Raw genomic sequence first — 72,089 nt, forward strand, 5'->3', positions numbered from 1 at the left:
CCCACGTAATTCTCTCACACCCACATACACTCAGCTCCTCCTCTCCTAGACCTGCCAAGCTGCTCTGTTATCTCGGGGCTCCATCAATGAAGGAACCGACTGAAACTGCCCTGTACCTTGTGGTCAGTCGCTGTGGTTCTGGCTGGGGCAGCTCTGAAGCAGAGAACCTCGGTGATCAAAGGCTTTGTCTAGATTTGTGCCTGCTTAAATATCCCGCTGGAAACTGCTGGACATCCAACTGTTTCTCTTCTGTTGTTCAGCAAACATTTTGAGCAGAATTGCAACTCCTTTGTTTTAGAGTAAATATGAAACAAATATTTGAATATGCAAGAACCAGCTTCCCTAGAATTTATATTTGCACAACTAAGTATATTAAAATAAATAAATAAATAAATAAATAAAAATTACATTTCTGTGGTAAAAACCACAATCATAAGTCAGTCTGTTTCTACCATTTATATTGTTTTTGACCATTACCGATAACTGTTAACACAAGACATGAACTGAAGTAAAGCAGTTATTCTAGAGTGAAAAATCTGGGGCTATCTTCCTGGATGTGTCAATATATATGTGCGTATAAAGCTTGCCAAACCTTTGAGCCATGATGAAGGAGCTTAATTAAAGTTCATGGACAAATTAAAAGTGAGGAGAAAATAGAGCAGCAAGAAATGCATTAATTAAGAAAATCTGTATCTTAAAAAGAGCAGACCCAAGGGGATCAGTACAGTAATAAGTAACAGCAGGGGTGACCATCAGGCAGAAGATAAAATGGAGTAATATGGGGTAGAGAGCAAGCTGTCCAGGTGTAAAGTTGTTATAAAGTCCATTACACTGTGGCTCAAGAGTGGCACTGAAGAGCTCCAACTGAGCTGTTTGGGTAAGGATATCCTTCACCTATGTCAAGGAAAAGAAAGTCCCATGAAAGTATCTCAGGTCTGATACCAGAATGATTTTTGTTCATCTTTCTCACAGTAATGCTATAGTTTTATTCTTGTATGTCTTTTCCTAGGCTTTCAGATCTATTTAATAAATTGAAGTCAAGGTGTATCCTTAATATAAAACAACTAATGAGTATTTTGTTCAAGTGAAGATAACAGATTTTTGATTTTCTGAGTTACTTTAGTATTTTTGTAAGACTGAATTTTCAAGAAGGCAATATACTTTTCAGAATACTTCTAACCTATAGTCTTTGCAAAAAACAAACTAACTAACTAACAAAAAAACACCACCACCACCACTAAAAAGTGGTCTGATTTCTGTTTCCTGTATCATCTAAAGTTTCTTGTAATTCCTTTTTCAGTTTTTCTTCTGTTCTTTTAACCTTGCTGTTCAGATTTATGATAGCAAGACCTGAATACTGATCCATCACTGTGGGTAGGATGCAGTGATAGTTTAGTCAACTTCCCTGAAGAGAAGAAGTAGACACTTCTTGAGGTTATTTCATTTAATTTTTGTGTATATGTGTTTCTGTTTACAACAGGTAGTTCATCAGAAACTTTTACACTGCATCTGAGGCTCATTGGGTAAAATCTGTAGCTGTCTCATGCTAATTGGAAAAAAAAAAAATAAATCCTGTTTCAAACTACTAACAATTTTTTTTATCACGGCTACATTTATTCTGCTGTGGTAACATCAGCTGTAGCAAGGCTTTAGTAAAGACAAAATAGTCAGTGGACCAGAGTCCACTTTTATAGCCCCAATGAGTTTCTTGCCTTGACAACCTCTTTGTTTATGCATAAGATAGATACAATTTAAGACATTGGCTATATTTTCAGAAAACACTTGAAATAGTTATTAGCAAATCAGGACAAGAACTCATTTTTAATTGTAGTACTTTTAATAAGCTGTTTGATCTTAAACTACTAGCTTTGTTTCTAGTTAAAAAAAAAAAAAATAATGGGATATTTAACATAAAAATGTTCTTTTCCTCACCTTCTTTCATGTGAGACACAGGATTGGGGAAGATAGCAAATATCTGTCAGTACCAGCATTATTATGTTCTGGGTCTTATACTATTTACAGTGTTAATTTTTCTCTCCTTTCTCTGATCATCCTTTCACTTTTCTCTATTTCTAGGAATAAAATAAAGTATTATGAGAAGAAAATTAGAACTGTGAAATAGGGAAACTTCAAATAAATAAATAAAAAAATCATAAGAAAGTTTAATTTTTATTTTTATGTATTTTGAATGTAAAACTCATAGTTATTGTCACTATGATCAGCAGTTGTCACATAAAACAGCTTTATATTCACAGTTCTAAAGCAAGTGAAAATCCAGTTACTGTGATGGTGTAAGCACAATGTTCCCATCAGGTTTTCAGGGTGTCATGGAATTCCATTTTCTCATGGGCAGAATGCACAACAAGCACTCATTTTTTGGCCGTCATGTGATATTTCAATAAACTTACCTAAGTAAGTGATTTATATTTCAAATTGTTTCTCAATATTTTTCTCATATAACTTAAATTCAGTACTGATTTCAACCCTGAGCTTCTTAAGACAGGAAGTTGAAAGCTTCAAATGTTTTAGAAACCACATCCTTTTTAATTCTTACTCATTTGAATGCTGGTATATTAGAAGCTCAAACAATGTTGGTTGTTTATAATGCCTTAGATATTCAAATTGGCTTTATGTCTTCTATTTGTTATGCAAATTTATAAACTTCATATATCACATGGTTTATCTGCATTAATAGAGATTTCACTAACAAGACTTTTAGGAATAAACATTTACTCTAAAGATGCACATTTTTAGTACCTTAAATAATCATAAAAACATAAAAATAGTGTGTACTGCTTTGCTTTAATCAGACCCATTTTTATGTGGTTGTTGAAAAGCCTTTTTACATTCCATTCTGTGTCTGGAGGTCTGTGTATAAAACTGATTCAGGAAAAAAAAAAACAAAGTGAAGACACCTGCTGGCTTATAACACAAATACTAAAATATCTTAGTGCCTGCTGAAAGGAGAATTGGAACAATATGTCATTACTGAAGGCTTACTTGCAAGTTCTAATGTATTATAATGAAAACAGTATGACAAACCTAATGAGACAGTGAAGATTTGGGTAATTGTTCCTACAATGTATGGTAACTTTTCCAGCCGTTATTGGCAAACATAAAACCTAATGAGATTTTATTAATTTAAATGCAGTACATCTGCAAAACATTTCCTTAGTTGCAGTCTCCTCTGATAATCTTCCTTCCCACATGTACTTGTGCCTTTTAAGTTAATTGTTCTTCATAGTATACTTTCTAAACAAAATATACAAAACACTTACTATAAATGTGCATTAATTCATTTTGCCAGGCTTACTTCTTGTGGGTATGGTATCCAGTGCTTTTTGGATAGACTGCAGTTTCTTGTCTCCATGTGAAAATGCATATAATATAACCTGCATTTTCACTTTGAATATGAATAAGGCAGTATCTTCATTTAGATCCCACTTTTGCCGCTGTTCTTCACATTATTCTTCTGAGAGTCCTGCAGAAATGAATCAACTTTGTAAGAGTAATATTTACTGTAACTGAATAATATGAATACAGCTATGATTCAGAACTTAAATTATTATCTCTATACAAGCTTGTCAATAATTATGCTCATATTAACTTTCTCTTTCTTTTCTCAGCTTAATAAAGCCAAAATATTTTGAGGAAGATTTCATAAATGATCTACCATGTGATGTGCATTTTCACTGTTCGACATCTCTAACTCTAACCAAGCACAACAACATCAATAATCAAGTTATTGTAGCATCATTTCTTTACATAACTAGTGATTACACTTCCCTATTAAACTGCGGTATTCATCAGGGCTTTCACAGAATTGTTGATTCAGGATCAGTCTGTAAGTTTTGGTTTTGAATTCAGGCATCTCCTTATGACTACCTAATTAACAGCTCAGGTTCAGTGTGTCTGAAAAAGAGGTATTTTTTATTCCTTTCATATCACTATTCTGCCCTATTTTAGCCACATAAATGTTTCAGGTCTGACTGAATATAGTCTTTGATCTGAGCCTCCTTCCAAATTCTCATATTTGGTTTATATGTACATTTTTTGCATATTAGTTCCAAGATGAGACCTTTTCCATGTAGCCACATCTGAATTCATTTGTTAAATGTCCAGATAAAATTTCTAAATACTTGTACTGATGCTTTTGCTAGGACTACACAAGTCACCAACAAAACAACTGAGATTCTGCTCTTCAATTTTAATTTATTTTATTTTATTTGCTAATTTATTATTATTATTCTTAATTCAGTAATCTTTTATCTAATTTAGAAGTCTCAATTTCTTGGGAAGATAGAAGATATTCTGCTTGGGTCAAGGGTGTACTGAAGGGATACAGGTAAATTCATTTGTGATAAATAAGCAAGATGTAGCTCTACAAATTGAAACTAGTTATGCTATATACTCTGAGGGAAGATACAGGCACATCATAAAATAAACATCTAGGAAAGATCACATAAATTGCCTTCTGAAAGCACTATTTCTCCCCACTACCTATAAAAGAGAAAATGGTAGCTAGCTTAGACCTTGATGCAACATTTCACATATACATATATTTCAGGTATGATGAGTTCCAGAAATTACACTGCAAAAAACGTTACTCCCTTCTCTCCATAATTTTATACCTTCCTCTCTAGTCTAAGAGATTTCCCAAATTGTTCTGTTCCTTTTTTTAATATACAATCTTTTAACAAATATACACATATGTAAAACACAGTCTGATTGTAATTATTTTCATGAAAATAAATATATACATTAGTGCTGCCCTTGCCATAGCGATGAATCTGTTACTCGGTTGCTCAGAATTAAATGTACTTCTGATAGTGCTGATTTCTGGTTTGTTCTCTCCATCCATTGTATTTAGTGTTGTATCTTTTTCAAGTTACAATGTCATAAAAGTATGACAAGAAAAGTCTTGACTTTGCAGTCTTGGATGAAAGAGCATTTCTGGATGAAGGTACTCATAATACACTGCCAAATCATGGCACAAAAAGCAATAGAGCTGTCATGAAGTTCAAAAATTATATTGTCTCTGTTAGAATAACTCTGAAGAGATCATATTCACTTTTCCCTTGAGTTTTGCAGGTCATTTCGGATTTATAGCATAGCTTTTTATTACAGTTTGTAAAAGTTCAGAGAATGCAGTCATCCTTATCAAGTATTCTTGCACTTGTTCAGGTAGTTCTGCAGCACAATAACACAAGTGTGCTGAAATTAATTGAATGATTTCTCTTAATTGCACATCATACTTTGCATTTCATGCACACCTTCTAATAGACAGGGCACAGGCCTCAAATTCAGAGTTGCACACTTAGAAGGCGCACAGCAACTATGTCTGCAGGAGGCACTGTTAACAAGAAACAGTGCTTCTACAGCTTAATTTTTATTGGAACTACGCTTGGCAACAGTAATACTCTGATCTTAATCTTTCACTCATTTTGTGAAATTATGGAATGTGAACTTTGACTAATTGAAACTTGCTCCCAGTATATATGAAAACTGAATTTTCTACAACATTCTGAATTCCTTATGAAAGAATTCTATACATTTTACAGTTTGCATTGGGAATGTTTGGTGATATGACAAAGATGAAATAGGAAGTGTCTCTCTTCCTAAAATAGTCTAATTCACAACTGCTGGGAAATTATAGAGGCTAGAAATGTACTGCAGACATTAACTTCCTAATAGAGGTGAGAGTATCTGAAGGCAGCTATAGTATTCTATGAACAGTCTTAACCAGTTTCCAATAGCAGATGAATGCAACCAACTTACTTGTGATCTCTGCAACCTAGATACTAATATTTAATTTCTTTCCATTTCCATGTCTGAATGTGAAAGACATTAAATCTTTTTGCAAGCATTAGAATAATACAGTTTGGTAATAATAATTCTCCTTAGTTCTAGCAACATACAGTTTATCTGAAAAGACAGAACAGCTTTAGATTAAAGCCTGAGTATAACCTCTTATGCAAATCTTACCAGCAAAGTACTTTGGATTCTTCAGTTTCTGATTCTGCACCATTTGTATGACTGCACACATCCAAAATAGGATGAAAGGACTGTCTGCATTTATCAGGCCCCTGTGGGCTAATTGTAGAGTAAATTATATTAAATAACCAGTCAGGAAGAAGAATTAAAAATGGAGGCTAGTCTGCCAGTCAGCACAGCAGCCAAGGGAAACTTTAATAAGCAACTGTCAGTCGCCTTTTTACCCCAATGACTGCATAAAATAAAAACGATCTTGGAGGCCTGCCAGCGAAAGGAAGCTCTAAGGTTAGCAGATGTATGACAGCTTTCACTTTTTTTTTCTTAACAAACAGTAGATTTCACAAGTTTTCACTCATATATTATGCTCCATTTAAGTTTTATTATTTTTTCTCAATAAAGAAGGGAAGTAGAGCTAAGTGCCACCTGAAATTTTTGGTTCCCCAAACCTGTGAAAAGTGAAATTCTGCAGGCATGTTTCTGCTGAAAATATTTTCACTCATTACTTCCATGGCTATTCTACTCACTATACTTATTCTACTCATTACTAATGGCATTAGGCCATTATAAGTTGATCGAGACCTCTAGCGGTCTCCAAAACTAGTTAAAGTTCATTTTTAGGTCAGACTGCTCAAGAACCTTATTCCTGATTTTATTTATGTTCTTGTTTTTTTAAGTGAAACTCCCATAGATTCCTTCACCTGAGAAATGAATCTTACTTTCTAAACCTGTTGGGCCTCAGATGAACCCTTTATTGAATAGTACTTATTATTTTGATGACAGTATATGCATTACACATTTGCATTACGAAGGCCTTTGGTTAACTTTGGACTTAGCCTTCATACAAACATTGCTCACACACTCCAGAAAATCTAAGCTTTCATCCTTGTTTATTTGGCAAGTTTGGGTCCTCTGTCCTGGTTCTATCCCCTCCCAGCTGTTGCTGTGTGACAGATGGCAGCAGAGGGGGAAGTTTGAAAAAACAGTGTCTGACCTGAAGTGTGTATGAAGCAGAAGTGTGTGTCACTGAATTCCTCCATGAGGAAAAAGTGGCACCTATATCAATGCTTGCTGAACATTTATGGAGACCAAAAAGTGTGAGTAGTGAAGTGGTGGGTAGTGGATTACAGCTCTGGCAGCAGTGACAGTGGGTCACCTCCACTGGCATAGATATTTATGAGCATGGCATGCAGGCTCTTGTTCATTGCTTGTGAAAATGCATAGCTAATAGTGATGACTGTTGAAAAAAAATGTTTGGTAGTTGAGAATTTGCGCTATCAAATAGTGTTATTGTGCTCTTTGTATTTCTCACATTTTCCATGGAAATAAACAGGAGGTAATGCTTTCAGAGTCACCAATGTTTATGTTCCTTTCTACAGGTATCCTCATTTTATTTTAATCTGATTAAAGTTTTATATTTTACTGTATTGTAATATCACCCAAACTTGATTTACTTTTCCACACAAAATCTCTGCTAGCAAAACCTGTAAAACACAACCTTTACTCTCCACATCTTAAATTCTTGTTTTCTCAACAGGTGATATTTTGCATCTCCTACTACTTAAGAATCTGACCTTTATTAGAAAGTAATATACCCTTGTGCTTAACAGGAATAACCTACCAAATCAAGAGCAGATGATCACATGCTACAACCAAGACTTAAAGGGGAAACTAAGTTTTAGTCCATTTTCTCCGAGAAACATCATACCTAATTCATATGCTGTTTTTATAGTAGTTGAATATTGTGCAGCAAATTCATTGATTAAAAACTACTGTAACCCAAAATAATCAACAAAAATTGACAGCTGGTGGATTTCTTAAAAAATAAAATAAAATAAAATAAAATAAAATAAAATAAAATAAAATAAAATAAAATAAAATAAATGAGTATTTACTTGTTATTTAAATGATTGTAATATTCTTCAAATGGCAATTTGGAATTCATATGTTATTCATATGTTTAAAGGAATCTTATTTACAGAGCAAGTGTATTTTTTAATGAAAATGCATTCCTTATTTTGACTGTTAGAATCTCTCCTTTCTTTGAAAAAGACAATTTCAAATTGACTATTTACTGCACACCCAGCGAGGATACTGCTGCAGTTACAGCACTTATCAAGAGCTTTCAGTTTAAAAAAATTTGAAACCTTTTCCTGTTGACTACAACTTCTTAACTTCAGTTGAAATATTTCTTTTGAATGAGCTAGTGAATGCCTGGTAGATGATGAAGAAAAAATAGGTGAAAGTCTCCCTTGAGACTTATGAATGTAAAACTTAGGTACAATAACTAGCAAGAAAACAGATGGCTCCATAGCACAGAAGCATTTTAAAATAAACATTAATACAAGTTGGGATAAAATTCTTATTAAGAATGCAGTTTTAATCATGTTAACTGTTGTTGACATTGGTACTTAAAACTGTTTCATAGATCTTTATGAAACAAACAAAAAAAAATCTAATTAATGCAAGATATGATGAATGCATGCCATTAACTGTATTATTTACAGTAAATAGTCATCTCCTGAAAAAATGAGTATTATTTTGGTTTCATGAAACATAGTCTATAAATATTTTTAATTGCTTTCATGATATTTTCAGTCTGCTTGTTACTAATGTCTAGTCATTTGCTTGTTCTAAAATATGTTTGCTGATTTATATGTCATGCTAAACTTAAGTATCTTCTGTTAGGAATGCTGTGATTCTTCGGCTCTGTAATCATAAGTGTTTAATTGACCATTAAAAAAGGCAGCCATTTCTTTATAGTCAACTTGACTAGACACAAGAAAATCAGAATTTGTTTTTATTATTACATTCTAATAACTATGCTATGGTGGTAGAGTGCAATACCATAAAGGATGTAATTGGAGCACCACCTAGAAGGTCAACTTTGAAATAAGCTTTCTGTCTGAGGTTTTGCTGTTTCCTATGAATGCGCAGCTTTGTCATGAGTTCATATTCAGCAGAAGAAATGCATTGATCAGCCTATTTTCATAGACTATGAAACAGATGATATTTTGGAAAATGCATTTCTGTTCAGACTTACTTTTTTGTACTTCAGTTTAGACACATCCAATAGAAAAATGGCAAATAAAAAATGCCCATTTTCACATATTTAATAAATATAATACATAGGCACTCATCAGCTTGAATATGCAGGACTGTACAAGAAGAACACTTCATCTTCCCCATGGAAGACATAAGTTTAATTCATGTGCTTCCATTTGATAAAATGGCATATTCTTGAATTCAGTGAACATCTGTGAAGTTAACAAGAATAGTACTGATTTCTATCAACAATGAACTTCAGCACCCAGAGCTTCAGACCAATCCTTCTAATGTACTGCCATCCTGAGAGGAAGGTGGCTCAAGTGATCTTTCAATGTATCTACATACTTCGGTTGGGAAAATTTAGTTATCCGAGTTGTCATCTCAAACATGAGTCTGGAATTGCAAGGTAGTAAACTGGGAATCTAACCTGTGGTTTTGACACATCAAAAAACTTGGAAGCCGATGTGCCAAACACAGAGAGCAAATAAGATATTTCAGTTTTAGAGAATCAACCATTTTGCCTGTGAATTCCGTCAGTTCTGCTGATACGAGTCCTACTTATCTGAATAATTCTGTCTACAATATAGATATCCAAATGTCAGGTAACAGTAAAGACATTAATGACTTAGGTTGAAGGCACCCTAAAGATCATCTAGTTCCAAACCTGTTGCCACAATCAGGGCTGCAAAGTACTAGATCAGACTGCCTGGGGCCCCATACAACCAGGCCTTGACAGCCTCCAGGGATGGGACCTACAGAGCTTCTCTGGACAACCTGTTCCAGCCCCTAACCAGCCCATGACTTCATTACTTCTTCCTAACATCTACTCTAAGTCTCCCCTCTCTTAAAGTCATTCCTTCTTGTTCTATCACTATCAGATGGTGTAAAAAGTCAGTCTCCCTCCTGCTTGTAAAGCTCCCTTCAAGTACTGGAAGACCACAGTGAGGTCTCCTCAGAGCTTTCTCTTCTCCAACCAAAACAAGCCCAACTCCCTCAACTTTTCTTCATAGGAAAGGTGCTCCAGACCTCTGGTCATCTTAGTGACCCTCCTCTGGACATCTTCCAATCATTCCACGTCCTTCCCATACTGGAGGCCCCAGGCCTACAAACAGTACTTCAGAGTAGAGGGGGACAATCACCTATGTTATCCTGCTGGTCACCCCCCTTTAGGATGCCACACTGGACACAATTGGCTTTTTGAGCTGCAAGTGTGCACTTACATCCAGCTTTCTGTCCATCAAGACCTAAATTCTTCTCCTCAGGGCTGCAGTCAATGAGTTCTTCTCCCAGTCTGTACTCATATCTGGGATTGCCTTGACCTAAGTGAAACACCTTACACTTGGCCTTGTTAAACTTTATTAGTTCTCATGTGCCTACTTTCCAAGCATTTCTATGTCTCTCTGGAAGAAGTCCTTCCTTTTTATTGTGTCTCCTGCACCACTCACATTGGTGACATCACCAAACTTACTGAGAATACACCTGATACCACTACACTGTTTATAAAGATGCACCTATCACCAGTATTTCCCACTAAACCATGTCCCTCGGTGCAGTATCTAAACATTTCTTGAACTCCTCCAGGGACAGTGAATCCACCACCTCCCTGGGCAGCCCATTCCAGTGCCAAAACACTCTTTCAGAGAAGAAGTTTTTTCTTAACTTTCAACCTGAATCACTCCTGGTGCAAAATGAGGCCATTCCCTCTTGTTCTACTGTTAGTATCACCGGAGAAGAGACCAACGCCCATCTTGCCACAACCTCCCTTCAGGTATCTGTGCAGAGCAGTAAGTTCTCCCCTGAAACTCCTCCAGACTAAATAAACCAAATTACCTCAGACACTCCTCATAAGACTTGCAGAAGGCCACCAGGCTGGTCAGACACCATCTGTCCTTGGTGAAACCATTTCAGCTGTCTTGGATTACCTCCTTAACATCTCTTCCAGGAGGATCCACTCCACAATCTTCCCAGGCACAGATAAGAGGCTCGCTAACCTATAGTTTCCCAGATCTTCCTTTCTCTCTTTTTTAAAAATGGGAGAGATGTTTCCCCTTTTCCAGTCACCAGGGACGTCTCTAGACAACCATTATTTTTCAAGTAAGACAGTGGCTTGGCAATGACACCATAAAATCATAGAATCCTTAGAGTTAGAGGGGACCTCTGAGGGCCATCTAGTCCAACACTCCTGCAATGAACGGGGCACCACAGCTAGATCAGGTCACCCAGGGCCATATCTAGTCTCCAGGGATGAGGCATCAACAACAGCAGTAGGTAACCTATTACAGTGCCTCACCACCCACACCATAAAAAATCTTTTCTTTATATATAACATAAATCTACCTTCCCTGAGCTTGAAGCTATGTCCCCTTGTTCTGTTGCCACAGACCCTGATAAAGAGCTTATCACCTTCTTTCCTGTAGCTCCCTTTTAGATACTGAAAGGCTGCTATCAAGTCACCTTGCAGCCTTCTCTTCTCCAAGCTGGAGAGCCCCAGCTCTCTTGGCCTGTTGTTATAGGAGAGGTGTTCCATTCTCTGGATCATTCCTGTGTCCCTCCTCTGGATGCTCTGCAAAAGGTCTATGTCTCTCCTTTACTGAGGACTCCACATCTGAATGCAGTACTCCAGGTGACACCTCACCAGTGCAGAGAAAAGGGGCAGAATCACCTCTTTTGATATGCTGGTCATATATCTTGTGATGCAGCCCAGGATATGGTTGGCTTTCTGGACTGCAAGGGCATATTGCTGACTCATGTCCAGCCTGCCATCCACCAGCACCTCCAGGTCTTCTATGGTAGGGCTGCTCTCAATCCTTTCACTCCCAGTTTGTATTGGTAATAGGTGTTGCCTCGACCCATGTGCAAGACCTGAGGTTCACTGCTCAAGCTTGTCTAGGTTCCTCTGGATGGCATCCCATCCCTCTAGTATGTCAACAACACCCTCTTCACTCCAGAGTCCAGGAGTCCCAAGGGGGTATCTTTGAAGTGAAGACAGAAGCAAAGAAGGTGTTCAGCATCTCCACCTTACCAGCACCCCTCATTACCAGGACACCTCCCCTGTTCAGCAGTGGACCCACATTATCCCTAGTATTCCTTTTAGTGTTAACATACTTTAAAAAAAGTCCCTTCTTATTTTCCTTTATCTCCTTGGACAGCTTCAGCTCCAGGTGAACTGACCCAAAGCTATATTACTGTATTGGATTGTTGTGACACTGGTGTAGCATGAAGCTACACTGTAAGTGGCCCATCAACCAAGCCTATCCAGGTCCCTCTGCAGAGCCTTTCTCCCCTCAAGCAGATTTACAGTTCTACCTAGCATGGTTTCATCTGTGAATTTATGGAGGGCACACTCGATTGCCTCATCCAGTTCACTGATAAAAGTGTTAAACAAAACTGGCCCTAAGAATGAGCCCTGTGTGATGACACTGATGACTGGCCACCAACTGGACTGAACTCCATTCATCATGACCGAGCCTTGCCATCCAACCAGTTCTTCACCCAGCAAACTGTACACCTGCCCAAGCCACGAGCAGCCATTTTCTCCAGGTTACTGTGGGAGACCATGTCAAACATTTTACCTAGACTGAGGTAAACAACATTTACAGCCTTTCCCTTATGTACCAAGCATGTCATTTTGTCATAAAAGATATCAGGTAGGAATGTTATCCCTTGAAATATTTTCTTCTATTCTTCAGAAACAATGGGAAAAGAGAACTAGGAGGGAAAGTCAGGAGATACCATTCTTTGCTTCTCTGCACTTCCTCTTAGTTTTTCAATTGTTGATAACTCCCAGAAGTTGAAAATGGTGAAATCTTGAAAAAAAAAAAAAAAAAAAAAAAAAAAAAAAAAAAAAAAAAAAAGTTGGTGTATTCAGACATTTATTTTGATTCATTGTATGAATTATCTTCTTATGAGAAAATGATAAAATCTGAGCTTTCAACAATGCTGTCATTTATTGCAATATTGAGGAGCACTACAGTTTCTCATAAATTTTTATTGAAAACACATCAAATAATACAGAATTATAATCGGAAGTACATGAAATATTTAATAAAACTAGTAGTTTTAGTAAAATAAAATAAAATAAAATAAAATAAAATAAAATAAAATAAAATAAAATAAAATAAAATAAAATAAAAGCCTGATTTGTACCACAGGTCATCCTGATAACTGAGTTCTTGTCTCATCATGAATGTACAGAAATTCTTCATGAAATAAGTTCCTTCAGTCAAATGTTTGTGGAAGTACTGTATATGCGGAGAAAAAAAAAATTGGAGAGTATATGAAAATCAAATCTTCAGTTCATATACACATTATACTTTGCATTGAGTATTAATTTATAAAAAATATGTATATATAGAATTCTGCCGGTATAGCTTTATTGTATCAATACGTTTCAGATAGTCCTGTGTTCTTGAAAATGAACTCACATTCCTAACAAAATTTCAGCTTGATTCAGTTTAAAATGGTGAAAAATATTTCAAGTTAATTGCCAATGGAAGTAAGTACTCAGAAGTCATTCTGTAGATTTTTCAATACAGTATAAAAGTAAGAACTATTTAACGGTAAACATTAACAGATTTGTCACTAACAGCTTCTATATATTTACAGTAGCTGGAACTAGAATATAACAGATAGGTTATGTAATGCTTCAAACTGAACATGAAATGAAGCTAGATAACAAACCTAGGCCATGAGATTTAGAAGAAAATATTTTCTGTCAATCTATTTCTTTGAGGAAAAGGATTAAGATTTTAATTTTTCTTTTAGTCAATCCTGGTCAGGGCAGAGTTAAAAATGATTTTTATTTTATTATTGTTATTATTATTATTGTTATTATTATTGTTATTGTTATCATTATTATCATTTTAAAATTCTGTATACATCTCAGGATGACAGATATGCTTATATTCTGCAGAAATGTTCTCCAGAGTGATAGAAGCCTTGAAATGTTGTTTATGCATTTAGCTTCAAATATCAAGGGCATGATTTAGTAGTAAGCCATCATGTTAACACGATTAATGGCCTTTTCACCAACAGTTATAATTCCATACTTTATAAAACTACTTTCTTCTAAATAGACTGTACATTGTTTCCATATCCCCGTTAGTACTTCTTTACGTTTTCAGGAGGTAAAAAATTCCAATTAAAACAGTCGTTCTCTAGTAAAAATGCACATTAATTGATGAGAGTTCTGTGCTGTAAACATGAAGGAATATAATTTTTGTTGTTGTTGTTTTTGTCATCGCCAGAAATTTTGCTTGCATTTTCTATTATTAAAATGAACATCAACACTGAGGAAAGTATGTTCCTGCTGTCATAGTGTGTATGCGTAGACTACATCTGAACATTGTTTTTCAGGGAAAAATGTTCAGTGATTTGATCACCTGTCAGACGTGTCTCTGTGAAATGTCTTGCAGAGCTTTCAATTCTCTTTCTGTTACCATCTGTGAGGTAAAGAACAAAGCCCTTCTCTCTATGAACTATGCTGGCACAGAAAAAAACACCACCAACATCCATTTGGGGTTTTTGCTGTCCAGGTGAATTGTTTGTTTTTTTAGCCACAGAAATACACCAAAATGGTATCACAACTTTTTAATGTTTTTGTTGTTGTTGTTGTTGTTGTTGTTGTTTTTAAGTTGTTATCTAAAAATATATTCTGATACAATCTGCCGTACAACTGATATGATTGTTTAGTTAGTTTTGTTTGTTTTGTTTTTGTTTTTTTTTTTCCCCACAATGTTCTTTGCCCGGATATGTCACTACAATAACATATACTTATCTGTAATGTAATGCTTTACTTTAAATCTCTAAGATTGGAACATTTTAATAATTCTTAAAAAATATTATCTACAGAGATTCTTGAATTGCTCTTCCAGCAGAAAAGATTTTTGCATTTTAAAACTAACAATGTCTATGATTCATTTTCATAATACACTACTATAAGTCATTTTTACACTCCTTAAACCTGTATCACATCACAGTTTGTTCAGTTTTCTGGCCAGGAGAAAACATTTTAACTATAACTTTTTCTGGCTTACAAAGGTATCTCATATTCTCTACAGCAGGAGAAAAGAAGCATAAACCTATGTTGTACTCAATCTGAAAATACCTTCAAGTTTCAGAATCATGTCTGCTTTGAAATGATTAAAATGTCCCCTTGTGTACATTAGTCAAGGCTAGTAACAGATTTCAATAATTATTGTGATTATTATCATGTTAATGTGTATGATTTATTGAAATATCAAAATGATTAGCAGTAGTGCTCTACAACTAATATTTATTCCATTTTGTACACTTTCAGACAAATACCTAGAAAATACACTATCTTCTGGCTAGAGGTTCACTTTTCCTGACTGTTAATATAGAATCATAGAATTATGCATGTTGAAAAAGACCTTAAAGATCATCAACCTAAACTTACTCTGGCACAATCTAAGGCCATTTCCCCTTGTCCTACCACCTGCCACCAGTGAGAAGAGACCAACACTGCTCTCACTGTAAGCGCCTTTCAGATACTGGAAGAGAGCAATAAGGTCTCCCCTCAACATCCTTTTCCTCAGACTAAACAGACCCAGTATGCCATTGGCCTTCTTGGCCACCTGGGCACGCTGCTGGCTCATATTTAGCCAAATGCTCATCAGGACACCAAGGTTCCTTGCCCTCAGACACCCTTCTAGCCACTCCTCCCCAAACCTGTAGGGTTGCCTGTGGTTGTTGTGACCAAAATGCAGGACCAAGCACTTGGCCCAAATGAAACTCATACAGTTAACCTTGGCTCATTGATCCAGTCTATCCAGGTCCCTCTGTAGTGCCTTTCTCCACTCTGTCAGATCAACACTCCCTCCCATCTTGGTGTCATCTGCAAACTTACTGAGGGTGCACTAAATTCCCTTACCAAAATAGTTAATAAAGATGTTAAGTAGAAGTGGACCCATACTGAGCCCTGGGGGACACCACTCATGACTGGCTGCCAATTGGATTTAACTCCACTGACCACAACTCTTTGGGCTCAGCCATCCAGCAAGTATTTCACCCAGCAGAGCGTATGCCCATCCAAACCATGAGCATCCAGCTTCTCCATGATAATGTTGTGAGGGACAGTGTCAAAGGCTTTACTAAAGTCCAGGTAGGCCATGCTGACAGCCTTACCTTCATCCTCTAGGTGGGTTACCTTGTCATAGAATGAAATCAGGTTTGTCAAACAGGATCTACCATTCGTAAACCCATGTTGACTGGGCTTAATCCCTTGGTTGTTCTTTACCTGGTCCATGACAGCTCCCGAGATTATCCATTCCATAACCTTCCCTGGCACCAAGGTGAGACCGACAGGTCTGTAGCTACCAGGATTGTCTTTCTGGTCTTTTCTGAAAAAAGGCATCAAATCCAAGTCTCCAGTTTGCCGGGACATCCCTGGTTAGCCAGGACTGCCAAAGAATGATGGAGTGTGGCTTGGCAACCATGTCTGCCAACTCTCTCTCCACTCTGGGGTGTAATACATCTAACCCCATGGACTTTTGAGCATCCAGCTTTCAGAGCAGGTCCAAAACCATCTCACCGTGGATCACAGAATCATAGAATCATAGAATCACCAAGGTTGGAAAAGACCTAAAGGATCATCCAGTCTAACCGTTCACCTATTACCAATAGCTCCCACTAAACCATGTCCCTCAACACAACATCCAGTCTTTGCTTGAACTCCCCCAGGGTCGGTGACTCCACCACCTCCCTGGGCAGTCCATTCCAGTGCCTTCCCACCCTTTCTGAGAAGTAATACTTCCTAATGTCCAGCCTGAATCCCCCCTGCCATAGCTTGAAACCATTCCCTCTGGACCTATCACTAATGACATGAGAGAAGAAGCCAACCCCCAGCTCACTACAGCCACCCTTCAGGAAGTTATAGAGAGCAATGAGGTCTCCCCATGCCTCCTCTTCTCCAGGTTGAACATTCCCAGCTCCTTCAGCCTCTCCTCATACAGCCTGTGCTCCAGACCCCTCACCAGCTTTTTTGCCCTCCTCTGAACATGTTCCAGGGCCTCAATGCCTTTCTTGCAGTGAGGGGCCCAAAACTGGACACAGTACTCAAGATGCGGCCTTACCAGTGCTGAATACAGATGCAGGGCCTATTCTGGTCCCCATCCCTGTCTACCATCAGAGAGAGCTGTGTGCCCAGGGAGTAACAAGTCTTAGTAGTAAAGACTAAGGCAAGGAATGCATTAAGTACCTCTGCCCTATCCTGATCTTTGCTCACCAACTTGCCCTCAGCATCCAACAAGGGATAGAGATTCTTCCTAGCCCTCCTCTTCCTGTTAATGTATTTGTAGAAATATTTGTTGTTTTCCTTTAACTTAGAGGCCAAGTTCAGTTGTAGCTGGGCTTTGACTTTTCTAATTTTTTCCCTGCACAGCTTCACTACATACCTGCAATCATCATAAGCAGCTTGTCCACTCTTCCAGACACCATTAATTTTCCTTTTGCTCTTGAGTTCCAGCCTCTGTTCAGCCAATCCATTCTCCCTGCCCATTAGCTCATCTTCCGTGACTTGGGGATGGTCAGCTCCTGCATCTTTAAAACAACTTCCTTAAAGTATTCCCAGCCTTCCTGGGCTCCCATGCTCTCCAAAACTACCTCCCAAGGAACACTCTCAACCACAGTCCTAAGGAGGTTAAAATCTGCCCTCTGGAAGTCCAAGGTAGCAGTTCTGCTGACTCTCCTCCATGGTTCAACAAGGATTGGGAAATCTAGCATCTCATGATCAATGTGCCCCAGACAGCTTCCAACGCCTGCACTCCCCACAAGACTTTCTCTTTTAACCAACATCAGGTCCAGGATTTTGCTTCCCCTTGTTGGCTTCTTCACCAGCTGTGTCAGGAATTTATCACCCACACACTCTAGGAACCTCTGGGACTGTTCTCTATCTGCTGTATTGTAAATCCAGCAGATGTCTAGGAAGTTGAAGTCCTCCACAAAACAAGGGGGAGATCTTGAGACCTCACCCAACTGTCTGTAAAGTGTCTTGTCTACCTCTTCATACTGGTTGGGTGGCCTGTAGCAGAATCCTCTACTGCCATACCAACTTCCACCTTTGACACTGTGGGCCAAAACAATAAATTATTTTTGGAGCAGCCCTCCTGTTTTGAAGATTTGAGTAACTGTCATACAGGCAAGGCTACTTGATCATTAAGGTATTTTAAACAGAAGCTGACTGTTTTTATAATCTTGCCTTATTTGTACAAGGTAATTTCATGAAGTCAAATATAAGCAGGTAAATAAGACTGGAAGAAGAGATAAATATATTGAACTGAATTGGGGTGGTAGCAGTGGTAGTAAAGAATGAAAGCATGCAACTTTGTGGAAGACTCCACTGTCTCCAGCAGGAGATACAGTAGATTAAAGAGATTGTAAAGCAGTAGTCAGTCCTACAGACCTTGAAGTACTAACCACAAACATGTAGATTTTTAAGTTACACCAGTTACGTTTTAAAATGAAGACAACTCAAAAGAATGTATTTTAAGAGGAATTTATGTGGAATTCTCCCAGTTCTTTATAAAAGATACTGCACTAAAAAAACAAGCTTTATGCCTTCACTTTCTGAATACAGGTTTTCAAATGTAAAATCAGCATTCAGGTAGTATTCTTTTTATTTAAATAGACATATAAGAAATTTAAAACAGATGGTTTCCATGAAATTAATAAATAATTAAGGCAAATCTGTATACTTGTCAAAAACTTCATATTAAGAGTTAAGAGAAAGTAGACAGCTTTCTGACAGATCCATCCCTTTTTTATAGCAAAGGTAAAGGTTTATTTATTTATTTATCTATCTATCTATTTATTTATTTATTTATTTTTTAATGCTTGATATTCTTTTCATGTTTACCTGATCAAAACAGAAACTAAAAAATCTTGCCAGGTAACTTACCCTGGTAATAATCATAATCTTTAATCACAGATAAAAAGAATGATAGAATGCTGTTTAATTAAAATATGCAAACTCAGCCTATGAGGGAATTTGTTGTGTTTCATGGAATTTCATACATTGATTTCATTTTGAAATAAAATAACAGACTGAACTTTGCTAACTGGTCACTAGAAGTGCATTGTCAGCAGACCTAGACAATAATCCCTAAGTGTTGCAATAGTGCTATTGTTAATAACTGAACTGGTCAGCTAAGATCTGGCAAAAAAACAAGTATTTAAGAGTATTACTGCAATAAATCATATTAATTTTAAAAATAAATAAATAAATAAAATCAGAGCTGTATTCAGTAAGGGTTTTTGCAACAGAAATAGCTACATCTGAATCTGAATGTGTTTTGATAAATGACTAAGACCTTGACCAGGCAAAAACTTACAGTGAGATCTTTGAAAGTACTTAAAGAAATCAGGTAATCAACTTCCATAAACACAGTCAAATGAAAGTTAGAGTCATTTTGTAAATCCCACTAGTTTTACTTATCTTAAGTATATATAATTATATAACTATATGTATCAATTGAAACTTTTTAAAACTATAAATTAACAAAGCAATTAACCTGTTCGATTAAAATATATAAATTAATTAGAATATAAATAAATTAGAAATATTTTAATTATGATGGAAATTAGAATCACAAAATTATTTGAGTTGAAATGGATCTTTAAAAATATAGTCCAACCCCCCCGCAGTGAACAGGGATATCCACATCTAGATCAGATTGTTCAAAGCCTGGTGCAGCTTGACCTTGAGTGTCTCTAGGGGTAGGCCTTCCACCACATCTACGGGTGACCTGTTTTAATGTCTTACCACACTTACTGTAAAAAAACTATTTATTTGTTACTTCTAATCTAAATCACTCCTTTTTTAGTCTGAAACCATTTCCATTTGCCTTCTCACAACAGACCCTCCTAAACAGACTCGTTCCCCTTCTTTCTTACAGTGCCCCTTTAGATATTGAATGACTGCTATCAGATCTCCCTGGAGCCTTCTCTTCTCCAAGCCAAACAAGCCTAGTTCCCTCAACCTTTCTTCATAGGAGAGGTGCTCTAGCCCTCTGATCATCTTAGTGGCCCTCCTCTGGACCCATTCCAAGAGCTCCGTGTCTTTCTTGTGCTGGAGGCCCCACGCCTGCACATAGTACTCCAGATGGCCAGATGGGGCCACACAGGAGCTAAGTAGAGTGGCACAATCAACTCTCTCTCCCATCTGGCCACTCAGTTTTTAGTGCAGCCCAGAACATATTTGGTGGGAAATTTGCTTTATCTTCATTGCTTATCCAAGAGAGATGATCAATAGATAGCTGAATGAAATTACTTGGCTTAATCATTTCTATACTAGATATCACTAAGACAAAAGAAGGATGTTGTAATCTGAAAATGAAATAAATATGGCACTTAGAAGAAAAGAAATACAAATGTTTATCAGTGCATAATAGCTGGTGTATTTAAATAAAAGATGTTTTAAATTGTATTCTGCCTAAAGTGTAAACTTTGGTCATTGAAGGCTGCTGTCAATATTTCTGTGCTTCAAAAAACATTATTTTCTATATTAGTCTATACATTCCCTATGTATATATCTATATATATGTTAATAAACAACAAGACTGAAAAGCATGCACATTTACATATGCATGCACAACTCTTATTTTGTAATAATGAAAAAATCACACCATATTTAGTTTTTAGCTAGTTATTTCCTAGAAAGGAAATTCAATTGCTGCTCAAGTGCAGATACAATCATTCTTAGAGAATACTTGTCTTATTTCATATTTTTTGGTTTCGATATTATATGCTGTTTATCAATAAGCATGTCAGAAGTGAAAGTACATCAACATCTGTAATGTTCTCTTTGCATTCATCCTTGATGTTAATTCTGCTTGCTATATCATCAAATTAACTGTTTCTCTATCGCTGTATCTTTTTAATTTTCTCCTTCTATTTTCTGTTCTCAAAATATGATATTAGGAGATTAAACACTGTTTAATATTGATGTCACATTATGAATCAGTTGAGGCAATGCAGTAAAACTGCAATACTGGCAGCAGTTTTAGTCTTACCTTCCAGCTATACGGGTATTTTCTGATGAAGTTTTCTTAAAAAATTGTAACTGGATTGTGTGACCATTAAATTCTATAAGATCTGAAAGGGATGCTCCATGAATATTCCACATTTAGCACCCAGTTGTTCAAAAAAAAGAGAAATTCTACAAATTTCTAAACAGATCCAATAGGGAAAAAAAGAAAAAAAAAAAAGTTTTTATTAACTAGAACTAATTTTGATGGAATTTATTGAAAGATCAATAAAATTAAACTTTTAGGCAAACAGAAAAAAAAAAGGGACAAAACAATAAAAGAAGACTGGAACATTTTTTTATATGTAATAAGAAGAATGGGAAAGACAAAAATCTTTTAATTCCTTAACAAAATGGCCTTGAAATTCCAAAGCAATTCAACTAAAAGATATTCTTTTTATTTTCTAAATAATTTATTATTACTTATTTACGTTATTTATTTTATATGCAGTTAAATATATATGCAGGGAGAGATGTAATAAAATGTAATATGTATCCATACATCACTTGTCAATGATTAATTCCTTTAATATTTTACTAAATCTGATACATACTTCAGCCCAAATAATTTTTACTAATGTGGACCTGGAAGAATGCAAAAATGCAATTTTAAAAACAGATTTCACATAAAATTATGAACATGAATTTACTTTAAAGTCTTCGGAAGCCTCAACAGGCTTTCATCAACCATTTATTTCCTGTGATTTCACTTTTAAATTCCACATAAGGACAGTGTTTTGAGGTTCTGATATTTGCCCTAAGAATTTTGAGCAGATTGGTGAGTCTTTAATGTATAAAGTCAGTCTGATATTGAATATTTGTGATTTTTTTAAGAAAACTAAATGTATGGAACAACCTAATTTCTGAGAGTTAAACATCTTTTTCAGAATTAGTGAAAATCTCAAAGCTACCATAACTAGAATAACTTTGTGCAATTTTAAATCTCACTTCATTAATTCATTGAGAAAAAATAAGTGTGAACAAAATGAAAAATTTCAGAAAAGATGCTGTGATAATCCCAGGTTTATATTACACATTCAGCCATTTCTAAACTTAAATAGCGGATATGCTTTATGTTGGCGGAATTTTCAGGTAAAACTTCATAACGAGTAAACAGCAGTCAGAGATGTTTGTGGTACTTTTAAGCTATTTTCTGAGTTGCTCACTGAAGTTCTAATCTCTTTTCTGAAGAAGAAAATGTTTATGTAAAGCTAATTCTTGAAATCAATCTTCATTAATAACTGTGTGATAGAAAGATTCATAAAGCACTTTTTTCATTCACCTGCAAAATCAAATCTATCACAGTATATTGATAAATATACTCAAATGTGCATTACAAATGCAATTGTTTTTTGTTCCAAAATCTAATTTCAAAAATTATTGATAACTCCATTTAAAACAATATTACATTCAGTTGGAGCAAAAAAGTAAGGTAAATAGTGTGAATGAAGAGAGACTGTGGATTAATAACATGACCTTTCACTTCTTTTGATTGAGGTCAAAACTGACTGAATCAATACTTAAATAAGATGGATGGCTACCATCCAGTTTCATCTAAAATGATAATTTTCCTAAGCAATTTGTAAAAGCAGAAATCACATTCTCATGTAACAGTCTTACCTTCTTGTGATGGTTCAAAAATATGTTTTCTTACATTATAGTAGATAAACAAAACAATGGATACAGTAATTTCCATTTAGAAAATTTTAATAGTAATATAAGATTAGCATATCATTATGAAGTAGAATAGAAATAAAAGGTTTTAACAGTGCAGTGAAGTCCTGTTTTTCCTTTTTACTTCATCGTGGAGACAAAAGTTATTAGTGTGAAAAGTTTCCAAAATCATAAGTCTTCTCATGTCCTTAATATCCATAAATAATGATCCTTCAATTTATGAGTTCTTTGACAAGAAGCAACCTTATCAGCAATTTCTCTTAACAATGGGTCTGAAACAAAAGTCACTGAAATTGTTGTGGTCTTGTTGTTGTTATTTAATTGGTTGGTTGGTTGGTTTGGTTTGGTTTTTTTTCTTGGCTGTCTGTACTGCTCAACATGATAAAATCCAGTAGGACAGGAAGAGGAATTAAAGAATACATAAGTTAAACAGTCTGACATTGCAGAGTCAGTTCTGATGCAGTCCTGGGTCACCAGAATAACACTGTGAAATATTGTTGAAAGTTTCCTGTTTAAACTATTGACAGAAGTCAATTTTGCAGACTATAAAACATGACAAAATCAAAGGACTAGGCAATATTGCTGCAAGCTGAAAGTCATGAACATACATGAATATTAACTGGAAAAGAACAACGATCTTTAAACATTTAGTGGTAAGCATTTTTAGGACTTTACTGGCATTTTCAGTAGCTGATATCTCAAAATGTAATTTTCAGGATGAAACTTATTTCTTGAAATACGCATAGAAGAAATACTGTGGTATATTTCCCTGTTTTCAGAATATAATGGTAAACTTCAGAATTTCTTCTTCATTTTCCTGTTCAGTATTTTATAAGAGTTGCTGCTGTTTCATTGATAGCCATGCATACAAACAACCATACACCCTCACAAAATTAAAACATATATTTACGGTCTTTAAGTATTTCATGGGTTGGCTTTAGTGACAACAAAAGTTTCACCACAAAGTTCTTACCATTTACATTAGAAGTGTATTTGCCTAAATTCCTGAGAAATATTTAAGAAATGTACATAGTGAAAAATCTGCAGACAGTAAAGACAGATCAGGAAAAATAAATAAGTAAAAAAGGAAACACACTGCTTGAGAGTGCTTAAACACTAACAGACAACACAGAAATAGACTTTGGTAAAGGAAGAAAAGTACATTTTTGTTTGTTTGTTTGTATTCTTGTTAAGCTCTTCATCAGCAAAACAAAACAAAACAAAACAACAACAAAATCTCACAAACATCTGGTATCACTAAAATAAAATCAGTGATAACTGACATATGTTCTGTACTCCTCAGCTGTGGGTATCTTCCAAGTTGTAATATTCTATGATTCTATGAGTTTGTCTGAACTGTTTTCTTCTATTACTGACCAGATAGATAGCTTGCCCTATACTGTTTTTGCATTCTTTGCTACTGAAACTTTTTCCTTCCCATTTGTGGACCTTGAATGTTGAATATCTCACATAATTAGTAAGTGTTGTCAAGGCAGAGCAGAGCCATGCAGCAGCTGGCTGGCAGCCCAGAAATAGAAACAGAATAGTAAAATCCTGCAAACAGGACAGGAAGAGAAGTTAAACAAGAGAAAAATCCTTCACTTTTGGCATTTATTCAACTTGGCAAACTGGGAAGTTACGGATGGAAAGAAAAAAAAAAAAAAGTTTTTTTTTTTTTTTTTTTTGTTTTTTTTTTAAATAATACACAGTCTGATAATTTTGACTCTATTCATCATTCCACCAATCTCTGAATAGCATATGCAGCATAAGACATAGAATACAGCAATGAAATGAACCCTTTCAAAGTAGAAGTTCTGCGATAAGCAAGCTAGACAGACCAGGGAAGACATTATTAGAAGCATTTGTACTAAAACAACATACTCAGGGAGAAACAAAATAAGTCCACCTGATTCCATGTTGACTGGATAACAAAAACAAAACAAAACAAAAAAGTAAAAAGTTATGTGAGCTTAAAACTATACATATACAAACTGTTAAATCCAGTAGTGTCAAGACCCTATATTTGCATTCTGCTATCTCGTTCTTTCTTTTCCTTTCAATTACTCCTAATGCTTCCTTGTAGGTTTAGAGACTTTTTGTAGTATTTAACACATCTCTATCAAGAGTTTTAAAACACTGAAGATTCTGGCTCCAAGTGTTTCTTTCTTGGACTATTCTAGATGTCCAAGGGACAAACATGGACTGCAGTGGCTCATGAAAGAATTTTCTTCATGCAAAGGCAGTATGGGATCAAGAAAATTGTTTCTCTCCTGGTTTATATGACCCAAACTTTGGTATATGCTGCAAGTAAGAGCCAGTGTGTTTTCAACAAGAGTGTTCTTAGTTCACATTAAATGATGCTTCTATGAATGTCAGCAATATAGCTTTCACAACTGCATGAACCAGATCAAGACATTTACAATTTGCTAAACTGAACATGAAAGATATACACTCTCTTCCTTAATTTCCCCCTCCTAGATTTTAACCTTGCAATAGATATCATCCAAAAATTCACATGCTCCCATCTCAGCAGCAGCGTAAAATTATGCTCGATTACTCAGGGTAGTCCCGAATGCAGGTTACTTACATAAATATACTTCATATTTATTACATAAACTTATTTATGTCACATTTTTAAAGAGATTACTGATAGAAAACATGATGCTTTAAATAAGTAGCAGGGTTTTCTGCTCATAGTGAGTGCATAAAGTTCAGAATTTAGGTTTGCCTTGTCTTTTCTGTGTGCGCTCATGCTACGAGAGACCTCCTTCTCAGTGCTTTGGTTTCTTGATTTCAAACTTCTTTTGGTGGCTACTTTCTTGTATATACAGTTTAAAGCCATCTATAGCACAAGTTGCAATGAATTATCTCATTTTAATCAGAACTTACTCATAGCACCTGACAGTTTATTGAAAAATTCCATCTGTATGTTGAATTGTGTGTTAATTAGACCATTCATATTGTAACTTTATGTAGTTTCCTGTAGTGTAAAGTGGATATTATGGGATTGGACAAACAACAAGCAGATACGGCAAATGAAGGGTGGATCATAAAGTTCACTAACAGCTACAATTAGTTGTGAAAATAGTACTTCTTTTTAATTAAAGAACAATTTTCTCCATAACCAACAGAAACTTCAAAGTATTGCTGAAACACTTTCAGCATCTTGGCATATGTTTTGATTCTCCTCTGTCTGGTTACATTAGACTGTGTAATAGGGTGAAGGTTTTACCTACTATCACACTCAGGAGATTAAGCACAATATGGTCCTTCCATATGGTATTTGTGCCTAAAAACCAATGAGATTAGAATGCCTATGCTGAACATCGCTCCATATGTTCATCAGAATGGCCCATAGGTCTTGATAGAGCTAGTGATTTTTTAGAGAATTAAATTATTATCTTTAACAGTGCCTCAGAAACACCTTGAGCACTGCCAATAATTATTGTTTCATTTCTCCCCTCCCCATAAATTATGCTATTGTAAGTTATTCTTATGATTATTTTGTTTGTTTCCACTATGTATTTTCCTCTGTTAAATTAATAGAATTAATTCACTTCTATACAATTTTGTTTTAGTTTTTACTTTGCACAGTACCCAAAAAGAAGACTAAGAATGCTGAAAAATGTCAAGAGTACCCAGTGATTCTTTTGCTGGATATTTCAATCGTTAGTCACACGTAATTTCCTGTGAAATACTCATTGCATTTAATACCAAAGTCACACAACACTATCAACATCATAATTTATAGAATTAGAAGAAAAATCACTGCTTTTGAAAACATCCAGTAGTAATATTCACAACTTCCCAAAGGTGAAAATTCTTTCTCATGTTCCCAAGCTTGAACATCCTGAAACCTGAACCTATTTTCTTAAAGTTTTTGATTGTCCAGTTATTAAAAACAATCTCTACTGCATCCAGGTCTGGGGCCCCCAGCACGAGAAGTATGCAGAACTATTGGAGAAAGTCCAGAAGAGAGCATGTAAATGATCAGAGGGCTGGAGCACCTCTCTTACAAAGATAGGCTGAGGGATCTGGGCTTATTTTCCCTGGAGAAGCTAGCACTCCAAGTAGATCTCCTTACAGCCTTTCAATACTTACAAGGAGCTTGTAAACAGAAGGGAGACCTACGTTTTACACAGTCTCATAGTGATAGGATGACAGAGAATAGTTTGAAACAAAAAGAGGAAAGATTTAGATTAGATAGTAGAAGGAAATTTTTCATTCAGAGGCTCGTGAGGTGCCTCAGGCTGCCAAGACAATTTGTGACTGAAGATGTTCAAGGCCAGGTTGGATGAGGCACTGTGCAGCCTAATATAGTGTCCGACATAGTGGATTAGAACTATACCATCTTTAATGCCCATTCCAACCTAAGTCATTCTTTGATTTTATGATTGTATGAATACTGAAATAATAACCTAAAGGAAGGACTCTAGTCTATCCAGTGTCCAACCATCCTCTTGGTGAGGAAACTTTTCCTAATACCCAGCCTGACCCTTACCTGATGCAGCTCTATGCTGTTCCCTCAGGTCATATCTCTGTCACCAGAGAAAAAATAACAAAAACAATATGAAAAGATGAAAAGCTAATGTGAATAATGTAACTCCATTCTTAATTAGAAAGCTTTTATTCCTGCCCTCATCAAGTTAGAGAAATATCCTAAATCCTGCAATTAAATTCATTTGTTTTGTACTTACTATTATACTTGTTAATTTGTGTAGATCACCTTTTAAAATGTTTTAATACAATCTAAAGAATCATTATTTGAAATCATAGACAACATGCATATTCAGCTTTTTACTTTCTAATTGTGATACATTTCAGTACTCACTTATGTCTTTTTCACCAAGTTTGTTTATGATACACTTCATTAATATTCTATCATCTGATTTATCAAGGAGCATAAATGTAAATACAAGGAGACACTGATTTTAATAATGATGGCTATAACTCAAAATGCCTTCAAGTCTTTTAAATAAGATATTTAATAGTTATTTGATAGACATAAAAGTCTAATATTTAAATTGAATTATGGTTTCTGAATTATTATATTGCAGAACAAAATATCTCCAGTTCATTGGCTTAAGGTATTTTTACATTGCACTACTAATCTTACATAAAAAGGGATTATTTTACACACCATTGCAATCTTTATAACAACTTAATCGGACTTGCTCTCAATGCTGCTTGCAGCTATTATTTAGGAGTAATAACAGTGTGGGTTTAAAAGAGAATATTCCATCATACAGTATCTATCCAGTAATTTTCCTCTTCTCTCTTGAATTTTAAGAAGGATTTTGATTTTCAATTGACTGCTTCAACCATAAGAATTCAAACTTAAATTTCTTTTATTCATTTTAGCACAATGATATAAAATTGAAATTATCCATGTTTCTGTTCAGCAATTTGGTCATTTTAGGATAGTTTTCTAGCTCTGGTGTATTTTAATAACAGTATCAGCACAATGAGATTGAAAGTAGTACAAAATAACAGGGAGGTGGAAGCCAAATGCAAAACCAATAACAGATTCTCACAGAGTATCTGAGAAGACAGTTATCTCCATAAGTAGGTAAACAAGCAAACAAGGAAAACAAGAGTCAAATCACTGTATTTTGTTTTGTTTTGTTTTTTTTACAATTCCAGTTTCCCTTCCTTCCTTCCTTCCTTCCTTCCTTCCTTCCTTCCTTCCTTCCTTCCTTCTTCCGTCCCCCCCTCCCTCCCTCCTTTCTCCCCCTTCTCCCTCTTCCCTTCCCTTCCCTTCCCTTCCCTTCCTTTCCCTTCCCTTCATTTCCTTAGAGAAAAAATAAACTTGCTTATACATTTATCAAATCATAAAAATGCATAAACACTTAGTCCTCATCTGGATGCCATTTTATATGTACTTAAGAAGTGGTGCACATGGAAATACTAGGTGAAAATATTCTCTGCATCTGAATTGAATTGGACAGTGTTTCAGGAATATTGTATAGTAATGAGCTCATTCCTTAGTAGAAATATAATTGGGAATTGCATGTTCTAAGAGACTTGCCACTTTTCCTGTTCTGTAGTACAGGAATTTTTTTGATAAGATTAGTCACTTTTAGTGCTTGCAATTTGAACCTAAATTACTTTCTCTTGACTCCATCTTCTGATTAGGGTTAATCTATTCAAAATATACATATTTATATTTGGCAATAATCCTAAAACTGCCATTATTACGATATATTACAATATATTCTCTAAAAAGAGTGTGTGTGAGTAGTACATGAGTTGAAATTTACTTCTACTATTTTTTCTAGACAATAATGCTTGAGCAGAGCTTCAGAAATGATCCTAAATTTTAACCAGAGACAGTCAGATGATAGTAACAGAAGGAATGGGAAATGGTTCTTCAAAACTCTGAATTTATTGAGTCTTCTAAAAAGAATATTCCCTCAAAAATATTTTTCTTCATTGAAATGAACTAGTAAAGATCCTTATGCAATCAAAGCTATCACCTAAATTTTGCAATCATGAGTAAATAATTCCGTCTCTTGAAAAGAAAATTTTGTCTTGATATATATTGTATTTATACAGAAGTGTACAGCTTCTCTTCTGTCTCACTGTGTAATGTTTTGGCTCACACAGATTTCTTTTTTGGCTTACATTTCTATGCAATTGCTTCTTTTTCCCAACTATAATATCTTTCTTATCTCAGCTTCAGGAAACTGTTCCGTCTGCTATTTACTTTTCCTCTTTCTTGTCTTCCTCTCTCACAATTTCTTTCCTTGTGATTAACAATGTTCTAGTATTGGTTTTGCTAGTCTTGTGAATGAAATTAAAACTCTGTTTCAGCTTTGAAGCTATGTGCAGTCCTGATCTTGTGTACTCTGCAGTCTTTCTGCCCTGAATCTTTTTACTCTATGCAGATGTGTTTCTTATATCTTTCTTTTCTATTCTCCAAAGAATATGTACGTGCCTTTTGTACCTACTCCCTCAGACATGGGAGAGAATCTATCTTTTAATGAGCCAATTAACTAGTTCTTTTCAATCACCTTTCATCCCAGCTATGAAAAATGATCAAACATTTTGATATAAAAATATATAATTAATGTCCTAAAATATAATTAAGTATAATTTAAACTCAAAAACATTTTTAATAATACTATCGCAACGTGATTACAGCAATTAACATTAAATAAAACATACTATCCTGGAACTGAAAAGGCTGTCTAGAAAAAGAACAAGATTGAAAAGGATATTTAAATGCACAAGTCCCTACACTGAACTCCTACTCAACTGCTATGTAACTTTCAAGGAGTCTTTTGCAAAATGAACCCAGTAATTATTCCAATCCCTAAGTATTTTGCCAATCCCTATCAGAATGAGATTCAAGCACATGCACACTCCACCATTTTTTTTTTTTTTATTTTTATTTTTTTCTGAAATGATTTTAAACCATAACATGATATGGCAAGATTCCCAGTCTCTGTTCTAAAAGAACAAGCCTCTGTGTGTTAATTTTAGCTGGGATGGAACTGTTTTCTCAGAGTGCCTGGTATGATGCTGTGGTGTTGGTTCTTGGAGAAAAACAATGTGGATAGCATACCAGTGTTTATAGTTGCAGCTAAGCCTTCTCAGTGAGGGCTCAAGGAGCTGGGAGGCAACAGAATTAGGACAGCATACTTAAACTGGCCAAAGAGATACTCTGTATCATATGACATAACGTGGAAGGAGTTTTGAAGTAGGAGATGCAGTGGCTAGGAGTTCATCTTGCTCTCTTCTCTGATGCTCAGGATGCTAATTGGTTAGGCTAATTGGTCATTGGTCAGAGTGTGGTGAGCATTTGCTTGTGCATCATTTGTTATATACATTCATATATATATATGTGTGTGTATATAAATAGTCATAACTACATATTTTTCTTTTCTCAGTCTTAGTAAATAGTTTTTCTCAACACATGAGTTCTACTTTTTTTTTTTTTAACTTTTCTTTCTCTCTCTCTCTCTCTCTCTTTTATTATTATTATTATTATTATTATTATTATTATTATTATTATTCTCTCCTCCTCCTTACTGAGAAGCAGGGGAAGGAGTAAAGGACTGTATGGTGCTGAGTCACTTGCTGGGTTAAACCACAAAACTGTGACACTCAAAATTTAAACTCTGGTGAGAGCAAGGCACATTCATAAAATTTCCTTACTCTTTTTCTTATCTAATGAATCTAATGAAATGAAAACTAAGATATCAGATTGATAGTGTGAATATTTTTGTCAAGAATGGTTATTGTCTTTAAGCTTTTCAGAAATTTTGAATTCCAATAAAACCTTCAAAAGAATTTTGAAAAGTTTTCCAAAATTTAAGGTAAATAGTCTCAGTGGTAGAAGGTATTCAAGGCCAAGTCCTATGGGACCCCCGACAACCTGATCTAGTGTTCAGTAACTCTGCTCATGGCAGGGGATTGGAAATAGATGATCTTTAAGTTCCCTTCCAACTCAACCTTCTACAATGGTAAATCTGAAACAAGGAAATGAATGAAATTTGGAAAAGTGTAAGTATAGTAGAAGGAATCTGAGGACTGTCAAATCAGTAAGACATAAGGTGGCTTCATAAAGCTTAGTTAAAGAATGAAGGACGCATACTTTCTTTTGAAATATCTACTGGACAATTTAGGTTAACTTAGTGTTTTTCTAGATTTCTTTGTAAAGCATAAGATATTGTAAAGAAATCATGAGAACTGAGTCTAATCTATGGATAATACTTTAAGGGCCAACTCACCAAATTCATTGTAAATCTTAATATCAGTCTTATTTCTAGAGCACTTTCATAAAGCAAAGTACATTTGTTGTACTTATGCATGGCTGATATGCAATAAAATAAATAACTGCTGACAATTAAACAATACATATCCTTTTATAGCCAGAGTGCTTATCTACAAGGAACATTTTTTTACTTAGAAGTTTCTGAAATTTTAATGGTATACTAGTATTTCTTCTGTGTTTCATATCTATTGAATATGTTCTTTTTTGCTCATTCAATATTTACAGCCATTAGTTCATGAATCTGTCAGCTGAAGTCCTTAATGATAGGTAAATATTTCCTCTGAAAGTTATCCTCATCTGACATACAGTTCTACATTAAGTTGTGACGTTTGAAAGATTTCTTTTTTCAGGTGCTTTCATATTTTCATACTTCAGAATGTTCTTTAGATGGAATAAGTCATATCCACAGTTGCTTAGAATGTCATGTACAACAGGTTCAATATTAAAGCCTTCTTAAAGAGTTAATAGTAAATACCATGGAGTATATGATCTTGTGATACTGTAATTGAAAGGGGAACTGTAGTGCATTATCTCAGATCTGTAAATATTTAGGCTGCCAAATTCAAAGAATGCAGACTGTTGCTGGATGGGATTTTATCACGAATACAGGAAAAGAGAAGTACCAAATATTAACATTATTCAGGATATAATTTATGGGGGCAGATTTTTAATGGTACAGGAACTATAGAAACATACTGCTCATTCCTCATTTCATTTCAGCTGCAATCCTGATTACGCTTGAATGAAGCTGTTTTTCTTTTGTCCTCTATATTATTTTTAATATGACTGAGAATTTAATTAAGTTGGCACATGGCCAGAAACATAATTTGCTATTTTTATTACTCTGTCAATATTGTACATTAAGGCCTTCAACAGTCTTCAATGAGAGTAAAACAACTCTTTAAACCAAGCAATGTAGAAATGCAAACAGGAAATGTCTAATGCATGTTTCTTAATACCATAGCCTAGATTAAAGCTTTTGAAGTAGTCTCACTAATTAATTTGAAACTGTGATGAAAACACAAAGTTCCTATAGATGTAAGTTTTCCAAGGCTTTCTGACAGGAACTTTTCATTACAGAAGATCTTTATAGTTTTTGACAAATGTTGTGTATGCTACTGTGCATAACAGGCAGAAGTCCTGGCTTCTACTCTGCCCCATGAAGAATAGATTAAATCTAAACTTTTGGCTATTGGAATCAAAGTATAAAACAAACTTCTGTGGATGTGGCAGAAAGATCCACCAGATTCCAAAGTAACTGTTTTTTTTTCTTTTTTTCTTTATAATCCTGCTTTTTTCGTGTACATAAGGTTAAAAGTTACCACTTGGGCCATGAAATTTCAACAGATCTTAGAACTGCAGTTTTGTAACCATTAGAGGATCATGCTTCCTTTACATTAGATATTGAAATACATTATCTCAATAAATCTGGCAGAGGAAAGGGAGTAACTGTGCTGTAAATTGACCAAAATACTTATTTTCACTTGAAAACAAATTACTTTTCATTTATTTCAAAAGAAATTGTTTAAGTAAACAGATGAATTCCCTTCCCCCCAAGAAACAGTTTGGATCACAACTTGTCAAGTTTCTGTATGTAATCGTCCATGAAAAGAACTGGACCCAAGCCAATGGATTTGTGTATCTATGTGTGCCTGTGTGCATGCATGTATTGGTGGGGAGAGAGGTATGTGAGTGGGTGTGTGAGTGAACTTGATTCCTCTGGTAATGTGAAAGGCCTTTTCTGTTTTGAAGCTGACTACGTAAAAAGAAAGTATTCAGAAACATTCTTACTGCAGGAATAAAGAGAGGAACTATATGTCAAAAAGTAAGTTCAGCGGGCCATGCAGAAGATTGGGAACTGAAAAATGTAGCATATGAGGAGAGGCAGAGACAATTGTGTGGTCTAGGCAGGAGAAGGCAAAGGACATTTTATTTGCAGTTTTACAGTTTTTAAATGGGATATATAGCAAAGCCAGAATGAGAACACTGCACTGAGGAAAGGCAAGGGGCAATAGTCAAAGCTTCAAGAATCTGAAAAGACCTTTCTCCATAAAAATGGTTAGACACAGAAGGGCTGTATAGACAGGCTGTACTATCCCAGTCCTTAGAGATAAATCACAACTCAGATGGACAAAACCCTCAGCAGCCCAATTTAATTTTGAAGTTTGTCATCTTCCCGTGGTCCTTTGCAGGAGGCCAGAATAGATGACCTCAGGGTACCCTTCAACTTGTTTTCGTTGTTTGTTGTTGTTTGCTGTTGTTGTTGTGAACCTATTACCCAAATGTATTCTATACAAACAGTAATTCCTGTCACTGTTAGTGAACACTCATGCCATGCAAATCTACTATTCTCTGTTAGGCTCCTATATATAGCATTGATGTTGTCAGAGATGACACAATGAGGATTTATCTGCAAGGATTTAATTTTCACTGCTTTTCATTAAATTGAGTGTATTTTCTCATTCTCTATAGTTATGAAAATGTACCCAGGTCCTGTTCTAAACATATGTTACTAAACACTTCAGATGAGATACAGTATTTCTTGGAAAGGAGACTATAAGTTCACCATTTAAACTGACTAACTTCTCTTTACTACAATCCTTGTACTTTATATTGATGTGCCATTTGCGTAAGATATAAACAAGTTCTGACTGTCTAGATTAATTATGCCTTCAGAAAACTTCCTGTTTGGCTCACAAGTAGATCCTGAAGCCTAACTTTGGAAGACTTGCCACTTTTGTCTTTAAATTCAATCAGAGTCTTTACTGAAAAGAATGTGCAAAAAAAGTGCAGACATACAGAACTAGGGAAGCCTCAAAGCCTCAAAGAACAAAAATGTGATAAAAGTTTTTGATGAATTAAGCTAACATCCTAATCCTTACACCTTAACTAAGACTCTAGATCTGTAAATCTCAGTTCTAACAGTTTAAAATGCCATTTCCACTACTCACATAAGTAAACCAAAGTAAAAAGGAAATTTCACTTCATGCAAAATTCTTAGATCTTCTTGATGCTAGTAATCACTGCAGTGGAACAGTCAAATAATGGCATATATTACTTAGTGCATTCACACAGTGATGCTGAAAAAATAATTTTTGGTTAAAAAAGTGCATACTACAAAATATTTATCATATTCAGAAATCTATTTTAACACCGGTATTTCAGATATTAGGCACTTAAAACTATGGTTATAATTTGAAGAGCCTGAAATTATAAAAGCATATATGCCCGCTTATATTTGAGTCAAGTGTTATTTTACATTATGTTTTGATTCTTTCTCTAATCCCAGCCTGAGAGTAGCCCTGGATAATGCGTTACATCCTTCCTGACAGCTGTGGGCGCTATGAATTAAGTTTTCTATCATCTTTCTTATGCCAGCCCATTGACTTGGCTGCAGAATAAACTGGCCTCATCTTCTTATCCAAACAATATGTTGGCAATGTGTGAAGCATTATTGCTACTGAACAAGTCAATGATGAAAATTCAATAGGAGTATTCCATGAAGTCCCCAAATTAGAGAAAGAAGATTCCAAACTGGAGTAGATTCATCAAAGGAGAATGAGCAAGAATGGAGAATGGCTCTATAGGCCAGCTAATGAATGCTGTTGGAGACAATATATTGGTTTAGATGACCCTTGGCCATAAAAGAATTCTTATATTGCTAGGCTAAAAAATAAATAAATAGTAATATATTGCACAGATTTCAACAAGGTTTACGTTTACAAGTAATTCAGACATTGCAGCAAAGATTTTAATGCAAGTCATAGTCATCAAGGAATATTTAGGAAACAGTCCCCCTTGCATTTGAAAACCTGTAGTGTAGTTCCTTCTGCCTACAAAAGCACTTTGAACAGAATACAACAATTTTGTTTGGAAAATACCAGAGAATGAACTGAATTTAAATGTGTATAAATTGATTAAGAATACAATGGGAGGTGGGAAGGAAAGTTGAAAAAGTTTTAGTAAAAGAGGATTTAGAACTCCCTTCTAGTGAAAAACAACAGGGGGAAAAAAACATCCACAAAGAACTAGTTTCTTTTAAGATGTTCTGTAAAAGAATTTTATAAGATTGGAGGATGGACAGTCATGCATTATCCAGAAGGTCCTTTGCAGACTTACTTAGGTACCTGTCTGAGACAGAAATAATTTCCAAGGGATTATTTTCAGAAAATGCATTTCAATGACAGCTAATCAATTCACAAAAGTTAAGGTCTAAGATAGTTGTTTTTTATGCATGCCTGAAGAGCATTTTTTTGTGCCTAGATAAGATGGAGATTTTTATGAAGTTCTCAAATTATTTTTGTCCCAAGGAATGCTGTGAAAGAATGAAAGTAACTATCTGAATATTAGTTATAATAATGTACAATAAGCTATGTCATATATTTCATTATGGCTCCTGTCTATGCAGTTAAGCTACTCGGTGGATTTTTCAGTCAAGTAATAATTTCTGCTGAAGATGAGTGAATCGGGCTTGGATTTTACTTCTGAAGTCTCAAATTATTTAGAAAGATCACTCATTGACTCCTTAAAATGATAGGCATAAAATAACAACCATGTATCTCATCACCCAGATGCATAGCTTCAGAATGAAAATGTTACTGAAGTGTTTGGCGAATTGATTCTACCATTTACTATGGGTTTCCTGCAAGCATTTCTTTCATTCGATAGGTAGCATTGACCCATATAAAAGCTATTATCTTTATCCTAGATATTTATCTTTGATACTTTTTTTTTTTTTTTTTTTTTTCCTTAACATTTTAGAATTCCACAACAGGAGCACACATCATCACATATAAAGACTGGTGATGTCAAATACATCTCAATACAGGCAGATAAGTGGTGCTGCAGACAGGTTCTGAGCACACAGCTGTTGAATTTACATTCAAATGACCAGCTATGCTGGTTATTAATTTTGAACCCTTGTTCCTGTGTCTCTGAAAAGCCAGGAAATGAACATCACAGTGCTTTTGGGAGGTCAAGAAGTATTGCTGTAGGAAAGAGTAAACTGAGACTCAGCATTTTAATGTATTTCTCCATGTTCTTAGAATCCTTGACAGAAAGTAGTGAATTCTGACGATTAATTCATGAAGCACCTGTTTCATACTGGTTAATGCCAAAATGGGATCACTAGGTCTATCCTGACAGCTAACCTACCAGAAAAATCTTCATTTTACTTGGCTATGTTCACATCAGGCTCTGTGAATTGTTTTAGGATAACATACATAATTGCTGAGGAAACAAATTGCTGTATATTGTGGGAATTAGTAGGAAGCAATGAAATTACATTCAAACTAACAAATTAAATTGCTCCTGAGCACCAGTACCAAAGTGCTTTTGCTTGCCTTTGTCAGAATGGTCCATATTTGCTCCAGGACACTCAGCAACAATACAACAAGATTTCCAGACATTGTCCAGAAGGTAGTCTTTTGTTCTGAGAGAGAATTGTATGGATTTGAGAGTCATAGAATGATGCCAGCCACATTTGGTTTCCTAACACACACATGACATCTTGTATACTACTACAGATGAAAACTACAGATGAAGAAACAGCCTATACAGTTCTGTGATGTAAATTTGGCGCATGCTTTTCACGCAGCTTAAGGGGCATAGACAAAGTAATTAGTGTATTTAAGGTGCTAATTGTGTGGCAATAAACACCATTTGCTGCATCCCCATATTGGTATCAGTGTCGCTATGGTCCTAGAGAGGGGAGATCGCTAGTTCTTAGCATTACGTGCCTCAGACATGGGACTGACGGCTGCAACAGTATGAATCCTATTTTCTGTGCTTTCCTTTAAATTCCTGCCTCTTGAAATAACACTAAATCTTGCTAGGTGGATATTAAGTATGTTATTTTGGTAACTGTATATTAACAGTCCTCCAAAATTAACCAGGAGTTTAAAGTCACTAGGGAAAAATAAATAGTTAAATGAGGCTGATAATATGATGCAGTGTTATACAAACCAGGCAGAACTGAAAAGTCCTGTGTTGATTATCTGCCACTAAAAAACAAATTTTTATTTTTCTCTTCTAATTCAAATTCAGTATTTATGCTTAATGTGGACAGTGTTCTGGAAAGATATTACTCCAAACCATAGGCAAACAACAGGCAAGAGGAGCATGGCATATAAATTTATAACGGCTTGGAAGCAATGTAAATTTATATAACACTAAATAGTGTTAAATGATAACAACATGCTTTATTGTGGAAACAGTCAATTCAACTATTCAAGTTTTTTTTCTTTTTTTTTTTTTTTCTTTTTCGGAAAACAATTCTCGTATGAAAGGACGAGCCGATACTGTTTTCAGTAGATCATATTAAATGATTTGTTTCTGAATGATCAAAATAATAACAATAATAATAATTTTTAATTATTCTGATTAATCTGCGCATATTATGAGTGATGAGGTGAACAAAACTGAGAATCCTTTTTGATTGGTTATGTTATTGGAGGATTAGGAGAACCTGACTTTATAGTTTTTACTTACAGAAATTTACAGTTTGCCCAAACAAAGTGGAGTTCAATCTGGAGCTATTTGGAATAGTTCCACAAATATTCAGCTGTATGAACAATGAGGGGAAAAATTATAATTATCTGAATTAATAAGATTTACTTGTTTATTTGTTATGGAAGCTGCAACAGAGGAGATACAAGCTGGACATTAGGAAATACTACTTCTCAGAAAAGGTGGTCAGGCACTGGAATGGACTGCCCAGGGAGGTGGTGGAGCCAGTGACCCTGGGGGTGATCAAGGAACTACTGGATGTTGTGTTGAGGGACATGTTTTAGTGGGAGCTATTGGTAATAGGTGAATGGTTGGACTGGATGATCTTTTAGGTCTTTTCCAACCTTGGTGATTCTGTGATCTGTGATCATTTGGTATGTAACAAAAGAAGGGGAAGGCTAGGAGGAAGGTGTTTCTGACCATCAAAATCAATTGGCTTTTCTTAAATGCAGTTTCCCTAAGGCACAGACACCTTGGCTGCTGGACTCAGCTGGAGACAGATGGGATTGTCTGTGTCCAGCCCAGGATAGCACTGGCCCTGCCTCATATAGGCAGTTTCTGCAGCTGCTTCTCCATCGGGCACTTGTATATATCTAAGTATATAGAAGTACTGTATACAAAATATAAATTATATTATTTAAGTTATGAATTATAGTGGAGAAAAGTATATATATATGTAATATGCATATTATAACACATTAGTATGTATGCATTCTCATGTCTAGAAACAGTTAACTAGGGAAAGGCTTAAAGGAAGGATGAATGTTACTTTCATGCAGCAAGTGCCATGAAACTCTCAATTTAAAAGTATGATTAATACTATCATATGTCTTTACTTAAAGGAGATCATGTTAATGCTTTATCTGAGAGTATCATAAACAGTTCCTCTGGTTGAAAATTTTACTCCTCAGTGCAGTCACTACCAGGAAGATAGATTTGTTTTCAGGTAAATAAGCTCCAACTTATCTGAAGTGTTTGAGCAACCTGATGGCTCTTCTATTTACCATTTGATTCAGAATTTTCAAAGGAAAAAAAAATAATTTGCTTCAAGTAATTTGAGAGAATACTTATATATGATTTCATTAGGTTGCTTTTTGTCATCAGCAAGACTAAGGTTCAGAGGTGTTCGCCATCCACCAGTCATTATCTGTTCATCACTCCTGCCGTAAACAGTGCACATATAAAACACCTCTGATTACAGCTCAGAGAATGAATTATTCCAAGTTTCTTCAAAACAGTATTATTTTCCTACAGAAAATTTACTTAAACATTAGCAACCTTACCTGAAGAAATCCATCGTAGAACAGAGAATTCTCAGGAATGCCAGGATAAATCATAAAATAATAAATCCCTTATGAAGAATAACTAACTTTATCCTTATTCAACCATGTGTATTGAAACTTCAGTGAAAAAATATTTTAGCACATACATGAAGAATATTTCTTATATTTCTCCAAACTTTCAATCATTAAATTAAAGTTGACTGATCATTAGCAAATATATTACCTCTATCTATACATTACCTATCTATAATCCATATCAGCATTTGGCAGTTTTGAGAGATTGGACCAATTTGCACAAACCAAAATGCCTTAGAAGAGAGTTTTCAGAGTGGGATATTCAGAATTTTCTGCAGGAACTCTTCAATGATGCCTTAAGATAAGCCCCCAAAGGTGAAAGATCATACTAAATAATTATTAAAAATAACTTTTAAAACTCTTACATTTGTTTTGAGCAGATATTTCTATATCTAGATTTAACTCTCTATCTTTGTCAGCTACTTTGTAGTTAGAAATATTTTCATCTACCCATTCACTCTTGTTATCTTCCAACAAGTTTCCATCCTGGATTTCCAGATAATATTCAGTAAAATGTTATGAAGTGCTTAGTATGTTCCTCAACCTGAAAAGGAAGGTAAGTGGAAAGGTACTTAATCACTCAAGGCTCTTTATAAGGAAATTCTTCCCACTGTTTTAATGCAAATAATGCATGATAAAAACTTTGATTAATGTGATGTATTTCAATTAATTTGATCTTATGCATGCTATGCAGTATCTGATTAATGGGGAATAAAGCTCTTTTGATATTAGTTAGAGGTAACATTTCAAAGCAGTGCTAAGATGTTTTACTTCTACTGATGTTTACAAAAGTTGTCTGTCCAAAGTCACGTATATTACATTTAAAATTCACACTACTAATTAGTTAAGAAACTAAACTTCATGAATACTACTTACAAGTTGAGTTAGGGTGGATCAGAGTAAAATGTCTATTTCTATACAGTTGCTATACTCTGTGTGGTGTACTTGGTGTCTTACAAGCTTTGTCCTTTACATTTGTGCATTTTTTAAACTACATAAATAAAGATGTCAGTTCAGTAATTCTGCACGGAAAATGACAGTATTTAAAAAGAAATATAATTAAACAGATGAAAAATCCTTTTCAGTGTATATTTTGAAAGCATGCATACACAACACAATAAATTATTCACATACTTTATCAGCAGGATGCCTATCTGCAACTAAAATTATTAACAACACATCACTTTAAAAGGCTTTCTGTGCAAAAATAAAATATTTAAGTTTATTGTATATATAAAATCAGTATTTTTTGTTGTTCTTTTTTTACATACAGAAACTGTAACTTTTCTTATTGTTACATTTACACTGGTGTGTAAAAACAAAGTGATGTAAGCATGCTGCTATAACTTTTCAAGTTCTTTCATTTGGTAAATAATCTCTCCAAGAACACCCCTCCCCCCCCCCCCCCCTTTCCCACAAAATAACAAAAAACAACAAGAAGAACAAAAGAAAAGAACAACCATAACACAATCACAAGTACTATCACCAAGCATTAAAGTCCTATTCAAAAGTGTACTGCAAGATAGGAGATTAATTCAGATTGATATGACTGATGCTTCCTTTGAAATTATATCAATGGTTAAAAATTGCACCAAAAAGTTAATCCTTTGTTTGTTTGTTTGTTTGCTTGCTCGCTTGCATTCTCTTTCCACCCTCCCCCCCACCCCATTTTCTGTTTCTGGAAACAGAATGCATGGATTTTCTGATATGAAAATAAAATGAAGTAAGCTTGAACATATAATTCCTAATTAACTCCCTGCTCATCTGTGAGCTCACTGATTGCTTTCATCTTGAACTGGTCCCTTTCAGCAGAAATTTGTTGCACAAAACATGGCTAATATAGTGAACCAGCGAGTGCCAATGAATCTGAAGGATTCAATCCGTTATATATATTAACTACCATGTTCACACAAGAAATCATCCGTATAATTCCAGTCTTTTATTTCAGGCCTATGTAACAAAGTTTTGACTGGACTTTTTGTTCATTGTGTCCTTTCATAATTTTTAAGTGATTTAACATTTGAATTTACTCTTTTAATGAATAAACAGTTCCTTATTGAAGTGAATGGAAATAAGATGGAAATTGAAGTTTGATTTATATTATTAGGAAAACTGAATTATGTTGTATGATACCTGAGGAAACTTAGTAAAGAATAAGAGAATTATAGAGGGAAAGATGAAAAGGGAAGCCCTATAGCTGTAGAGTTCATGTAGAAATGAATATATAGTGAAAGTAGATTTGGGGGTAGAAACCTAAGAAAAAAGAAGCCAAAACATATAATAAATATCAGACTAAAGAAAGGCATGATGCGTAGGATGCAAACTTAACAGCAGCCATTTCTTTTTTATGTGACATTATAGCTTTCTTAATGATTATTTTATTAACTGATATGATCTTCAGCTTTTTTTTTTTTTTTTTTTTTTTTTTTTTTTTTTGTAATCACTTCAGATTTTCATGTTTCTCTTCTACTCTGCACTTTTTTTGCACCATGATCTTTTGTTCCATCATACTTTATTTGTCTGCTATTTACCCTCTTCCTACCTATTCTGTGGTCATTTCAGAATTGTCCTTACTAGATTATTCTATTATTTATGCTATAAAAAACAAACTAAAAACAATTTGAGTGTTAAAATTATGCAAAGAAAGCAATACACAACATGTACACCTACAGACACTTACAAGGTGAGTTTCAAATACTGATGCATTTACCATAGTCTGAATATTATTTTAATAAGCATGTTTATAGTTAGCCATTAAAAGTAAGTCTTTCTCATTTCTTGACAGTCAACTTTTATATTTTCCCTCTATTCTCCTACGTCTTTCCTAACAGAGGGTGAACAACTGACAATTATTCAATCTTCTTTCCAAAACTAAAATTTTATTATTTTGTCATTTGTGTTTTGATATCAATCTTTGCCAAAAATCAGTTTTGCTTAATAAAGTACAAAAACATCAGAGATTTAGAGTTCCCAGAAATAACATTCTCTTCTAGAAACCAGTGAGTTTACTCCCTGAAGGGCAGTATAGCAATGGCATACTGCAAGAGAATTAACATGATAGCTTTGTCCTTCAAATTTTTGCTTTTACTACCTGTTTAGGTAATCAGTACAGCCTGAATGCTATTGCTTATATCAATTAAATCAGGTCAAAAGCATAACAGCAGGAAAAAGAGATCAGTCAGTTACCATATGAAAACCCAAGACGCTGGGGCACCTTATGGTATGTGCAAACAATTCACTATACAATTTCTGGAGAGAGGAAACTGGCATACTGTTGAATGCTGTTTTCCTTTGGGTAAAACTTTAATTAAAAAAGCAGCATGGATACAGGTTTTAGATCCTCACTATTCAAATAGCTAAGATAGCTGTTCTGAATTTTAAAATCTTGTAAACTATTAAAAAAAAAAAAAAAGTGAAAAAAAAAAAAAAAAATAGACTTATGTTGTTTCAGTCTTAGAACTGTTTATAATAGGATTGACCAGAATTTCTGAGCCAAGGGAATCCTGATGTACATCACAACAAAACTTATAGAAGAGATACTGAAAAAGTTCAGTGACTCCTTCTGGATAAAACATGAAAAACAAAAACTTCTTGTTATCATATCTGAAGGATGACAAAAAATAGCTCCTGTTTCACACATCTGCTGTAGTTCACAATGATTAATGGTATCCAAAGTCCTGCAGTTCTTTTTTACCATTCATTTGAAGGTGAACAAATGCACTTCTATCTTACCGAGGATATGGACTTTACTCTCTTCATACAGTTCTGTCATACAATGAGAAGAGAAAAAATGGTCAGAAAAGAGCCACGTCTGACTCTCAAGTGGCGTGTCAACGTAAGCAGTTCTGTATGTCCTTTCATCTCTTCTGGTCTGCATTTTAGAATGATCATATTAGTATTCATGTGATACATTTGCATAAACAAAATTCCATCAAGATATATACTAGCCAAGAACAAATATTAATATAAAACGTGTATATTTTCTGTACAGATTATTATTCCTTTCTAAGTTTAATGTGATTACTAGAGGCATATAAGCACTTAATAGACATCCTCTCAATTTGTGACTCACTAAGTACTTGTGCAAATGAGTAAAAGCACTGATTCCTAAAGCCTGGGGTTAAATGTTAAGATTATATATGCATATATATATATGCTATGTATATATATAATTTCTTTTTGTAAAAATGATCAGTTTGTACTCATCTTTGAATGTAAGAAAATACAGTATCTAGTTAAAAACCACACAGAAGAAAATACACTGCTAGGATAGTCAGAGCAGTAAGGTCAAACATTTAAAAGTGTCAATATAATTAGAGCAAATGGAAGAAAAAAATAAAGACTAACTTATCACTTCTAAAAGACTATAAAAATGAAAACAAAAATATACTTTGGTTACAGATAAAGAATTAAATAACTTTAAAAAGTTATAACTCCCTGCATTTTACAAGTATTTTTCTGACAAAAATTACAAACTTAGGATATATTAATTAACCATATATTTTCCATTTAAATGTTAGACTTCTAATTCTGAACTAGTCATGTATACTACTTTTATAGTAGGCACAGACACAAACAGGTCAGCAGAAAAGTTGTTTCATCCTAACTAGGTGTCTAAACCTATCCTTAAACTTCAGATTCTGGTAACACCTCTGATATCTTGTGTTTGCCTGAGTTGTGGCCCCATGTTACAATTATGCCTGATTTCTCCCTCAATTCCTTATTTTATTTTAAACAAACTGTCATGGTTTTGTGCTGTCAATATTCTACATCATGACATCATGTGCGGTATGAACTGTTTTGGTGGTATAAGAAAGTGTAACAGAGGGTATGTGGAAGTGTAACAGAGGGTATGTGGAAGTGTAACAGAGGGTATGTGGAAGTGTAACAAAGGGTATGTGGAAGTGTAGCAGAGGGTATGTGGAAGTGTAATAGAGGGTATGTGGAAGTGTAACAGAGGGTATGCGGAAGTGTGGAAGGTTCATGCTCCAGATCTGTGGAATGGCAGCATCCCGAGTACTCAGCTCTTGGAGGAAACTACATATCCCAGGGGACAACGCGGCCAGAGACGAATCACCAGAGGAGGAGGACACACATATAATCTCGCTCCCAGGCTGGAACGTCCCTCTTTTCGCCCTGTCTATCGCTTTGGAGCGCTCCATCCCTGCCGTCTCGCTCTATCAGCAACGTTCCAGCCTGTCGCCTAGAGATTGCAGTAGGCCCCCGGTTCTCCGGGACTCTTTTTCTCTCTTTCTTTTTCTCTGCCTTGTTTGATATAGTAGTTGTAGTTATATTGTATCATATTGTGTCTCGTATTTAGTAAAATAAGTTATTTCCTTAGATTGCTGCCGTTGTTTTTGTTCATTTCCCCCTTCTAGGGGCAGCAGCCTCTATCACGGATAAATCTAGATAACCCGATTACACAAACAAACAAACAACTGACAAATGCATTGATTGGAAGGGAGTTATGGAAGGAACCAGGAACCTCACCTGACCAGTTGGTGGGTCAGGAAATCAAGTTACACAGTGCTGTTCTTGCACTGGGAGCTCAAGGCCTTTGTGCAGTACTTCATGGCGGGCTTCAGTAGACCCTTTTTTTGATGAAGCCCAGACTTCCCAGGCTGGAAGAATACACTGCTGATTCATGTCCAACCTTTTGTCCACCAGAATTCCCAAGCCCATCTCTGCATGTCTGCTCTCAGTAAGTTCTCCTCCCATTCTTTATGTAGATCTGGGATTGTCACAACTAAGATGCAACACCTTCTACTTGGCCTTCTTGAACCTCATTAGGCTCTCGTGGGCCCACTTTTCAAGTCTGTCCAGGTGCCTCTGGGTGGCATCCATTCCTTCCATTGTATCAACTTCAATATTCTGCTTGATATTGTCTGCAAATTTGCTGAGGGTGCACTTAATTCCTTTATCTATGTCACTGAAGAAGATTTTGGAGAGCACCAGTCACAAGACGGGCCACTGGGGGACCTCCATCAGCCTCTACCTGGATATAGATCTATTGGTCATAATCCTCTGAATGTGAACATTCAACTAATTATTTATCCACAAAGAAGTCTACCACAACATTTTCTGTATGACTACTTTCTGGGTCACATGCGTTATTCACAATTTATTTTGGTCTAAAAAGGCTGTTGGTTCTATGAAACTATTTTGTACTTCTTACATAACCTATAAAAGATCTGACTAGTGGAATATGGGAATTGTCCTGTTAGAAAAGTCTTTTTCTTAGTGCAGGTAAATATGTTTAACAGCTACAATCAGAATGTAGGTGGGTTGGTTTTCAGAGGTGCTATAAAACTTATTTTCTTCTATTGTGTAGCTACAAAAACAGAGAAGAAAGAGTTTTCACTGATAATCTCCATACAGGTTTATATATAAATCTCTGTATTTAAAAGTTTGATTTTTTAGTTTCTCTGATTTTTGAAACACTTAGCAGTAATTTGCACTATGATGCTTCTGAGTAAAAGGCTGATAATAATTTTCCTTAGAGAAATTATTCTGATTTAAGAAGTGGTTTTAATGGAATTATTTCTAACATACAGCGACTCACACTATCTTCTAATGTGTCACATGCCTCCACCAATTGATAGAGCTAAATACTTCAGAAGACTACATGTAAAATACTTCTTGGCTGATAATACTGACAGATTTTTTTTCATGTAATAAAGTTTAGCATGAGAATATACCAACATCAAATAAAAGTAGACTCTAATTTTATTTTAGAAATAACTTAGGTATGATTTCTGATTAAATTTTCTCACTGTTATGTAAAACAATTTTAGAGTTAAATGAAGAATTTATATGGAATATACTACAGATATCCCTTGTTACTCTTTCGGGTAGTGCAGTTAACAACAGATTTTTCCATGATGGAAAGTGTACCTAGTCATAATTTTGTTTATATAAATTATATACACACATATAAACTGAGCATACAGATTTATGTTTTCTGTGACCCTTTTAACTCTCTGTACTTGCTGTTAAGCTGTATATTTTTCCACAGGAGCACTGTAACTCAGAAGAAAATGACTAAAGTAGAAAACTCAGCTAAGTCTCAAAAATAAGCATTAGTTCTGAGGCTTGGCACTCCTTTTGGGAAATCAAAGATTTTATTACCAGATAAATTAGTGTTTCAAATGTATGATTACAGATGCTGTTTGCAAATTTGTCACAGTCTGTCTTCCAGCAGAAAGAATTTATATTGTATATAGTAATGGAAAACAGAAAACTGCATATTTCACTAAATTGCAGCTGTGTATGGTAAGATTTATATGGCTGTTTTGTGTCAGTAAAACATGTAGGTCTACAGTATTTCAGTTCAGTATTCTACACAGAACTGTTGTATTCTGAAGTTATTTTATGTTTTTAATAGAATAAATGAAATATTGTATTTGTTGTAGAAAAAACCCAACCATATATAATAACTACATTTATCAGTGTTTTACTGTGGAAGATGACAGTGGTAAACAAAAATGTTCTAGACATGTAGGTAGACCATACCTGACAATTTCCAGCCTGTAAGCCATTTTCCTAAGTATAAGCTTAAGGCCTAATTCCTAAGTGTCTACTCAGTACAGTATTAAATGTTTTAGAGGACTGGTATAACCTGCTAGGTGGAAAGTACTAAAAGAAATTCCTCAAATAAGTGACAAAATCATATTTTTATTTTTATTATGATAAAGTTCATTTAGCGATTGAATATTCTTAAATAACAAAAAGCTTCACCCAGATGACCAGTTTAATATTGCTTGCAGGCTTTCACTTAATGAAATCCTACATTTTATTTTATTTTTTCCTACTGTCACTTCTCTTACAGCAGCCAGCCTTTAAAATAGAAGTCATGCCTTTTTTTTTTTTTTTTTAATCTGTTAAGTATTGGATCCAATTACTCCCAGCAACTAAAAACAGAGTTTATTTTAATAGGATTTGCAGTAAAACAAGGCATATTAAAATCAGATGCATAGGCAAAGAATTTTTCATCTTTAATCATTAAGCTACCCATACAAATTGAGCCCTGCAGTTATTTCACTCCCAAAGGAGATCAGAGGTATAAAGAATTCAGAGGATTAAATATTTGTGTTTGAATGAACATGCTAAGTGTTTTTGTGGTTACTATCATTAAAACTGTATTTCAATGCTATGTTTTAAATGCATACAATGCAGACTCTCTCTAAATGATAACCCGTAGATCTGGAGCATGAAGAGTATTTGTGTTATAAAACCATCCTTCCCAAATGCCCATAGTTTATCTGGTTCCTAATATATTACTACTATTTGTCAATAGAGCAATTTAAACAGCATTTTTTCTTCAGTGGTAATACTGTCGTCTTTCTCTGGAATACGTGAACTCCTCAAAATCAAAATATGTTCTATCAATATTATTCAAAATATTTGCCAAATGCCAACAATTTGCTTTCTCGTGGAAATGAGAAGGTGGAACGGGTAAAATTAATCTTACATTGCATTTGAAAAAGGCAAATTAATAATAACAACTGGATATGAAGATAGCTAACTATTGTGAGAGAACTGGGCAAGGATTTCAAATACAAATAACTCACAAGCAGTGGGCCAAATTCAAGTCTTGCACAAAGGAATTCATATTGCTTCCAAGATAAGTGCTCACTGATGATGCATGCCCAATAAATTTTTGATTCCAGCATAATTAATCTATTCCTATATTCAACAAAGTTGTTCCAGGGTTTGAAACAGGTTATTAGCTCCTGTTAGCTGCAGCACCTAGTGGTCTACTATTCTAATGTTTTATGTTAAATCCCTTTCTCAAAGTTAAAAAAAATAATAATAAAAAATCTTTTTCTTTATAAATGCTTCATTTATTTCTGTGATTTATGTTGCATTTCTTGTTACAGATGATATGTGACAAAGAAAATATTTTTTTCATGGTCCTACCTGATCTTCCCTCTTACTTCCTTTTATTAAGTCCATCATGATAGAGAAGAATGTTCAGAAATTCTTCACATTTAAAGATTTCCCTAGTGAACATAGTATGGATTTTTGGAAATGAGCATTATGGATGTGAATCTTCCTAGTTTCAGTATTTTCATCTTATTCAGAAACCTTCTAAGGATGCACTTTTTACTCAAGCTGTGGGTCTGTCACCCAGTAAACATTTGCTTTCATCCTTAAGTATTAACTTATAAAGATGTAAGCTAGATAGTAAATAGACGAATATTTTCTGTGTCAAGTATATATTTTCTACACTTTATGCTCCTCTTTAATTGTAATGTATTCATAGTATTTAAACACAAAAAATCCATGTGTAAATGAATATTATATCTTTAATGTTTGTTACGCTAAACATTTTTTTATCTTGTCAACAACACGTAATTACAATTCTTTTACAGGCAACATGTTGATATGGCCATCTCTCAAAAGCCTGTGGCACAGGCTGAGCTGTATGTAATTTTTATATTTGAATAAGTGACAGTAGACATATAGATTGATTAATTCACTCTATTTTAATATAGTAATTTAAAATGAGAGAACGAAATAATATCCTAATTTTTCCAGTTCTGCCAAATGATTATAATGGCAGACCATATATGTTAGCAATAGTATATTTCAAAGCCAAATGTTTTGTATATATGAAGAATTTCCTCACCCTGACCCACAAATTTTCACATTCAGTATTCCACATCCAATTCTGTTGTTCCAGTATCCCCAGCAAGGAAAATCCAGTAATATTCAGCTTTTAAATCTCAATTCCTATTTTGGAAGCTTAGTAGCTGTTTTGGACAATATTCCCGTAAATGTTCACACTGTCATCTCAGCTATCATCGAGGTATCATGGACAAGAATCTCTAATTAGCAGATCTCGTGGAAAGCCTGAATAATGAACTCTTGCAGTGGTATCATCATGAATAGAATGGAACAGATAGGGTTATCCCAATTCATGAGTATGAGTTTTGTATAAAGAAATCCAGATGGACTGGAATATGTACATGTGTAGGAGGGCAAGTGCAGGGTGTGCCTGAGAGAGAGGCTGCAGATGGTGTTTGACTGTTGAACTGAGAATATGTATCTGTAATTTATCTGGAAGATGAGGTAAACAGCACATTAATTAATTTTTCAGATTATACTAAATTGGAATGTGCTGCAAACACCATTGAGAAAAGATATATACCAAAGTGACCTACAAAAGTTTAGAAACATAAGCAAGACTTTACACAATGAGGCATAGTCTTGAGAATGAAAATTAGTATAATAAAAATTCAGTAATTAAATAGCACAGAGATAATTTGAAAGCAGAAATGTCAGACCAATTTAAAACATAATAGTGGTCGTACTATGAGATAGGAATTTTTCTGTTCCTTTCCCTTGTAAAGATTTTGTATATGATCAGAAAGTGCCTCATATCTTGGTTAATTTTACTAAATAAGGAGTTTTCTTAAAAAGCAGAAGATTCATATAAAAAACTGACCAACAATGTTTTCTCACTGGCTCAGGAAGTTACTGCTAAATCTATAAGAACCAGAATTACAGTGGCTGAAAATTGTAATTACCTTAGCAACTACTTCCGAAAGAAAGATTGAGTTGCTCCAGTTGACTAAGGGTATCAGAGCTGCATGGGAGATATGTATTCCAGTAATACAAGGAAATCTGGGAACTCAGAACTGATCTTGAATCTTCTCATAAATACATACCTTTAGGTTTCTCACTCCTAGAACAACAAAGAAACCACTAATGGAAACAAACTGAGTAACTAACCAAACCAAATCAAAACCAAACCAAAGTATTTTAAAATTCATTTGCTCTCAAAGTTGATTTATTTATAACTGCTTTCAGAGTAGTTTTATATTACCCCCTTTCTGGCTGCACATGATGTAGATGCTCACAAACCATGGTTTGTCCATGCCCTTTTTATCCTACTTCTTTCCTGCCTACGTGACATTCCTGGGGGCTTGGGTCAGAGTCATGCGAGTACCCCTGAGATGGCCATCTTCCTTGAGATAAGCCCACACAAAAGACCACGGTGATTCATCTGCAGCTTATCTCTCTCTTGTTGCCCCTGGACTTGTCTATCTGTTTCCCTCAGACAAAGGATTTCTCATCCCCTGCCCAGGGCTTGCCTGGACTTGTCCATCTTCAGCAAACTTTAAGGCAATAGTGTAAAAAGCATGGCCTCTTACAGCTAGGACTGAAGTGGCTCAGGTAAATTTGGACAGGCAACATGGGGTGACAATTTCTAGGTTGATGGGCCCACATGGCACTTCATGTTATCAAGGAAGAGATGCAGCATATAGAATGGTTTGTGATTGAGGAGTGGATGTAACCATGGACAACACTGCACAGGTTGCCCATGAATGTGAAATGTGCTGCAGGCATGTAAACTAAGCAGTTCAAGCCTCTTCAGTGTGGAGAACAGTGCCTGAAATATTGATATGGAGAAGCCTGGCAGCTTGATTATATGACACTCCCACAGATCTGGCATGGTAACTGCCATGTGCTTTCAATGGTGAAAATAAACATCATTGGATCATTGGAAACATGTCCTGTGCTTCACATCACTTCCAGGAACTCTATCCTGCCCTTCGAAAAGCAAGTCTTATCATGACATGACACTTCAGAGAGAACTGAGTCAGTAAACAGGATTCATTTTCAAAACAACCTCATAAACATCTGAGCCAAAGAGCTGTTTGGCTAAGTGCCATTCAAATTGGGCTCTGTCTAATAGAAACCCCCATGTACTGTAGAAGGGAACAGGGTCTTTGTAATGCATGTAAAAAATATGCTGAGTAAGACAGGTTATTCCTGCTTTGGGCAAAGGAAATCCCATCCATGCCATTGCTTCTGTTCATGGACTTGAGTATACTTGGTGGGTAATGTGAGAAGATGGGGAAATAAATTTTGTACCTCAATGGAATTTGATGTGGGGATTTGAATTACTTTATTTCAATTGCTACATGTCCGCTATACACCGTGTCAATGGTATTGCAGTTAGGAACATACAGACTAATGAAGAATTAATCATTTTAGGAACTGGACAAGTGCAATGGTGATGCAAACAGAGGTGGCTACTGCAAACAATAATTCAAAACCAAACACTCTCTTTTCTGTCGAAAAAGACAATTACGGCAAATGGTTCCCAATATCATGAACAAGTACAAAGGAGAATTTAGAAGGATGGCCCATTGACTATGTTAACAATATCTCTCTCTGTATATGTAGAAAAAAAAAAGGTTGTGGTGATCACTGAGGATGTATGGAGAAGCATAGAAACTGAGCATGACACAAATTGGTGTACAACAGGTTGGCCATGAGCCGGCAGTGTGCCCTGGTGGCCAAAAAGGCCAATGGCATTCTGGGGTGCATTAAAAAAAGCATGGCCAGCAGGTCAAGGGAGGTGATCCTCCCCTCTACTCTGCCCTGGTAAGGCCTCCTCTGGAGTACTGTGTCCAGTTCTGGGCTCCCCAGTACAAAAAAAAGACAGGGATCTCTTGGAATGAGTCCAGCAGAGGGCCACAAAGATGGTGAAGGGCCTGGAGCAACTTTCCTATGGTGAAAGGCTAAGTGAACTTAGCCTTAACGGTCTGTTTAGCCTTGAGAAAAGAAGACTGAGAGGGGACTTCATCCAGGTCTATAAATATCTAAGGTGTAGGGGGCAAAGTGGCAAGGCCAGAGTCTTTTCAGCGGTGTGTGGAGACAGGACAAAGAGAAACAGCCAGAAACTTGAGCATGGGAAGTTCCTCACTAAGACCCACCTGGATACCTACCTGTGCAACCTGGTGTAGGGAACCTGCTTTGGCAGGGGTGTTAGACTTGGTGGTCTCTGGAAGTCCCTTCCAACCCCTATGATTCTGTGAAACCACAAGGAAGAAACACTGTCATTGTAAGGAGTGAGTCTGCTGTGGGAGACAGAGGTGCTCATCTGTAGACCTGTTCTATCAGCTAGAAAAGTGCCTTGAGACCTGGATTCAGGTCTATTGCTGAGGGACTGCCAAAGCTCATCTGACTCTATTACTTCGTTCCATGCAGGCACAAATAATAACTCTGCTGAGGATACCTGGGCAGTATCAAAAGTAACAGAAAACATGCAGGGGTCAGACAACTTCCAATCTCAACCATTCCAACCTCAACCATGCCATGATTCTACATTCCTCCAATGTGAAGAGTGGCTGATGGATATTTTGTCATATTCTTATTACAGTACTTAGGCAATCAACAGTTTTCCTTAAAACTGAGATGGCTTCTGGTTCTTTTATCCCCCTAACAAAGGGAACATACTGACTTCTATTTGTCTACTGAACATTATTAGTTCTTAAGCTGAGCTTCTCTTAAATAGAGCAAGGTGCATAGAAAAAGAGAAATACAATGTACCCAAAGTCCTTTTCTACATCTGCCTGCAAAAGACATACTCTCAAAATTCTAACTATATGCTCATACCATTTACACTGATAAAACTAACACAACAAAATCTCAATAACAAAACTGAAGATTATTTAAAGACTGGAAAATATTGAAAAAAAAAATCTCTGAATTACTAGCAAATTGATTACAGCCTCTTCAGTAAGTAGTGGAAATGTGTGTATTCATAGCTCAAAATATTTGGATTGCTTCCTAGCAGGTAGGAAGACAAAGCTTTTAAAATTTATTTATATTGACTTTTGAATTTTTTTTTTTTTCTTAGAATCTATTTTCCTGTCACACATGCTGAGAAAATCCACTTGAAAGAATAGGCAAGCAACCAGTCACATCAGGAGACCATGCTTTCATCTTCCAGTTACAGAGACTGAAATCAACTATTCTAGTGATAACTAAATAGCCATTTATTATCCTTTACACATCTCTGGTTGATTCCTTTAACATGGAGAGGGAATTTGGTCACGGAATCCTGTGACTAATCAGGCTATAATTAGTATTAATTTGCTTTAATCCATTTGCCTTGTAAAGCATACTAAAGTAATGAAACTAACAAGAGCATATACCTATAATGTAATACTGCTGTAGCATCATCAGTTACAACAGTCACATCCAACTGCAGCCCATGGCCCACCTACAACCCAGCATGGCTGCCAATGCAGTCCTTCTCCTGCCTCACACTATAAAGGTGACAGCTCTTCATGGCAGCATGACCCAGGGCAAGCACTCATCACTCAGAAACTCAGTGCACTATTAACAACGTTGACTGAAATGAGGGCATGGGGAGGGCAGTGCTGTGCAGTGCTTACTTAAGTGATGGCAAATATCCGCATGCATGTTGATACATTGGCTAACCACAGTTAAAGAAAAAGAATGCTCAGTCATGCTGTACGTTTTGATAAAGCTTGAGAATAGGTATCAAGATTGAAAAAATAAATAAATTAGTAAATCAGTTTATATGTTTGCAACACAATTTTCAGTTGATATAAATTTATTTCTGCAAATTTTCAAAGAGAATGTATTGATTTACAATCAGATATTAAACTCAAATTCTGATCAAGTCTCTTTACCAGACCTCTGTAAGACCTCTGTTACCAGATAAAAATCCCCTTTGCTTCACAGCTACACCTCATTCATGCTGTCACTTTTTGGAAGTATACACATTTATGAACAATTGTCAAGGATGAAGTACAAAGTACAGCAAGAGTAAAATGTCATCAAAAATCTCTGATGAATGCCTTGAGAGCTTACTAAGAATTGCAACCACTTCCACTGAGAAAGACTGATGCAGTAGTTTCACAAAATCAAGGTTGAATATCTTACTAGTTTTATGGTTCTGTTCCCTTTTTTTTTTTTTTTTTTTTTTTTTTTTTTTTTTTTTTTTTAATATTTGAAGAAATATATGCAAGTTCATGGGTCAGGACAGGCTCCACCCAAGGTTGCTGAGGGAAGTGGTGGGTGTGATTGCTGAGCCACTCTCTGCCATTTACCATCTCTCCCGGCTAAAGTATTAAATAGTATTAAATATGGAGGTTGGTGGCTCTGCCTGCGGCAGGGGGACTGGAGCTTGATGATCCTTGAGGTCCTCTCCAACCCAAGCCATTCTATGATTCTGTGATGACACTGATGCTTTCTGAATGTTTATGGAGACCTAATAGTGTATGTTAGCACAGTGAGGTGGTTGGTAATGTGTTTCAGCAGTAGTGAAAGTGAATCACCTCTTCTGGTGCACATTCACATAAGCGCAACATGCAGGCTCTTGTTCATTGCTTTCAAAAATTCAGAAGTTGATGAGAATTTGCTCTATCCAATAGTGTTCTTGAGTTCTTTGTATCTGTTGTAGTTTAAATGAAAATAAACATGAGGCATTGCTTCCAGGGCAGCTTAGGTGTATATGGCACGACACAATTCCCCTTAATGCAGCCCAGACAAGGTAGAAGGGTGGACAACGATGAGATACATTGTACAGACATTTTAAATAAGTAACTTATCAGTGTTAGCATGTCATAGCAGATATCTAAGTAGTAAAATCTTGCCAAACAAAGGTCACTGTAAATCCAAAGGATTAGAAACTGACAGAACCTCCTGCTGAATACATAGGAAAGATGAATAACAAAACCAAAACCAATGTAAGTGACACTGGGGACAGAAGGAATTCTCTTTTTTGAAGGAAGCAGATGTAATTGCACAAAAATATGAGGCATAAGAAAAGAAAACAGGAGAAGAAAGCAGTTAATACAACTTTGCTTGCAACTTGCCTTTTTTAAGAGCTTCGAAGCCTAATTATAATCCCTTCAGTTATACACTAAAGACTACAGACATTAGTGCTAGCTAGCTAAGCAGTATGAACTCCACAGTATTGTACATTCGCATTCAATTTAACAAGTATGAAAGACTTAAGATTTTATATATATAACACTGATGATAGGTAGGATATAAGGATTAATCAAAATTGTTTTAATTAATGAATTAATATAGTAAAGTTTAGACTGTCCTGATTCATCATTCTTATGATATCATTTCTTTTTTCTAATGTGCTGATATATATATAAATATATATATGCATATATATATATATATATATATGCATATACATATATACATCTTTACCTAATGGCAACACTTCTTTCTTAGTTAACAAACTCAACCAGTAAAGACTGAACAATTTTACTTGAGACCCTGAGATTTCATTAGGCAGTAAGGCTTTCTGTAGCGTACCCCCACTGTAACTCTTGTGGAAATTGTGCCCTGAGCTTTCTATTACCATGTAGTATTCCCTTTTTTGTTTGCACATATGCAAGCTGGTTTATAACAGTGATAAAGTCTAGAAAAAAGAAAGCCAAGATAATATTGCAGAGTTGTATGACTAAACCCAAATCTTTCTTTTCTAAATGATTATCTAGTTTACAGTAACTGTAAGATAAGTGTTGAAAATCAAATCATTATCAGTAATTTATAATCACAATCAGAACTTCACTATCAGTCTTCACTGTTAAATGATTTAAAATTATTTTCTTTTGAGCAGTTAATGTCTCATGAGTTTTCCACAGTGTCTGATGGCAATTTTTTGGAAAAGAAATATTTTTTCTTTTAATAGACAAAATATAAGGAGATTTTTATCAGGTGACAGCTTACATAATTATGAAAATAATAATAATAATAATAATAAATGGTTTTCAAAGATCTTTAAGCTTATGTTTAGAACAAATATTCCTAATTTGGAATTATTTTTATATTTATCTACATTATCTATTTATCTATTTATTATCTCTGTACTTTGACTCTGAATAGAGTTATACCATTTTTACATTATCAGTGTTGATGCATATTTGGCTGTGGATTAAACTAAGGCATTTGTCATCTCAGATATCTGCCCCAGAGTTCTGTCTGAGGCTTTTGTCACTATGACAAGGACAGATGAACAAAAATCTATTTCTTAAATAAGTCTAACATTAAAAAATCTGAATTCAGCGTTAGCGTCCTTTAATGTGACTGTCTCAAGAAAATACTCAAAAACAATTCAGATCTTTCTGATTGGACAGTGGCAGCTCCCACAGTGGGAATCAGCAGGTAGAGAATGGAGATGCTCTTAACTGTTCTAACTTAGCATGCTATGCTTGCTATGCTTCTTTCTTTTAGAAGGAGTTCTACTTAGGGATGTTGCCATGAATGAAAGGTTACTGTTCCTCATGCTGTTAGTTTCATTATTTATCTGTAATTTATTTTTTACATGAAAATGGTGAAAGCAGACAGAGCAATGAAAGAAACAAGACAACAAAACACACTGATACTGGAAAAGCGTCAACACTACGGTAATGGAGAAGTTGATAATGAAGGATGTATTCCATTCCCATAAGTAGAGCTACAACAGTTTATTATTTATGAGTTTGTAAAATGTACTTTATTTAAAGTTTGCAATTGCAGAAGCTAATCCCTGTTTGATACCAAGGTGTTCATTCTGCTATATAAACTTCACTATGATATGTAATAAGTAAGAGACTTCAGGAAAAAAAAAAAAAAAAAAAAAAAAAAAAAAAAAAAAAGATATATAGATAATGTGGATTTATAACAAATTTCCACAATCAAGGCATGGGTCATTGTTCTGAGCCCTTGACAAATTTAGGGTCTGATTCTGAAACACTGCTTCCCACTGCTTCCAGTACTTATACTAATGTAAAACTCATTAAGAGCTGACTAGATCTGCAGAACCAGCCCTTACAGTGTTCTAAGTGGAACATACTGAGCTATGTGAGAATAAAAGAGGAATCTGAATCATCCCCTAGATAGTAAAAATACACTTTCAATACACTTTCCATGTTCAATTCTCAAAAATATCTCAAAAGAATTTTAGCAATTTTTCCAAAATAGTCAGTATTAAAAGAACAGACATGAGTAATGTCTTCCTGACAGGTAGTGAAATGAAAAGCATCTTAAAAATGCTGCTTTGAATGAAACTGCCATTCCACTCAAAGCTATAATATCTCATTACTAGATCTACAGTCACTTCCTTCCTTCTGAATATCTCTCTGCCTTTGAACATAAGCCTTTTATTAGACATTCAGCAGCCTTCCCTTGTGTTTGCTAAAACACAAAGGACAATAAGGATTTTAAACAATAAATAAGTCACCTCAATGCTGCTTGGTGGTACATTAAGCACAGAGATCACTGAAATTAAAAATAGGATTTGACCTTCACTGTCAGTACAACACTCAGAAGACTAAAGAGCAGAGCATGTGAATGTGCAGTTTGCCTGTGCAGGTGTTAGTGTGACAAGTTGTAAACAGTAGAAAAAGGCACCTGTGACTTGGCCATCTACAGCTCTACTATCTTTTTTTTCTTTTATAAGGTATGGCTGTATCAGCCCTTTCTGTGGGAAACCAACCAAAGGAAAACCATCAAAACATTCAGTGAGAAGTTTAATACAGCAGTTTGTCTCACTTGAGATACCTTACAAAAGAAAAAATTACTCTCTTAGAAACAACTGAGAAGTAAGACAGTCTCATTAAACTTAGAAGGTCTGTGTATTTGTTTTGTCAACTGTGTGTACCACCTAAACTCATTCTCAAAATTTGCACTCCCTTATGAACTTGTCCTTATGGATGATAAAAAACTCATGGGAACATTTCTGGTCTTCACCAACAATGCCTGAAGGCTGATGCTTCCTTTTCCATTATTTCTGGCTTTTCCCTTAAATCTGAGATAAAAAAATGGATTGAGTATAAAGCCTCAGACAAATATTTTGAATTGGAAATAAATTAAATGCCCTGTATGTTTGAGATCTTTCAGATATGTAGAAGTTCTTAGTCTATGCTGAAATAAACAACTAATAAATTTGAGACTGTCCTAATGTTCCACGGGAAGAAACAGGCATTTGCAGACTAGTATACCTTTAGTGTTCTATATGAGTTTTGTTCTGGTATGTACTTTAGAGTATTAATTTGTTTACAATAACTAAAATAGTGAGTACAATCAGATTAAGCTAGCTGGTTTAGATAGTTTGTGAATCTAAGCAAAATCTGTCACATCTTTCAACCAAGACTTTTGAAGATCCATTAGTTTGTTGTACTAGGAAAATTTTCGAAACACAGAATAATGAATAATTCTACTAGTCTGTTGAATTTATTGTTTCATCAAAATAAATTTATTTCATCAAGATAATGAAGTTTGAATTTTTATATGAGAGCCATATCAACAGCAGAACATTGATGATAGAGAAAGCAAACGAGGCTTACCAAGGAAATGATCTCACACTGAAGAAGTTCAAGAAACATCTGGACATTGCTCTTAGGCACACAGTTTAATTTTTAGGTAGCTCTCTGTGGAGCCAAGAGTTGGAATCCATGATCCATCTAAGTCCTTTCCAGTTTGGGGTTTTCTACGATTCCATGATTCTAAGCAGGTCTAATTTTTGAAGGCATGTCAAGAAAAGAATGAACAGAAGGAATATGGTTTGTGAAGACCATGTACGCATCTTCTCTGTTCTGTACTCTGTGCACATGTCTAATATTTATCATGATGAAGGGAAATATGAAGAAGTTGGAAGTCACAGGGTATATAGAAAATTTAGACCTAATTGCTATAACAGAAACATGGTGGAATGAATTGCATACCTGGGACACAACAGTTCAGGGCTACAAGCATTTTAGAAGAGGTATGCAAGGAAGGAGGGGCGAGGGAGTTGCCATCTATGTTAAGAAGTGGATAGATTGTTAAGAGCTGATTTCAGATTAAGTCTGAAACTATTTCATGAGACTGAATGTGTTGAAGTCTATGGGGCTAGACAACATGCATCCCAGAGTCATAAAGGAACAGGCTGATGTGGTTGCCAAGCCACTTTCTATCATTATTTGAAAAGTCATGGGTGACAGACCAGTTCTCTAGTGGTTGCAAAAAGGAATCCTATTATTAAGACAGTGAGAAGGAAGCCCAGCAAACTGCAGGCTAGGGATACTCACCTATGTGCCTGGAAGCTGTGTTAAGGTACACATGAAATAAGGCAGTGATCTGAAAAAGTCAGCATGACTACAACAAGGACAAATCCTTCCTTACTAATCTGTTTGCCTTCTACAATGGAGTAATAGCATGGACAAAGGAAGGGCAATTGATGTCATCTACCTGGACTTCTGCAAGGCCTTTGACATGGTCCCACACCACGTCATTATCTCTTAATTGGAGAGATATAGATTTGAAGGGGGGATTCTGATCAATAAATAATTGGTTGGATGGTTTCAGCCAGAAAGCTGTTGCCACCAGCTCTTATCCAGGTGGTGACTGTTAAGACTTTATTCTCTTGCACCTTTGTCTCACAGCTTGCTGAGAACAAGTCCAGGCAAGTCCTGGTCAAAGTTGGCAGAATCTTTTGCCCGAAGATTTGCAGGCCAGGGGAAAGGAGAGATAAGCCACAGCTTAATGGCCAGGAAGCAGTCTTTTGTGTGGGTTTATCTTGAGGGAGACAGCCATCTCAGTAAGCACTGACCCATGCTCCCAAGAATGTTATATTGGCGGAAGAAGGAGGATAAAACAGGGACCTACAACCATGAGGGTAGGTGTCTGAAATCAAATGCCTCAAGATGTGATGCCTGCCTGCTGACAGACTGCTACCTAAGACCTGCCTCTTCCTCCTGGACTCACTGTTGCTGTACCTGCTTACTGCCTACAGCTGGTTACGCTGCTGCTTTCCCCCTGTGCTTTTGCCTTGGACCATCCAAAGGGTGTGTAGAAGGACACTGCTGGATCTTGGTGGTGACTATGCCTGCTTTATGTAATTCTTTCTTCTTTCCTATCACCCGCTTTCCCTTCCCCATCACCCTAATTCATAATAGTCTCTGGCCTTCCCTTCCCCATCTCCCTGATTGATCAAGATTTGTAATAAAAGGGTTGGACCGACATTTAAACTGCTGTTACTTAATCTCATAACAGGTATACATATATCAGAGAACCTCCTCTCCCTCCTATAAATTGGACTGAGACAGTGGCTAGTGACTTCCTTGTGGCCTTCCAGTGCTTTAGAGGAACTTCTAGACAGGAGGTAGACTGACTTTTTTACAGACTGGTAGTGATAAGACAAGGAGGAATGGATTTAAACATAAAGAGAGGAGATTTAGATTAGACTCCAGTATAAAACTGTTTACTCAGAGGATGAGGTATTAGCATAGGCTGCCCATGGAATCTGTAGATGCCCCATCACTGCATGTGTTCAAGGCAAGTTTGGATGGGGACATGGACAGCCTGATTTAGTGTTTTGTATCACTGCCCATGGCAGGAGCTTTGGTACTAAATAATGTAAACCGAGCTGTTCTATGATAAACTTGGGGATCAACTGTCTGAAGCTGGATTCCATCCTTATACTCACCGCTGTTACCTATATTTACCTCTTGTCATGGGTTACTGGATCTACCCCTATATAATGGCACAGAATATATAGGAAATGCACATTACTCCAGCAGATGCAAGTCAGATGGGATAACCTAGAATGTTTCAAATAGCTGAACATTTGCTGTTTCAGCAACTAAATTCAGACTTGAACACTGAGTAACATAAATCTCTACACAGCAGCCTTCTTCACAGACAGAATTTTGCAACAATTTGTAATTACAGACAAATATTGTTAACTGCTAAAATCATTTTAGAAACATATATATGATAAGATTCCTTACAGTAATTTTATTAATAGTGTCCATTCTGAAATGAATTTACCCTTCAAATTTTTCTAAATAGACATTAAAACCATTATTAACACTCCATGCATTTCAACAGTTGAAATGCCATGTTGCATTTGTATTATTAATAATTTAGAACGTCATTATTTTGTTTACCTTTGTTGTTGTTGTCACCACAGTCTTTGTTGTAGATAAATGTTTTGGGGTAATTTTGTCTTTTGAGTGTCATAAACAGTAACAAATGCTTTTTGATTCCCTTACAAATTATAAGAGAAGAGCCATGAAATTTTCCTAACCTTTTCTGCAGCTCAATAAATCACAAACAGACAAGAAAGTTAAGCACTGCTTCAGTGGAAAATCAGCAGACAGATGTAGCACACATTCCCCTCAAAATAATTCAGAACCTGTGCCAATTTATCAAATGCCTACTTTATCTGTCAAAACAATGTCCTTTCTCAAATAAAGGGCATTGTTTCTGCAGCAAGAAAAAGGTTCTGATGTATTGTTATCTGCAAATGGATGGTGGAATAATGGAACAACAGGCAGTGTTTCAAGCTAAGAGATCAAAGGGCAGAATACATTGCAATTCTTGTTAAAATAAATTAGGCTGAAATAATAATTTCAATAAAGACATTTATAACCTTAAACAATTTCTGTAGTTTACAAATGGGCAGAAACAATAAGAAAATCCTTCTTAACGTATCTTAAAGCATTTCTTTCCATTGTTAGAACTTCAAATGTCAGACAAATCAACATTTACAGAGCTGTAATGCCCATCGTATCTTTGCTGACATTACTCTATCTTACATTTGCAGAGGAAATATTTGCAATTGCTTTCTTCATTTTCATATATGTTCATAGTATCATCATACTATAAAAATATTCACAGATTTTTAGATTGTAAATTTTCATAAGCAAAATGTATTAGTTTGAAATCTTCCAGGATAATTCTAATTGCTAAATATTATATGATATACAACAGCTGCTCCAAAAGTAATGCTTCCTGTTTTATGATGCTGGCCCATTATGTCAGAGACGGGTGTTGGTGGTATGGCAGTAGAAGCTGAACCTTCCCAACAATATTCTGTTCAATTTTGTTGCCATGAGAGAGGTGTCAGCAGATGGGCTGTCTAAAAAAATGGTATCTGATATGGAAGTGTGTATGAAGCAAAGGTGTGTCACTGAAATTCACCATGAGTAAAAATTAGTACTCGTCAACACTTACTGTATGTTTATGGAGGCCAGATAGTAGATGCAAGCACAGTGAGGCAGTGAGTGGTGCAGTCCAGCAGTGGAGACAGTAACATGGAAGACAAGCTATGTAAGCATGTAATGCAGGCCCTTGTTTATTGCTTTAAAAAATAAATAAATAAATAAATAAATAAATAAATAAATTAGAGAAAAAATTAGAGAATTTGCTCAATCAAATAGTGCTATTTTGTACTTCATATCAATTATAGTTTCCATGCAAATAAATTGGAAATGTGACTTCTGGAATGACCTATGTATGGTAATATCAAGCCACAATACTAAATTGAAGTCTTTCTTGAAATGATCCATCCCTCCCAACTAAAAAAAAAAAAAAAACAAAAACCTTAGGTTGAAATAATTTCATCCTTCTCTGATGTAAATTAAAAAATAAAACAAACAAGGAGAACAAAAACTTTTAATAAGTAACAGTTAAGTGAAAAACACCAGGAGTATTCATCAACTCTATGCACTCAAAGCTTGTTCTAATACCGAGTCACTGTAATGCTCATACACTTTCTTTAACCTCAGCATGTCAGACACTTATGATGATTCCTGCAGCCAGCTTGATCCCAAGCTGAACTGTGACAACTTTGCACTGATGTATCTGTCTCCTTCATGACTGCATATGACTCTTTCTTTCTTATATTCTTTCATTTTTCAATTCCTTTTTATATAACTGTGACCTCTGTCAGTTATTATTATTTTTTCTCCATAATTATACATTTTTGATATCACAAAATCCTCTGAAAATATGACTGAACCAGCTGCTTTAGAAATGCATTCCTTTATGATTGGATAATGATATCTTCAAAAGTTATTCATTTGTATTTTTTATTTATTTATTTTTTTTTTACTTACGTTTCATAGATATGGAAAATAAGTTCTCAAAAACATTTTTTTAAAGAAATGTCATTATTGGAATCATAGTAATGTAAAAAGAGAACATTTTGCTAAATATTCTGATACAAGGCCAGATCTATTTCTAGTTTAACTGTCTTTTGTGTCTTTTATTTCAACAAGATTCCAGTGCAAGGCAAAAATTATGCCCAGCATCATGAAATTCATGACATCTGTTAAAGCTCAGTTAAGTTAGCTTTTACTCAGCTGCATAAATGTATGTCTGCACTTGCAAGCTGTGTATCTGAAATCATTTAGATTTTATGTGGTACAGTATTGACCAGCAATTCTAGAATCAAGACTAAGCAATATCAGAAATATTAGTCACATTAAAGCAACCTCTAGACATTGTGAAACAAGATAGAATAACAGAAAAAAATATCGCGTCCTTATGTGCATATTATCAGCCCATTGCTGGGGGTAGTCCCACATGTGTTTTGGCTAGCATCACTGTGTGAGACAACTCTCGTGTGCCGCAGGATAGCTTGAACTATTTGATTAAGAAGCAATTTGCGTGAATACAACTGGATTAGTCTTTGCTGAATTAAAGAACACTCAAGTGAACAATGTCTGTAACTGTAAAGCTGCAGAATGATTGCTTGCTAGTGGGTATTGAAAAACAACTGAGTCATAAAAATATTCTCCTCAATGTGGCCAAAATAAGAAGACAGTGTGCATTTAAGTCTCAGATACGTAGATGGTTAGGCTAGCACACAGTCTAAAATTCACTGGAAGAAAATCAAATATATTCTTTCACTGTCCTTTACCAACTGAACAATTCAGAACAATTCAGAGTTCGTCCTAGCTAAGCAACAGGGAATTACTTGAAATACTTTTATTAGATTCATTAAAAGAAATAGAAATTAACGAAGAATCCAACTAGCAGAGCAAAATTGCATTAATATTCTAAGTGAGTGCTAGACACACATTGTTTTAGCAAATAGTCAGACATCACTTCAAAATCTTCTTATCCCTGATTTTTTCAAGAAATAGTTGACACTAATTACCATTATTTTATGCAGACAGAGCAGAACATAGCTTTAAAAGTAACTTCACATAAAAACTTATGAATACATGCATTTTATGAAAGTTACGAAAAGTGAGAAGTGAGAAACTACTACAAACATCATTTTAATTTTAAAAAAACGTTTTGTACTTATTAACAAAATTAAATTGTCATTAAATACAGATTAATAAGGAAATGAATATAATTTAAAGAATGTAAGATAAAATAAATAATGCATCTGGGAAACAGTCCTTTTCAATATTTCCTTAATCAAAATCAAACACAAAATCTAAATTGAAATAATTAATTAGGACGCAGGCCTAAATCTCTAGGTAACCCAAATACCAGATGAAATTATAGAGGTTTTCAGATGTGCAGATTAGGAATAGGATGATCCCAGCTCAATGCAATTCATACAGAGGACTAGAATCTCTGACTTTGGCTTGTTCCGGAAGTGAGCTAGAAGAATGAAAAGCACCCAGTTTGAATACTTTCCATAAATGCTACCTAAAATGAAAATTCAATAAAGTTACATCCATGAAAATGTTCGGCAAAGAAATAATATTTTACTGCAGTTCTCTGTGAAGCTTCACCAGAAATGTTTCCTGAGTGCTTTGTGATGCTGAAAAAGCAAATTTCTGCTGCCTTGCACATTACATCCTCACTCTCCTCCATAAAACAAATGTGGAGGTATTACTACAAATGAATGGATAATTCTGATGTAATAGCACATTTCCCAGGGGAAAATGACAAACAAAGTATAAGAAACTGGAGACTTGACCTTTCATATTCGGAACATGGAAAGGACTCCTCATCAAGTGAAAAATGTCCATAAAACAACTATTGCTGTCTGTGGAACAGTTTTGTATTAGTTTTGCAAATGAATTTTTACAGGATTTTTGTTTTCATGATGTTTATTGCAACTGCAACTTCATTTTTCTGATCAGGGAACTTTCTCACTACTACTTCAATGAATGGTATGTAAAAGCAACAAAGTAAAAATATAAAGACTTTTTTTTTTTTTTTTCCTTTTTTTTTTTTTTTTTTCCTTTAAAAGAACATCCAGTGTGAGGCAGAAAAAAATAAAAATGAAAAAAGGATAGAAAGGTACAAAAGATTGCCTTAAGGAAGTTACCGTTTTCAGGAAGTGTTTTATTCACTGATAGCCAAAAAAACAGGATCTTGCTGTTTTTCAATATGAAGAAATGGAAGAAAAAAAGATAAATTATATACAACTAATTTGACAAAGTTCTTCCTAACTGTGGTGAAATTTCAGAAGGTGGCAAAAAACCACATTGCTATCAACACTTCCCACCAATGTAATTCTGTAATTCTGCTCAATTACCATTGTTGCTTTGAAAACTAGATTCTTCTTGCAAAGATGAAAGGAAAATCAAGCTATGTATGTCCCACTCTGTTTTTTGTTTTGTTTTTGTTTTTTTTAAAAAAAAAGTTTGTATATCATATCTTCATCATCGTTAAGAGAATTTTATGGCAAATAGATTTTGAAGCTCAATAGATACTTATCCTTATTTTCAAATTTATATTCACATGTTGATGTCTAAATTAGGGAAGGAAAAGCAGTAAAACAGTTTGATGTTACTTCTCTCAGGAAAATTGCATGAAGAATGCAAAAACTGCACACAGTTACTAATTTAGGAGTTAAGTATGACTAATAAACACTCAGGTTTATGAAAACTTCAACTCTTTTGCTAAATAGCTTTATAAAATGTGGTCATAAATCGAGTTCCTTTTCCATATATTATTCAGTTGAAGAAGAAAAAGCATTTCATTGAAATTTCAACAAATTATGTTGACTCTAGTACAGCATAGTATCAAATTAAATTACTTCACACCATATTTTACTCCAAAGTCAAAATTAATTGTGACATTGAGTTGATACTTAAACATACAGTAAAAATGACAATTTTAAAATGAAATATTTCATGCTTAATTAAAAAAGGTTATGAATAGCTTCCCGTTTTGAGTGTTTTACAGTTATTCATCATTTGATCTACACATCTAAACATGGAAATACAAACTATGGATCTTCCAGTCCAATACACAGCTTACAGTAAAGGGAACTTTGAATATCCCCTTAGAGATTTCGGCAATGATTTTCCACTCCATTACACCAATTTCATACTGGGGTAAGTCCATTGATGTCAGTGGTGTTACATCAGCTTAGAAACAATATGACAGAATAGAAGATCAAGGTTATTCAAGCTCTTATTTATGGTTATGGAAAATTACACATACCTGATGTACATATAGATAACAAGACTCTGGGTTGTTTTGTATTTCTTCAGTAATGAAAATGTCCTCCTATGCAGAAAGAAGGAAACTGAAGTTGAAACATAACAGGTATTTACTAGCTAAACATACATAGATAGAGACAGAAAATGCGGGTTATAAAATAACTACACAGGGTGACAGCTGTTCAACTACACTAAAATTAAATATGAAAAAAGTTTGAATAGCCTGACTGTTCATAAGTGGAAAAGTACCAGAAAACTATGAAACAGGAATCCAGTAGGTTTAGAGTTGTATTTACTCCTTAATTATCTTAGTAATTGTTTTATTATTATTTATTTATTTATTTTGTCTTTTAATTTATTTTCTGTTTTCAGAATGAAACCAAACACATTATTTAGAATTTCCAAAATATATTACTCATGACACAGTGAGTTAAAATGCTGTTGGTCATAAAATAACTACAAAGATAAATTCCTGTCAGGATCATAAAATCAGTCTAACTTTCTGCATTCTCATTGTACTGAGAGTGCACCAGAGACACTGCTGCTTGCAGTGCACAGTTCTAGCCAAATACACTAACCAAGTTTGAGCTGTTTATACATCTAATCTTCCCTGTGGCAGATTATGTCTGAGACTTCTGTGAAGAACTTAGAGTCTCTGCAGAGTGACATCAGCTTGTCTCTTTGCAGATTCTGCTGTTTACCACAAGCACAAGTGAAGTAGCTGAAGACATAAATGAAGTCCAGCCCATAAATGTATGAAGGAAGGACTATAGCCATAAGAGACTAGTAGAAATGCCCCCAAAACATAACAAGGAACATATGCAGACCAGCAATGTAAGTGTGTAGTTGTTTTATCCACAGGCAGACCTGGTTATTACTGGTTCATTGAAACAAATGCTTACTCATTTTGATTTTTATTCATGCTACACCCAGAAATATTTTCCATTACTTTGTACTGACATAGTAATTTCAGTCTAAGGAAAGTACTTTGCATTTGCATTCACTGGGTTGCATGCTTCTTCCCTGAGTCATTTTACATAATTTGCTTGAATTCTTTTATTTGTAATCCCTAAAGTTGTTTTGTTCCCTTACCTCTGCAGTTATCAGCTTGTTTTGATTATTAGAATGAGAGGACGAATTCTTTGATATACCTGAAGTGAGACTTGAGTCATAAGCAAAATTGAATGTTGTCCAATCAGTATATTATCAATTAAAGTGATGTCTGGTGATTATTATGAATTAGTGTGATGGGGAAGGAAAGGTAGGTGATAGGAAAGATAGAAAAAGAGCAAGAATTATGTAAAGCAGGGATAGACACCACTGAAGATCCAGTGTTGTCCGTTGTGCACCATTCTGATGATTCCAAGGCTAATGAAAGAGTAAGGGCGCAGGGGGAGGTGGTGGCAGAATGGGTGGCCTCAAGCAGCAACCAAGCAGGTAACCAAGAGCAGGTTCAGAAGAAACAGACAGGTCTCAGGCCCAGGAGAATCAGGCAGCAGGTAATTTTCATACCACAAGGAGTCCTATATCATGCACACCCCTCTTGGTTGTGGGTGCCTTTTTTAATCTTCTTTGCTCCTATTTCCCAGACAAATCAGACAAGACCCTCTGTCAAATCTTTCCTTCCATTAGAAGATTATTCTAGAATGATCTGAGTCACCTTCTGGAATCATCTATCCTTCTTCTTTGATATGGAGGGAGAGTGGCCAAGTATCTTGTACTTTTATGTCTAGAATTAAGTAAGATAAATTGCATTCTGTACTTCTAGTATCAACTATTTAATAGAATTATAATCACCTTTTGCTTCATGATTTGGATCAGTGGAGTAACTGTTGCTTTCCTTGAAACAAATTCAGTACTTCCTGGATTAGTTCATAAAACATCATTTTTATCAATGGTATATGAACACACACCCAGGCATTTCCAAAAATAGTTTTTCTTAGTGAGCAGCTTAGCATCTTCAGAAGTTGTCCATATTTTTTTTCAGTTGCTGTTTTTGGTTTTATTTCTGGGGAAATGACATTTTGAAAATCATTTTTCAATGAATACATGTTTTTTTACACTGTGGTAGTTTGACTGTGGCAGGCTTCCGGACAACTACACATGCATCCTGAACAGGATGGGAGAAAACAAGATAGCAAAGCTCGTGGACTGACATAAAGATTGGAAGATCACAGCTTACACCATGTGCAAAACAGACTTGACTTGGGGAAAAAATATTTTTTATTTTTATTTTTATTTTTTCTGATTAGAAATACTGTAGCAAATTGATAAAAGAGGATAAAATTAAAAATAAGTTCTCCCATCCTCTTTATCCCAGTCTCAGCTTCACTCCCAGCTTCTCTACCTCCTCTCACCTGGAATGGCACAGGGGGATGGAATTAGGGATTTCAGTCATGTCATAAGAGTTTGTCTCTACCACTTCTTCCTTCTCACATGTTTTCCCTGTTATAGCCTGGGTCATCTTGATGAGCTGAGGTACTTCAGGGTAAACCTGCTCCAGCATGTGTTCTCCAAGGACCATTGTTTCTGTCTGCATAAGAGGATGTAATTTCTTCAGTAATTACCCACTTGCTCCAGTGTGACATCCTCTGTGGACTGTCATGTCAATATCTGTTCCACCATGGACTGCAGGGAAATACTTGCTCCTCTGTGGTCTTCTTCAGGGACTACCAGAGGAATCTCTGCTCTGGCACTTGGAATACTTCCTCCTCCTCTTTCTATTCTGACATTGGTGTGTACCTGATTTTTTCTCACACTTCTTTCTAGTTTTGGTTCCCTCCAACACTGCTGCAAAGAGTTTTGTCTTTTCTCTACTTCTTTACGCATACAGTAAGTACTTCAGTTTATTGACAGTTATTAGCCTATCTACCATGTTCTTTCCATGCACAATTCTAAGTGAATTGTGGGACAAACTAGATACTTGCAGTTCTTTTTCATATTCTGCTGCTTCAGATTATTCTGCAACTCTTAATTCCCAATATCTTTGGTCAGTGATTTTTTTTTTTTCTTTTTTTCCTGAAAGATGAAAGTAAAACAGTTTTTAATCTAGCAATGGATTAATTTATTCATTCATTCATAGTAACTTCACACAGTTACGGATTATAAGGTTGCTTGCCCTTTCCTTATATACCAAGATCTATATTTCCTTAGTGGAAACTCATAGAAGGAAAAATATTACTTCAATTGAAATCAGATGAGAATGTTTTTAATTGTCTGTTTTACAAAACAGAAACTAGAAAAATTACTTTGGATCAATTACATTTTGCATATTACATTTCTGAGTTCTTAGTGCTTTTAATTTCATTCTTGACTTTAACACTCAGATTTATTTTATTTCTGGTTAAAAGGCTTTTAAAATTTCAAATTCAGCATTGCCATAAATGCAAATAAAAGTTTAGCTGTGTACCTTGGTAACCATCATAGGTTACCAAGGATTTAATAGGACTTTCCTCCAAATGAATTATTTTTTCACAGAATGTTGCCAAATTCACATGAATAGAGAGAAACTGGTAACCACTAAATATATATATATATTTACTGGCGTTACAATACTACACATAAATAGAAAGCAATGAATTTTACCTAATATTTTTAACATGACTATTTAATGCCAACTTCACATTAGTTTTGTATTTACAATCCAGCTATATTTTGTGATAATTTTGAAGATTTAATCTGATCTACTATTGCAGTTGTTATCGTTATTTTAGATCCCTATCATTTATTTCTCAACCCCTCAGAATTTCAACATCCTTTGGTCTTGAACATATTGTACTATTTCAACATTTCTGGCTTTTCTTTCCATCTATTTAAAGCCATATTATTTGTTACATTTTGCTTTGAAAAGCACTGCATAGAATCATAAAATGGATCATTGGATGGGATCTCAAGGATCTTCAAGTTCTAATCCCCTTGTTGCAGGTAGAGCTGACAACTGCTAGATCATGTACTGGACCAGGCTCCCCAGGGCCTTGAACAACTCCAGGAAAAGGGCATCCAAAATCTCTCTGAGCAGCCTGCTCCGTCACCTCACTGCTGTCTTCCTTCTCTTCTTTTAGGAATACAGATTTCTTTGGTTCCCTTTACCTCATTTAATTAAATTCTATTCAAATATTCCACCGTTTTTATTTTCAAAATATATTTTATTAAATATCTTCTCTTCGACTGACCCCCACTATTTTTGTTTGTTTGAAAAGTGAAATGTTTTCTAAATGTTTTCCCATTATTCTATTCATGAGGTAACTACTTCATATGTCTCAAGGTATTTTTCTTAATTTACTGTATGGTAAGTACTACGTCTCAAAAATTATTCAAGCCAGAAATACTTACAGAGGTCTGGTAGAGTACTCCAGCACAGAGTGACAGAGAACTCCTAAGGACAGTTCAACCTCTTATAAAATATTTTTTCAGCTAGGCTAGATAAATATCCTTTCGGAATGGCATTTTTATTTTTAATTATTATTATTATTATTTTTCAATTGACGGTACAGGTATCAGTGTTTAGTGTTTGATAAAACTGTTCACATCTCAGCATGCATTCCCATTTGAAATCTCCAGAAAGCATCCTGTGTGGGCCCTTGCTATTCACATAACTCTTTTGTCGTACTTTCAATCACGGTTGTCTCAGACATTTTAGCATGTTTCCAGGGGCACTAGATACGTATTTTAGGTAATTTTATAAAGTCTGTGTTCCAATCAGCTGCTCCAAAATTCCACCTGCAGTTGGTCAGAGTACTTTGCACTGGAAGCTGGATGCAGAATGGAGTCTCATTCTTGATTTTTTATTTTACCACTGACTTTTTAGCTGTCACTTAAATGATACCATTTAGTAAATTTTCTTCAAGTTTACTTATAAATAATAAGAGCCTCTCACAAACTGATAGTAACACATGACCCCACAAAGTCAGTTGGGTTCAGAATTATATCTATTAAATTTAGGACTGCAGTCAATTGTTTAAATTAATTAGACAATGATGTTTGAGATATCTGAGAGTATCCAACGCGGCCTGCAGTTCCTCACACATGGTCCTATGGTTTTCCTATAGATCCTATGTAATATTTACCTGCTGTGGACAGACATGTCATCTGCTTTATTTCATCTTGGATGGTTCTTAATATGTATATTTTGGCACCCGAATTGCACATTTAAGATACGAGGGTGAAATCCACCCTCTGTGTTTTTGTTCAAACTCACATATATAAACATATATAAGAAAAAATACTTAAAAATTAATTCCAAAAAGTTTGTGTGATATCTTTTATAAGTACCTTCCCATAGTTCAAGGATTTGTTTTATGATGATGGTATAAAAAATAGTTCAATCTATATCAGAATATATATATATTCTGGATATAGGGGATATACTGGCTAATTGACACCAGCAAATGGAGAAAGCAATTCTTTGTGATGTAAAGACGTGAGTGCTTCTACTTCAGTTCAAAAGAATACTGTTAAGAAAGTAGTTTCTGAAATAAGTTGCACAGGCATGTGAGGAAAGAGGGTGAGTACAAAATGATCTTTTGGACTAAAAAACTTTGTACAGTGATTTACTCAAAATTTGCAACAGGGGTTAATTTGTTTGGTTTTTGTTTTTGAACGAATGAAACATTTATGTGAAGCTTTTGCTATTGTTTGAAATGTTTCAGGCTTTGGATAAAAATGGCTTGAAAATAAACAATTGCTTCAATCCAAAGGTTACGATTATACAGCTAATAAAAAGAACAAGA

The sequence above is a fragment of the Excalfactoria chinensis genome, chromosome 1, assembly GCF_039878825.1.
Source record: "Excalfactoria chinensis isolate bCotChi1 chromosome 1, bCotChi1.hap2, whole genome shotgun sequence".
Classification (NCBI taxonomy): domain Eukaryota; kingdom Metazoa; phylum Chordata; class Aves; order Galliformes; family Phasianidae; genus Excalfactoria; species Excalfactoria chinensis.